At 45.0% G+C, this 71,273-nt stretch overlaps 4 protein-coding genes and 1 long non-coding RNA gene across 5 annotated transcripts; 4 read left to right on the forward strand and 1 right to left on the reverse strand.

Moving 5' to 3' along the window:
- Positions 1 to 18,770: 18,770 nt before the first annotated feature.
- Positions 18,771 to 29,449, forward strand: LOC124696859 (protein DETOXIFICATION 33-like). Its single transcript, XM_047229522.1, has 9 exons — positions 18,771 to 18,968; positions 24,091 to 24,632; positions 24,865 to 24,951; positions 25,043 to 25,099; positions 25,187 to 25,425; positions 25,543 to 25,661; positions 25,765 to 25,851; positions 25,951 to 26,025; positions 28,649 to 29,449. Exons 1-9 carry the CDS (start codon positions 18,780 to 18,782, stop codon positions 29,447 to 29,449), a joined length of 2,196 nt encoding a protein of 731 aa, XP_047085478.1. The 5' UTR covers positions 18,771 to 18,779.
- A 332-nt stretch (positions 29,450 to 29,781) lies between these two features.
- Positions 29,782 to 36,905, reverse strand: LOC124696860 (calcineurin B-like protein 3). The gene is made up of 4 exons (XM_047229523.1): positions 36,648 to 36,905; positions 32,703 to 32,785; positions 32,557 to 32,616; positions 29,782 to 29,925 (listed from the first exon to the last, which is right to left on the reverse strand). Exons 1-4 carry the CDS (start codon positions 36,769 to 36,771, stop codon positions 29,782 to 29,784), a joined length of 411 nt encoding a protein of 136 aa, XP_047085479.1. The 5' UTR covers positions 36,772 to 36,905.
- Positions 36,906 to 39,097: 2,192 nt separating this feature from the next.
- LOC124699868 lies at positions 39,098 to 39,492 on the forward strand. The gene is made up of 2 exons (XR_007001545.1): positions 39,098 to 39,189; positions 39,440 to 39,492. It is a non-coding gene; the product is annotated as an uncharacterized LOC124699868 (long non-coding RNA).
- Positions 39,493 to 43,531: 4,039 nt separating this feature from the next.
- LOC124699871 (protein DETOXIFICATION 33-like) lies at positions 43,532 to 51,683 on the forward strand. The gene is made up of 2 exons (XM_047232100.1): positions 43,532 to 43,812; positions 51,598 to 51,683. The coding sequence occupies exons 1-2, from the start codon at positions 43,600 to 43,602 to the stop codon at positions 51,625 to 51,627; spliced, it is 243 nt and encodes an 80-aa protein (XP_047088056.1). The 5' UTR covers positions 43,532 to 43,599; the 3' UTR covers positions 51,628 to 51,683.
- A 7,607-nt stretch (positions 51,684 to 59,290) lies between these two features.
- On the forward strand, positions 59,291 to 64,387 carry LOC124699869 (protein DETOXIFICATION 29-like). Its single transcript, XM_047232099.1, has 8 exons — positions 59,291 to 59,691; positions 62,168 to 62,709; positions 62,831 to 62,917; positions 63,010 to 63,066; positions 63,154 to 63,392; positions 63,507 to 63,625; positions 63,730 to 63,816; positions 64,015 to 64,387. Exons 1-8 carry the CDS (start codon positions 59,494 to 59,496, stop codon positions 64,114 to 64,116), a joined length of 1,431 nt encoding a protein of 476 aa, XP_047088055.1. The 5' UTR covers positions 59,291 to 59,493; the 3' UTR covers positions 64,117 to 64,387.
- Positions 64,388 to 71,273: the final 6,886 nt, after the last annotated feature.

The raw sequence follows: 71,273 nt of genomic DNA on the forward strand, positions 1-71,273 counted from the left end.
TTGTGGTATAACTTTGATGCATTTATCTTTTGACAATCACTACTTCTAGTCTTTCTATGAACTCAAGAGGTGCCCGGCATTTATGTTTTGCCAACCAAATACGTGCAAGCGAGATACCACTTTATCATACTCTCTTATGAACATTGCAATCCCGCTTATATACATGATTCATGATGCTTATTATTAATTGTTGGTACCTCTCCATGATTGACATAGCTGTTAGATGATCTTATTTGCATGTATCTCATTATGAACTGCTTAAGTATTAGCCATAGCATGAGAATATATACATCATATGAGCAAATGTGTTCGTGAAAGTTCTTTTATCGCTCAGCTTGTTAACCGAATTGCTTGAGGACAAGCAATAAGCTAAGCTTGGGGGAGTTGATACGTCGAAAACGTATCTACTTTCCCGAACACTTTTGCTATTGTTTTGCCTCTAATTTGTGTATTTTGGATGCAACTAACACGGACTAACGCCGTTTTCAGCAGAACCGCTCCGGTGTCTCGTTTTTGTGCGTAAATCCAACTTTCGGGAAAAACCTCGGAATTTATACGTAAGGCCCTATTTTCCCAGGAAACTAACGGAGCCGAAGGGCAATTGAAGTGGAGGCCCGAGGGCCCCACACTACATGGCGGCGCGGCCCGTGGGGGCCCGCGCGGCCATGTAGTGTGGCCCCTCGGCCGGCCTCCGACGCCCTCCTTCGGACTACTTATTCACCTCGACCTAAAAACACCAGGAGAGAAGTCGAAGTCGCCAGAAACCCTCCAGAACGCCGCCACATCGCGAAACTCCGTCGCGGGAGCCAGAAGTCTCCGTTCTGGCACTCCGCCGACGGGAATTGGAGGAGATCATCACCGCCATCACCGCCAACGCCTCTCCATCAACCAGCAATGTTTCCCCCATCCATGTGTGAGTAATTCCCCCGCTGTAGGCCGAAGGGGATGGTAGGGATTGGATGAGATTGGTCATGTAATAGCATAAGATTGTTAGGGCATAGTGCCTAGTGTCCGTAGATGGTACTTTTATGATATTGTTGCAACTTGTTATGCTTAATGCTTGTCACTAGGGCCCGAGTGCCATGATCTCAGATCTGAACATGTTATTATTTCATCATGATATTCGTTGTTTATGATCTTACCCGCAAGTTGTATACACATGTCGCTGTCCGGAACCAATGGCCGCGAAGTGACGAAATCGGGACAACCGGAGGGAATGGCAGTGATGTGAGGATCACATGTGTTCACGGAGTGTTAATGCTTTGCTCCGGTACTCTATTAAAAGGAGTACCTTAATATCCAAGTAGTTTCCCTTGAGGCCCGGCCGCCACCGGCTGGTAGGACAAAAGATGTTGTGCAAGTTTCTCATTGCGAGCACGTACGACTATAATTGGAACACATGCCTATTGATTGATTAGTACTTGGACACCGTTTTATTATTATCTGCAAATGCCCTGCTATGATTGTTACATGAGTTTCTCTCATCCATGCAACGCCCGTTAATCCGTCCCCGTGCCTACAGTATTTTAATCCCGCCGTTTACTAAAATCACTACCGCTGTCTTTGTTACTCGCCGTCGTTATTTCACTACCGCTACTACTATAAAACTGTTACTATCGATAAACTCTTGCGAGCAAGTCTCGTTTCCAGGTGCAGCTGAATTGACAACTCCGCTGTTAAGGCTTTCAAGTATTCTTTGTCTCCCCTTGTGTCGAATCAATAAATTGGGTAATACTTCCCTCGAAGACTGTTGCGATCCCCTATACTTGTGGGTCATCAATCCCCAAGCTTAGACGCTTGAGTCTTCTTGAAATATGCAGGGATGAACCACCGGGGCATCCCCAAGCTTAGACTTTTCACTCTCCTTGATCATATTGTATCATACTCCTCTCTTGATCCTTGAAAACTTCCTCCACACCAAACTCGAAACAACTCATTAGAGGGTTAGTGGACAATAAAAATTAACATGTTCGAGAGGTGACACAATCATTCTTAACACTTCTGGACATTGCATAAAGCTACTGGATATTAATGGATCAAAGAAATTCATCCAACATAGCAAAAGAGGCAATGCGAAATAAAAGGCAGAATCTGTCAAAACAGAACAGCTCCGTAAAGATGGATTTTATTGAGGCACCAGACTTGCTCAAATGAAAATTCCCAAATTGAATGAAAGTTGCGTACATATCTGAGGATCACGCACGTAAATTGGCTTAATTTTCTGAGCTACCTACAGGGACGCAGGTCGAAATTCGTGACAGCAAAGAAATCTGAAACTGCGCAGTAATCCAAGTCTAGTATTCACTTTACTATCAAAGACTTTACTTGGCACAACAATGCAATAAAACTAAGATAAGGAGAGGTTGCTACAGTAGTAACAACTTCCAAGACACAAATATAAAATAGAGGTACTGTAGCAAAATAAACACATGGGTTATCTCCCAAGAAGTTCTTTCTTTATAGCCATTAAGATGGGCTCAGCAGTTTTAATGATGCACTCGCAAGAGATAGTATTTGAAGCAAAAGAGAGCATCAAGAGGCAAATTCAAAACACATTTAAGCCTAACATGCTTCCTATGCAAAGGAATCTTGTAAATAAACAAGTTCAAGAAGCATAATGCAACAAGCATAGAGAGATAAAACAAGTGTAGCTTCAAAAATTTCAGCACATAGAGAGGTGTTTTAGTAACATGAAAATTTCTACAACCATATTTTCCTCTCTCATAATAACTTTCAGTAGCAACATGAGAAAACTCAACAATATAACTATCACATAAAGCATTATCATGAGTCTCATGCATAAAAATATTACTCTCCACATAAGCACAATCAATTTTATTAGTTGTAGTGGGAGCAAATTCAACAAAGTAGCTATCATTATTATTCTCATCATCAAATATAGGAGGCATAGTATCATCAAAGTAAATTTTCTCCTCAATGCTTGGGGGACTAAAAATATCATGCTCATCAAAGCCAGCTTCCCCAAGCTTAGAATTTTCCATATCATTAGCAACAATGGTGTTCAAAGCGTTCATACTAATATGTTCCATAGGTTTTTTAATTTTCGCATCAAACCATCCATGTCTTAAATCAGGAAATAGAATAAGAAGCTCATTGTTGTCCATTATGCCAAACTAGTGTAAACAAGAAACAAAAAGATGCAATTGCAGGATCTAAAGGAAATAGCTTCGAGTACTTACAACGGCGAAAATAGCTTAGTAGCCGAGATCCGGAGTGTGAGTACCTTTTACCTTTCCTCCCCGGCAACGGCGCCGTAAAATAGCTTGATGTCTACGGGAGCTTCTATTCTTGTAGACAGGTGTTGGGCCTCCAAGAGCAGAGGTTTGTAGAACAGTAGCAAGTTTCCCTTAAGTGGATCACCCAAGGTTTATCGAACTCGGGGAGGAAGAGGTCAAAGATATCCCTCTCATGCAACCCTGCAACCACAAAGCAAGAAGTCTCTTGTGTCCGCAACACACCTAATAGGTGCACTAGTTCGGCGAAGAGATAGTGAAATACAGGTGGTATGAATGAATATGAGCAGTAGTAACGGCGCCAAAAAATAGCTTGCTGGCGTGTAGTTGATGGTGGTAATATGGTAGCAAGTAGTAACGCAAGTAAAACAAGAAACAAGCAGACGATAGCGATATTTAGGAACAAGGCCTAGGGATTAGACTTTCACTAGTGGACACTCTCAACTTTGATCACATAACAGAATAGATAGATGCATACTCTACACTCTTTTGTTGGATGATGAACACCATTGCGTAGGATTACACGAACCCTCAATGCCGGAGTTAACAAGCTCCACAATATTCAATGTTCATATTTAAATAACCTTAGAGTGCATGACAGATCAACACAACTAAACCAAGTACTAACACAGCATGCACACTGTCACCTTCACACTATGTAGGAGGAATAGATCACATCAATACCATCATAGCAATAGTTAACTTCATAATCTACAAGAGATCATAATCATAGCCTACGCCAAGTACTAACACGGATGCACACACTGTCACCATTTCACCGTGCAGGAGGAATAAACTACTTTAATAACATCACTAGAGTAGCACATAGATAAATTGTGACACAAAACACATTGCAATCATAAAGAGATATAAATAAGCACTTCACTACGGAGGTGGCAATTTGGCTCATAGGAGCAAATGCTCTCATTATATAAAATAATTAAAAAATAATTTTAAAATGTTAAAAAATTCTGATATAAATTTGTTGGTGTACATCTTGACATTCTATGTTAGTGCATAAATTTTCGTGGAGAAACAACATTTTATATGGCGTGTACAAAAAAGACAAAAAAATATCCTGTACGTAGTCGTGTTATAGCATCAAAATTTGTCTTTTTTACAGGAGCCACAATTATTTTTATTTTTTTAAAAAAATTTGTGTACCAACATAAAATGTTTAGATGTACATGTAAAAATTTAGTTTAGAATTTTTTGACACTTAGAAATGTGGATTCACATAATGGGAGCATATGCTTCTATGAGCCAAAGTGCATTTCCCCTTCACTACGCCATTCATAACAGTTGAATAAGTACTCGTGAAATATAGCCTAAGAGACCCACACGGTGCACACACTCGTCACCTTTACACACGTGGGACAAGGAGTCTCCGGAGATCACATAAGTAAAACTCACTTGACTAGCATAATGACATCTAGATTACAAGCATCATCATATGAATCTCAATCATGTAAGGCAGCTCATGAGATTATTGTATTGAAGCACATATGAGAGAGATTAACCACATAGCTACCGGTACAGCCTCGAGCCTCGATGGAGAACTACTCCCTCCTCATGGGAGACAGCAGCGTTGATGAAGATGGCGGTGGTGTCGATGGAGGAGCCTTCCGGGGCACTTCCCCGTCCCGGCGGCGTGCCGGAACAGAGACTCCTGTCCCCCAGATCTTGGCTTCGCGATGGCGGCGGCTCTGGAAGGTTTCTCGTACCGTGGCTTTTCCGTCTCGTGGTTTTAGGTCTGGGACCTTTTTATAGGCGAAGAGGCGGCGTCAGAAGGTCAAAGGGGCGACGATACCATAAGGCGGCGCGGCCAGGGCCTGGGCCGCGCCGGCCTATCATCTGGCCCCCCTGTGGGTCCACTCTGGCGACTCTCGGGTGTTCTGGATTCTTCCGGGCAAAATAGGAACCTGGGCGTTGATTTCGTCCAATTTCGAGAATATTTCGTTACTAGGATTTCTGAAACCAAAAACAGCAGAAAACAGGAACTGGCACTTCGGCATCTTGTTAATAGGTTAGTTCCGTAAAATGCACGAATATGACATAAAGTGTGCATAAAACATGTATATATCATCAATAATGTGGCATGGAACATAAGAAATTATCGATACGTCGGAGACGTATCACTTGTGTCCGTCCATTTGTGCTTTGCCTTCATCTCCATAATATCGAGAGCCTATCTCAGACGGCTCTCCTCCGTCCCACGAGCTGCATCGTACAACGGAGTTCTCGAGTCTACCTCGAGTTGATCCAGCTTAGCCTTCCGTCTACCAGCGATTTTGGGGTTGGTCGATGTGTTGCCGAGAAGAAGTTCTTGAACATGACGGTCCTCGCACGGCCGCGGTTAGCGGGGTATTTCTACTCATGTCCTCGTCGGCCGCATGTTCTTCCCGGCCTTCTTGATCACCATCAACGTGTGCGCCATCCTCTTCAACCTCGTCTCCATTGTCGTGTGGGGCATCCTCTCCATCACCTTCGTTATCATCATCTCCACCATCATCATCTCCATCATCATCACCATCGATATCATCATCTCCATCATCACTCATCCACCGAGTATGCCCCTCCATGAAACTATACCCGAGCAGGTGTTGATTCACTATGCCTGAGAAGGGGTCAAACAACGATCCTAGCTTGCATCTTCGACAAGGACACATTATATCATTTCGCTTTTTTCGATACATGTCGGCCGTCGCGCGTTCCACGTATCTATCCAAGACGCTTTCCCTCATCGCGATGACCATCGCCGCCTACAAGACAAGATAATTGATTACACCGCCGTCTCGGTTTTCACGGAAAAAATCGGCATGACCTTTGCTAAATATTGTCATGCCGGAGTTCCAAAATTCGCCGAACGGAAGTTAATCAACATTCCGGCAAAACATTGGCAACTCAATGTTCGTGCACGCGTAAACAAATGCAAAACAATGCATTTACATATATGGACCACCTTTTGCCACCACTAGTGATATAACCGCAAATTTTCGCCAACACATGAACATTCCACTCATTTAGTTATGTACCTATTAGTTGACGCGACGTCCAAAAGCACCGGAGAGACGCCACACGTCGACTTTAATGCTTGAGAGATCTAGAGATCTAAGAAATGGAGAGATCTAGCTAGATCTAGTGCAAAAGGTGGTGGGAGGAGATAGATCTAGATCTAGATTATGCAAATCATGCTAGAGGGGCTAGGTAGTGCATGATTTGCTCAAATACATCATATTTTATTAGTTGAAATAGCTAAAATGGGTGGGGGAATGAGCTAACTAGTGCTTGGGTTAATTTGCCATCACATATGAGTGTGTGTGGGTGGTGGTAGGTGGCTGGTCGTCCTAAATGGACATGCCCAGGTTACCGCCGGCGCCTACAAACGAAATTGCCAGCGGTAGGGCCCGTTACCGCCGGCATCTGCTGGCCGAAGACGCCGGTGGTAAGTTAAGGCCGGGTGGCCCACCCTGGCTCGGCGATACCGCCGGCACCTACAGCGCACGTTCGCCGGCGGTACAGCCCAGTATCCCTGGCGCTTTGGGCCCAATTCGCCGGCGGTAAGTGATGGCGTGTATTTCACACGTTCGTTGGGCAACCCCAAGAGGAAGGTATGATGAGCACAGCAGCAAGTTTTCCTCGAAAGAAACCAAGGTTTATCGAACCAGGAGGAGCCAAGAAGCACGTTGAAGGTTGATGGCGGCGGGATGTAGTGCGGCGCAACACCGGAGATTCCGGCGCCAACGTGGAACCCGCACAACACAACCAAAGTACTTTGCCCCAACGAAACAAGTGAGGTTGTCAATCTCACCGGCTTGCTGTAACAAAGGATTAACCGTATTGTGTGGAAGATGATTGTTTGCAGAGAAAACAAGTAAAAACAAGTATTGCAGTAGATTGTATTTCAAGCAAAGAGAATTGGACCGGGGTCCACAGCTCACTAGAGGTGTCTCTCCCATAAGACGAACAAGCATGTTGGGTGAACAAATTACAGCTTGGGCAATTGACAAATAAAGAGAGCATGACAATGCACATACATATCATGATGAGTATAGTGAGATTTAATTGGGCATTACGACAAAGTACATAGACCGCCATCCAACCGCATCTATGCCTAAAAAGTCCACCTTCGAGTTATCATCCGAACCCCTCCAAGCATTAAGTTGCAAACAACGAGACAATTGCATTAAGTATGGTGCGTAATGTAATCAACAACTACATCCTTAGACATAGCATCAATGTTTTATCCCTAGTGGCAACAACACAACACAACCTTAGAACTTTCGTCACTCGTCCCGTGTGTCAATGCGGCATGAACCCACTATCGAGCATAAGTACTCCCTCTTGGAGTTAAAAGTAAAAACTTGGCCAGAGCCTCTACTAGAAACGGAGAGCATGCAAGATCATAAACAACACATAAGCATAACTTTGATAATCAACATAAGTATTCTCTATTCATCGGATCCCAACAAACGCAACATATAGAATTACGTATAGATGATCTTGATCATGATAGGCAGCTCACAAGATCCGACAATGATAGTACAATGGGGAGAAGACAACCATCTAGCTACTGCTATGGACCCATAGTCCAGGGGTAGACTACTCACTCATCACTCCGGAGGCGACCATGGCGGTGTAGAGTCCTCCGGGAGATGATTCCCCTCTCCGGCCGGGTGCCGGAGGCGATCTCCGGGATCCCCCGAGATGGGATCGGCGGCGACGGCGTCTCGTAATGTTTTCCGTATCGTGGTTCTCGGTACTGGGGGTTTCGTCACGGAGGCTTTAAGTAGGCGGAAGGCCAAGTCGAGAGGCGGCACAGGGGCCCAAACCACAGGCCGGCGCGGCCAGGGGTGGGGCCGCACCGCCCTAGGGTTTGGCCACCCTATGGCCCCTCTTCGTCTCGTCTTCGGACTTCTGGAAGCTTCGTGAGAAAATAGGCCTCTGGGCTTTTATTTCGTCCAATTCCGAGAATATTTCTTTACTAGGATTTCTGAAACCAAAAACAGCAGTAAAACAAAGAATCGGCACTTCGGCATCTTGTTAATAGGTTAGTTCCGTAAAATGCACGAATATGACATAAAGTGTGCATAAAACATGTAGATAACATCAATAATGTGGCATGGAACACAAGAAATTATCGATACGTTGGAGACGTATCAGCATCCCCAAGCTTAGTTCTCGCTCGTCCCAAGGTGTAAAACGATAACAAAGATAATTTCCGGAGTGACATGCCATCATAAACTTGATCATACTATTTGTAAAGCATATGTAGAGAATGCAGCGATCAAAACAATGTGTATGACATGAGTAAACAAGTGAATCATAAAGCAAAGACTTTTCATGAATAGCACTTCAAGACAAGCATCAATAAGTCTTGCATAAGAGTTAACTCATAAAGCAATAATTCAAAGTAAAGGTATTGAAACAACACAAAAGAAGATTAAGTTTCAGCGGTTGCTTTCAACTTGTAACATGTATATCTCATGGATATTGTCAACATAGAGTAATATAATAAGTGCAATAAGCAAGTATGTAGGAATCAATGCACAGCTTCACACAAGTGTTTGCTTCTTGAGGTGGAGAGAAATAGGTGAACTGACTCAACATTAAAAGTAAAAGAATGGTCCTCATAGAGGAAAAGCATCGATTGCTATATTTGTGCTAGAGCTTTGATTTTGAAAACATGAAACAATTTTGTCAACGGTAGTAATAAAGCATATGCATCATGTAAATTATATCTTATAAGTTGCAAGCCTCATGCATAGTGTACCAATAGTGCTCGCACCTTGTCCTAATTAGCTTGGACTACCCGGATTATCACCGCAATACATATGCTTTAACCAAGTTTCACAAAGGGGTACCTCTAAGCCGCCTCGTACAAAGGTCTAAGGAGAAAGCTCGCATTTGGATTTCTCGCTTTTGATTATTCTCAACTTAGACATCCATACCGGGACAACATAGACAACAGATAATGGACTCCTCTTTTAATGCTTTAAGCATTTGACAACAATTAATTCTTTTCTCATTAGAGATTTGAGGATATTTGTCCAAAACTGAAACTTCCACCATGAATCATGGCTTTAGTTAGCGGCCCAATGTTCTTCTCTCACAATATGCATGCTCAAACCATTCAACTCAGTGTAGATCGCCCTTACTTCAGACAAGACGAACATGCATAGCAACTCACATGAAATTCAACAATGAGTTGATGGCTTTCCCCAGTAAACATGGTTATCGCACAACAAGCAACTTAATAAGAGATAAAGTGCATAATCACATATTCAATACTACAATAGTTTTTAAGGCTATTTTGTCCCATGAGCTATATATTGCAAAGGTGAATGATGGATTTTTAAAGGTAGCACTCAAGCAATTTACTTTGGAATGGCGGGAAAATACCATGTAGTATAGGTAGGTATGGTGGACACAAATGGCATAGTGGTTGGCTCAAGTATTTTGGATGCATGAGAAGTATTCCCTCTCGATACAAGGTTTAGGCTAGCAAGGCTATTTGAAACAAACACAAGGATGAACGGTACAGCAAAACTCACATAAAAGACATATTGTAAACATTATAAGACTCTACACCGTCTTCCTTGTTGTTCAAACTCAAAACTAGAAATTATCTAGACCTCGGAGAAACCAAATATGCAAACCAAATTTTAGCATGCTCTATGTATTTCTTCATTAATGGGTGCAAAGCATATGATGCAAGAGCTTAAACATGAGCACAACAATTGCCAAGTATCACATTACCCAAGACATTTATAGCAATTACTACATGTATCATTTTCCAATTCCAACCATATAACAATTTAACGAAGGAGAAACTTCGCCATGAATACTATGAGTAGAAACCAAGGACATATTTGTCCATATGCTACAGCGGAGCGTGTATCTCTCCCATAAAGTGAATGCTAGGATCCATTTTATTCAAACAAAACAAAAACAAAAACAAACCGACGCTCCAAGAAAAAGCACATAAGATGTGGCCGAATAAAAATATAGTTTCAGGGGAGGAACCTGATAATGTTGTCGATGAAGAAGGGGATGCCTTGGGCATCCCCAAGCTTAGACGCTTGAGTTTTCTTGATATATGCAGGGGTGAACCACCGGGTGCATCCCCAAGCTTAGAGCTTTCACTCTCCTTGATCATGTTGCATCATACTCCTCTCTTGATCCTTGAAAACTTCCTCCACACCAAACTCGAAACAACTCATTAGAGGGTTAGTGCACAATATAAATTGACATATTCAGAGGTGACACAATCATTCTTAACACTTCTGGACATTGCATAATGCTACTGGACATTAGTGGATCAAAGAAATTCATCCAACATAGCGAAAGAGGCAATGCGAAATAAAAGGCAGAATCTGTCAAAACAGAACAGTTCGTATTGACGAATTTTAAAATGGCACCAGACTTGCTCAAATGAAAAAGCTCAAATTGAATGAAAATTGCGTACATATCTGAGGATCATGCACGTAAATTGGCATAATTTTCTGAGCTTCCTGCAGGGCAGTGGGCTCAGATTCGTGACAGCAAAGAAATCTGGAACTGCGCAGTAATCCAAATCTAGTACTTACTTTTCTATCAACGGCTTAACTTGGCACAACAAAACTCAAAACTAAGATAAGGAGAGGTTGCTACAGTAGTAAACAACTTCCAAGACACAAAATAAAAACAAAGTACTGTAGGTAAAAACATGGGTTGTCTCCCATAAGCGCTTTCTTTAACGCCTTTCAGCTAGGCGCGAAAGTGTGTATCAAGTAACATCGAGAGATGAAGCATCAACATCATAATTTGTTCTAATAATAGAATCATAAGGTACCTTCATTCTCTTTCTAGGGAAGTGTTCCATACCTTTCTTGAGAGGAAATTGATATTTTATATTACCTTCCCTCATATCAATAATAGCACCAACAGTTCGAAGAAAAGGTCTTCCCAATATAATTGGACAAGATGCATTGCATTCAATATCCAAGACAACAAAATCAACGGGAACAAGATTATTGTTAACGGTAATGCGAACATTATCAACTTTACCCAAAGGTTTCTTTGTAGAATGATCAGCAAGATTAACATCCAAATAACAATTTTTCAGCGGTGGCAAGTCAAGCATATTATAAATTTTCTTAGGCATAACAGAAATACTTGCACCAAGATCACATAAAGCATTACAATCAAAATCTTTAACCTTCATCTTAATGATGGGCTCCCAACCATCTTCTAGCTTTTTAGGAATAGAGGCTTCGCGCTCTAGTTTCTCTTCTCTAGCTTTTATGAGAGCATTTGTAATATGATGCGTGAAAGCCAAATTTATAGCACTAGAATTAGGACTTTTAGCAAGTTTTTGCAAGAACTTTATAACTTCAGAGATGTGGCAATCATCAAAATTCAAACCATTATAATCTAAAGCAATGGGATCATCATCCCCAATGTTGGAAAAAATTTCAGCAGCTTTATCACATGCGGTTTCAGCAGTTTTAGCAGTTTAAGTGCTTTTTCGCGCTTTGCATTAGAAGTGGAAACATTGCTAACACCAATTCTTTTATTAGTATGAGTAGGAGGTGCAGCAACATGTGTAGCATTAGCATTACTAGTGGTGGTAATAGTCCAAACTTTAGCTATATTCTTCTCTTTAGCTAGTTTTTCATTTTCTTCTCTATCCCACCTAGCACGCAGTTCAGCCATTAATCTTATATTCTCATTAATTCTAACTTGGATGGCATTTGCTGTAGTAGTAATTTTATCATCTAAATCCTCAGGTTTAGCAGCCATTTTATTGATTAAAGAAGATTGTGATGCAGACATGTATGAGATTTGGGTTTCAGACACTAGCAAGTTTAGTTTGCAACCCTGAGATTTCCCTATTCAGATTTTCAAGTTGATTTCCTATATTCTTCAACAAGATAGATTGCTCATTCATAATTTTAGTAAACAATTTATTTTGCTCATATTGTGATTGCATAAAACTCTTGGTGGATCTTTCAATTTCTAACATCTTTTCTTCATTAGGTGAAGCATACCTACCATAAGAGTTACCATTAGCAGAGTATGGCCTAGAATCATTGTGATTGTTATTTTTAATGAAATTCACATCAACATATTCTTTTTGAGCAACTAATGACGCTAACGGAACATTATTAGAATTAACATTAGGCCTACCGTTCACAAGCATGGACATAATAGCATCAATCTTATCATTCAAGGAAGAGGATTCTTTAACGTAATTTACCTTCTTACCTTGTGGAGCTCTTTCCGTGTGCCATTCAGAGTAATTAATCATCATATTATCAAGAAGCTTTGTTGCTTCACCAAGAGTGATGGACATAAAGGTACCTCCAAGCAGCCTGAATCCAATAAATTCCGCGAAGAAAAATTTAGTCCTGCATAGAAGGTTTGGATGATCATCCAAGTAGTCAGTCCATGGGTTGGGCAATTTTTAACCAGAGATTTCATTCTTTCCCAAGCTTGAGCAACATGTTCAGTATCTAATTGTTTAAAATTCATTATGCTACTCCTCAAAGATATAATTTTAGCAGGGGGATAATATCTACCAATAAAAGCATCCTTGCATTTAGTCCATGAATCAATACTATTCTTAGGCAGAGATAGCAACCAATCTTTAGCTCTTCCTCTTAATGAGAAAAGGAACAATTTTAGTTTAATAATATCACCATCACCATCTTTATATTTTTGCATTTCACATAGTTCAACAAAATTATTAAGATGGGCAGCAGCATCATCAGAACTAATTCCAGAAAATTGATTGTTCATGACAAGATTCAATAAAGCAGGTTTAATTTCAAAGAATTCTGCTGTAGTAGCAGGTGGAGCAATAGGTGTGCATAAGAAATCATTATTATTTGTGGTTGTGAAGTCACACAACTTAGTATTTTCAGGGTTGGCCATTTTAGCAATAGTAAATAAAGCAAACTAGATAAAGTAAATGCAAGTAAACTAATTTTTTTGTGTTTTCGATATAGCAAACAAGATAGCAAATAAAGTAAAGCTAGCAACTAATTTTTTTGTATTTTGATTTAGTGCAGCAAACAAAGTAGTAAATAAAACTAAGCAAGACAAAAACAAAGTAAAGAGATTGAGAAGTGGAGACTCCCTTGCAGCGTGTCTTGATCTCCCGGCAACGGCGCCGTAAAAATATGCTTGATGGCGTGTATTTCACACGTTCGTTGGGCAACCCCAAGAGGAAGGTATGATGAGCACAGCAGCAAGTTTTCCCTCAGAAAGAAACCAAGGTTTATCGAACCAGGAGGAGCCAAGAAGCACGTTGAAGGTTGATGGCGGCGGGATGTAGTGCGGCGCAACACCGAGATTCCGGCGCCAACGTGGAACCCGCACAACACAACCAAAGTACTTTGCCCCAACGAAACAGTGAGGTTGTCAATCTCACCGGCTTGCTGTAACAAAGGATTAACCGTATTGTGTGGAAGATGATTGTTTGCAGAGAAAACAAGAAAAACAAGTATTGCAGTAGATTGTATTTCAGTAAAGAGAATTGGACCGGGGTCCACAGTTCACTAGAGGTGTCTCTCCCATAAGACGAACAGCATGTTGGGTGAACAAATTACGCTTGGGCAATTGACAAATAAAGAGAGCATGACAATGCACATACATATCATGATGAGTATAGTGAGATTTAATTGGGCATTACGACAAAGTACATAGACCGCCATCCAACCGCATCTATGCCTAAAAAGTCCACCTTCGAGGTTATCATCCGAACCCCTCCAAGTATTAAGTTGCAAACAACGAGACAATTGCATTAAGTATGGTGCGTAATGTAATCAACAACTACATCCTTAGACATAGCATCAATGTTTTATCCCTAGTGGCAACAGAACAACACAACCTTAGAACTTTACGTCATCGTCCTGTGTGTCAATGCGGCATGAACCCACTATCGAGCATAAGTACTCCCTCTTGGAGTTAAAAGTAAAAACTTGGCCAGAGCCTCTACTAGAAACGGAGAGCATGCAAGATCATAAACAACACATAAGCATAACTTTGATAATCAACATAACAAGTATTCTCTATTCATCGGATCCCAACAAACGCAACATATAGAATTACGATATAGATGATCTTGATCATGATAGGCAGCTCACAAGATCCGACAATGATAGTACAATGGGGAGAAGACAACCATCTAGCTACCGCTATGGACCCATAGTCCAGGGGTAGACTACTCACTCATCACTCCGGAGGCGACCATGGCGGTGTAGAGTCCTCCGGGAGATGATTCCCTCTCCGGCCGGGTGCCGGAGGCGATCTCCGTGATCCCCCGAGATGGGATCGGCGGCGACGGCGTCTCGGCAATGTTTTCCGTATCGTGGCTCTCGGTACTGGGGGTTTCGTCACAGAGGCTTTAAGTAGGCGGAAGGGCAAGTCGAGAGGCGGCACAGGGGGCCCAAACCACAGGCCGGCGCGGCCAGGGGTGGGGCCACGCCGCCCTAGGGTTTGGCCACCCTGTGGCCCCTCTTCGTCTCGTCTTCGGACTTCTGGAAGCTTCGTGAGAAAATAGGCCTCTGGGCTTTTATTTCGTCCAATTCCGAGAATATTTCTTTACTAGGATTTCTGAAACCAAAAACAGCGAGAAAACAAGAATCGGCACTTCGGCATCTTGTTAATAGGTTAGTTCCAGAAAATGCACGAATATGACATAAAGTGTGCATAAAACATGTAGATAACATCAATAATGTGGCATGGAACACAAGAAATTATCGATACGTTGGAGACGTATCAGTAAGGCTAGGCCCAAATGGGACCCCGCGGCCCATTGCACCCCCGGCGCCTCCGTTTCCATTTCGCCGGCGGTAATGGAGCCACCCCCGGCGCCGTGCTACCTATTTCGCCGGCGGTACTGTTAGGCCCCCCTGGAAGGTATTATCGCCGGCATCTTCAGCTCGTATTTGCCGGCGGTAAGGAGTGCGGCTATAAGCCTTTCCCTAGTAGTGAGAGTAGTCAGTTGTGTTTCTTCCTCTTGTTCATCGACGGACGCGCTTACCGTACTCAGTTGAATCCCGAGGGACAACTGGAGTGGGTGGGGAACCCCCAAGTCCCCACGGTAATGTGGTCTATGATGGTTTGCAGCAGACTGGCAAAGGTATTGAGGTCGTGATACCTGATATTAGTCGAGGTCGGATGGTATCCAATGGATATGCTGACCGGCGAGGACCCAAGGTCGAAATTGCAACAAAGGGTGGGTGTTCGAGGTCGTGGAGAAGCGCAATGATTGGATAGGACCTTATACCAGGCCTCACACCACGGAAGTGTGGACGGGAAAGCTGCCTGTTTGGCACCAAGGTTAAGATCTTTTATGGGTAAAGCAACACACCTCTGCAGAGTGTAACGAATCGTGACATGTCACTCCCTGTTCCGGGTTTTGGAACTGCGGACGCGGCCGGAAAGGAACACCATGAAGTTCTAGACACCCGGTGAAGGCTAAAGGACATAGCTCTTTGGAATAAAAACAACCTTTTGAAGAAATGCTTATGAAAAGCTGCATTGGCATTTGACTTTCTGGTCTAATGTCGTAGCTAGTGCATAAAACACATCTTTCCTATAACGAACTTGTTGAGTACGCTCGTACTCATACCTCTTATAATCCGATGCTTAAATTGTCTGAATCACCCGGAGGCCAATGAAGTACCAGAAGGAACAGATGGGATCTTCTATGAAGAATCAGACCTCTCCGGAGGAGTAGAGGGGGTAGACTACCTTACCATATACGGAACCGGGGAGGTTCCAGAAGAAGACCACGTTTGAGTCACACGAGTAGTCCTAGTAGTCGAGCAACACGAACTCTATAGTATTTAGCTGCTCGAGTAGAATGGTGTTAAGCCTTCTTAGACCTATATTTATTGTATAAGTTAAGTAGGGTTCACCTAGAACTTTTGAGTTATCCTCTATGGACCCAGGAGGAGCTCCAATGTGATGTACATATATGGCTTGTAATCTTAAGTGAGTGAAATAAAGACCAGCTATGCTTCTGTTGTACTACTCTGAGGGATGTAATATTTGTGGATTGGTACTTCGCACATGTTATGTCAACTACTGACATACTACAACATGCAGTGGTATGCAGGGTCACCACATTCTCCGCCGCCTCCGTGCGGCCGCTAGGGCTCGGTGCACCGCCGCGTCCTCTAGCGGTGCACCGCCGCAGCCTCGCGTTGGCGGCGTCGTCCTTGAGCGTCTCGAAGGACTCGACTAACACCCTCTGCTCCGCCTCCTTCTCCTCCGGGGTAAGCGCATAGGGGTCATCAGAAGACCATGAGATGTCGAAGTCGGAGTCCTCTGCGGCTGCGGCGGCCGCCACCCTGCGGCGTTCCATCTCGGCGTCGAATGCCGGTGGGCCGCCCGCTCCTCCTCTGCTTCCTTCTTCGCTTCAGCCAAGGCCTTGGCGTCCCTGACCGGGTCGAGGAGGTCGTCGGTGCTGTCGTCGCTGTCGAACTCCTCGTCGGAGCTCGAGGCCGGGGGAGGTGGAGTGGGAGGTGGAGGTGGAGGTGGAGGCGCGCCAGCCTGGCCGCGGCCGGCGCTGCTCATGGTGGCTCAGGTGGAGGCTGAGCGGCAGCGGCGCTACGGTGGAGGTTGTGCGGCGGCTAGGGTTTTGTGGGGAGGAGATAAGATGCTCGCGCCCCTGTTTATATAGGTCGGAGGCAGGGTGAAGTCCGCGGCACGTGTGGCATCATCATTACTTCGTGCACAGAGGTGGGCGACGGTCGCGCGCCACGCGAGGCATCGTCATTTACGCGGCCGCAGACTGCCGACGCGACGCCTCGGCGCCAGTACGGACGCCGCTGAGAAGACGCATCGACGCTGGGTCACTGCCAGACGGGCCCGACGAAACGTCCGCCAAACGTGAGCGGACACTTTGCGTGTCCTCAGAGACGCATTTGAGGCACATATTTGGCCCAGGTTTGCGTCGCCGCGGACGGCCCAATCACTTTGCATCGCCGTGCTCGAAGATGGTACCGGACGTATTTTTGGCCCGGCGAACGCAAACGGTCACTCAACGTACCTCGTTTGCATCGCCCTCCCCTTAAGAAAGCCGGACAAAATTTGCTGAAAACACCGCAGCCTGCGCGGCCGAAACCTTCATACATGTCTGGCAGCTAGTTTTGGGCATTAAATAAGAGGACATGTGATAACATTAAATAGAAGAGAGAGAACCTATGCATGTGTGGTAGCGGGTGTGTCATGTTGCGCATGTTGTCTTGGGTCAGGAAAAAATTGTATTCGGTACCTCCAAATGAGGCCATGTGCGTAGGGGATGGGCTGGGGATGCTGAAAAATAAAGTTCTAGTCAAGTGGCTATAAGGATTAAAATAATATATTGTTGCTTAGTTGGAAGAGAGAGTGGAGGAGAGAGAAGAGGAGTAGGCTCTTATGCAAGAGCCAGCTCTAGCACGTGCTCCTAGAAACTATGTGAGAGTGAATGGTGGGCCATACATTAAGAAAGTAGTACAATTTTATAGCTCACTATTGTATATGTTAGCTCTAAAATGACTATAGATGACATGGCACTTCGCTTATAGCCCATGATTGGCTCTACTATTGAACTTGCTCTAAGGGTCGTCCAAACATCATTTCCGTATGAGCGACGTCACTGGGAGCTATCTTTTGTCTGGCGTTCTGTTTATGGGGGCACACAACTCAAGATGCTCGGATGTTTTAGTAAAACATGAAAAACATATGATGTCTACGAAATATTAGAGATAATCATATAATACAAGATACTAACAAGTTAAGATACCGATATGTACCAGTTGACAACGTAACACTGTAAATCTCAAGATACTACATTAAACATGGATATAAACAATAGGATGGTAAAATTTTGAGGGTAATTGGATAACTTTGTCCACGTCTGGAGGAGCGGCTATAGTTCTTTTACATCCATCTCAAAGTTTAAGGTTTATATTATTTTTAAAAAATCAAACTATATCAAGTTTAACTAAGTTTATACTGAAAGTTATTAACATGTAAAATAAAAATTTAATATCATTAGATAGATAATAAAATATATTTTCATATGGTATCTAGAAAATATCATATTTATTGATAGGTTCTTCTAAAACTTTGATCAAAGTTCACTTGCTTTGATTTTTAAAAAATATAACCCCTTAAGATTTCGGATGTCGGTAGTATCAAAAGGTTCCACTAAATTAATGAAGTACTACCCAGCTGTATATATAATAGTTCCACGTACTGCGCAGGAGGGTGCTATTTTCCATGGTCAAAAGATAATACAATATAGTGCACGCGTATCGTACCGTATTTTCATACTCTATTACAAACCTCTGACAGTTAAGAAGTAAACGGGCTTCATTAGCTTTAGCCTGCTAGAGCTTCAATATCTCAACAAACACATGCTCCTCTGTTGAAGAGCTTGGTTTATTAATTAGCTGATCCGAGTGCCTCACAGTACCACCTGATATGTCGTCGAAGCTAGAGAAGAGATCGCCGTCGACGATGGTGACGGTGGAGATTTCGAAGATGGTGGGCAAGAGCTGGCAGGAGGCGAAGCTTATGTGGCACATCGCGTTCCCCGTGATCCTCACCATCGTGTGCAATTCCTCCATTGGCTTTGTCACCTCTGCCTTCGCCGGCCATATCGGCGAGGTCGAGCTCGCTGCCGTGACGGTCTCCAGGAACGTCATCGAGGGCTTCGCCTACGGAGTTCTGGTACGTATGTTTGCACCTTACAATTAACTTGTTTGTATATATGCTAACTAGACGATCGCTAGCACATTTCAACATTAAGAACATCTAAAAAAAAACATTAAGGTCTAATAGCTTAGCAAAGTGTTGTCTAGCGAATTAATGTAGATGCCGTACAACGAGAGAGAAACAACAACTTACATGTAAGTTACACGAAGTGGTCAGCAATTCTAGCAAATAAAACAAGTTCACCCATGGCAAAATGTAAAATATAAATGTTTAAGAGGTTAGGAGGCAAAGGCAAAAAAAAAAAAACCATCTAAACCCCTCCCAAAAATGTTCAGAAATTTGTCAAAAGCCAAGGGTGGCCCACTAACATCTAAATGCTCTGCTCCTTCCTACACTTCATCTCCAGACGCCTAAAACTGGCGCGCTAAAACCAGGATACGACGCCTGTTTTCTAATTTTTGCGCGGGGGAGGATATCGTTTCACCGAGCGTCTAAAAGTGCACGCGGAAAGAAAGTTTGGGTTTTCACCCTATAAGTTTAGACTTTGAATTTGTTATCTGCTATCGCTCCCACTTACCAACATCGATGCTTTAAGTCACGAATCACCAAGCTAAAACCTCACCGCTACCGGAACTCGAGCCACCATTACTAGTATTCAGATCTCGGTTTCCATGGCATTTTTCACGGCAGACTTAACCGTGACATTAAGACATGTTTCACGAGAGCAACAATCCGCAGAGCTTCGCATCGCTCCCTCTGAAACCAAACAGTTAGAAAAAACACGGGTGTGTGCGACTGAAGCCCATCCGATCCGGCAAACTCGTCCATTTGTAGTTCGTTGGTGAATCCTTCCGGAACCAACAAAATCAATGAAAATAGGGGTCAAGAAGATCTTCATCATGGCGTGAGATTGATCCTAAGACCTCCTTTATTCAGGCTGGCCCCCCATGCGACCATCCCAGTCGCCCGAAGCAATGCCGAGGGCCGCACCATGGCGACTCAAGGTCCAGGTCTGGCCAGGACCCCCATGTCCAGCCACCACGCCGCAGATCAACACAAGGGCCTTCGGGCCAGACCAGCACGCTCGTACCGGCCGTCGTAGTGCCTCAATGAAGATGCCTCATCCTGCTGCTTCGGAAGACCCAAGGAATGCCCCGATCCTCCACCGCACAGCCACCACGCCCTCCCGCCGGGGGCGAGAGGTAGCCTCTTCCCCGCTGGGAGGCTAGAGTTTCTTTCGTAGGGCTCGTTCGTGCGTGTGCATGACACTTGTAGGCGCATATCTAGTAGCAGGAGGAGCCTATAAATAAACATCAAGCTAGCTCCATCCCATGAAACAAATCTGAGACATGTTTGATTGAACGGGTGAGCAAATTTTATTAAAACATAGTTTTACTCTATTTTAGCACATGTTTGTCCTATTATAATTTAAATATAACCGGCATGCTAGGAGGATGTGGCGTGATTGTAACGTTTAAAACTCCCTTCTCTTCTCTCATGCCATTCCTTGTGGTCCCCTAGATATCCACTCACCTCGATCATCACCTCATCCCTTGCTAATTGTACACACATCCAGAAAAGAGGATCCAAAAGTTCTTAAATTAGACCACTTGGAGGAATTTTCACAAGAGTAGATAATTGGTGTCATAAAATCATAAATAGTTGGTAAGAGCATCTCCAGCCGTTCGAGCCCCCCGGGCGAAAACCCGGATATAACAAACGCCGGATAGGATGTAAAAAGGGCATGGGGGGCAACATTTTCCCAGTCGCACCCCCGGCAATCGCCATCAGCGGTGATAGTTTCAAAAAATCGTCATCTCGCTACACAAAAGAATCGCCAAAGTCCGGCGATCGGATCAGCCACATTCCGGCGATCGAAACAGAAACTAGATGATTACAGGCTCATCGGCGGTCCCGTCCTGAGCCTCGTATGGTGCGGCATCGGGCGACGAAGCATCGGCGTCTGCAGTTGTCGCAGCGGCGGGAGTTGACGTCGAAGCGGAGGACGAAGCAGCTGACAGGGGCCGGAGGATTTCATGGCGATGGGCGTCGTACCAAGCCCTCGCCTCCTCGTCCATGTTGGCGTCATTGTCGCCGATCAGGAACGCTAGGTCGGTGTGCCTCTTCTTCGCCGTGGAGGTTTCCTTGAGCAAGACAACCAGACACCCTGGTTGGCGACATCGCCTTCCACCGCACGTCATGCTTGTCGTCCCTCCCGGCGGCGTGCACCCTCCCGTCGGCCCAGCACTTGCCGAAGGACGCTTGCAACCTGTCGGCTGGATGGCTGGCCTTCTTCTGCTCTTTCAGCTTCTTCTGGCCGAGCTCGGGGCGGCCCGCCGACGAGGCAGGTGCTGGATCGTCGGGGTTGTACTGCTCGCCCTTGTTATTGGCGAGATTCTTGCGCACCTCCTTCCACTTCTCGCACTTCTCGATGCGGGCGAACACGTTGAGGTACTTGAACACCTGGCCGTCGTTGTCGTCCGCGTACATGTCAAGCGCCCACCGTATCTGCAAAATCAGGCCGGTGATTCAAGAGTAAACCTCAGACGATGTACAGTCGACGGAGGAGCCACGGCGAGTGAGCATACCTTTGCTTCAAAGTCCTCGCCGCTCACAACATGTTTGTCGATCTCCTCCTGTATGCCGTGTCATTTGCTGCATGTCGCCTGAATGATCCCCTAATGGGTGCCCATTGCCTTGTGGCCGCGTACCATCACCGTCTTATTGAAGTATGGATCGACGAGTTTGCGCTCGTCGAACGCCACCTTGACCTGCTGCCAGTACGCGTCGAAGTTCTGATTGGCGTCGGTGATGCCGTTCATGGACACGGTCTTCGAAGCTTCGGCGAGGCACTCCTCTTTTTTGCCCGTCTATTTGATCCGCGGCTCAGCTGGCGGCGAGTTCTTCTTCCTTTTCTTCTTCCCCTTGGACGGCGCCTCCGTGGGTTTAGGCGCTTCCTCTTCGTCGACATCCTGGTCGGCGTAGGTCTGCTCATCTTCTTCGTCGACGTCTTGGGTACCGTCGTTCTCATCGTGGTGATCGTCCTGGTCGAGGTTGACGCCGCCCCGTGATGCGACGGCTTCTGTCGCCCTTGCCTCCTCTTGTGTGAAGAAACTGGGGCTCGACGCGGCGGCCATGGAGCTCGACGTGATCATCGCGTGCATCACAGGCTCATTCGGCGGCATCCAGGGGTTGGAGAAGGAGAGCGGCCCACGTCGTAGGGCAGGCGAGATGCCCTCTTACATCGCACCGTCGTACGCCGGCGGTGACGGCGTAAACCCCGCCATGCCGGCGGCGTAGTTGTCCTAGAACATGGCTGTGGCCGATGACGCCGGCGAGAAGGAAGGAGAGCCGATCATACCTTGGTCGGCCATGCCCTGGGGAATTGGCCGACGCGTGGCTGGCCGAAGTTAATGGAGATCAACCTCGCCTGTTCCTCCGCCGCCGCCGCCACCCTCTTCGCGTTACACTTCCTCTCCCTCTCCGCCCTGCCGCGAGTTTCGTTCCGCCGCCGCTCCACATCCGCCGCCCACTGCGCGTTTGTCCATCCCGGCGGCCTCTGTTTTGGCGCCCGCGGCTTCCTCACCTTCGGCGCGCCATCGGTGGTGAGCTTCTTCGGTGGCATGATGGTGGAAGGGAAGATGAGGAGCTGCAACTATGGGGGAGAATGGCGGTAGCTCCTCCGAAATTCAGCGGGGAAAATGGTTCTATGCGGCACATTTTAGAGGAAAAACGAAATTAATGGAGGGAACAGTTCTGTCGCTGACAACGCGGGCCCGCTCGACGTTTCGCGCGCTTTTATTTCGTCCGGAGTCCCCGACCAGGCCTCGGGAACCCGGGGATGACCTGGGCTCTCCGGATGGATGAAAGGCCTAATCCGGGGGAAAACGAGGAGCCGGAGCACGACTAGGCCGTTTTCGTCCATCCGGATGAAAAAAAGGCGTCATGGGGGTCCTCCCGGGGAGACGGCTCGAGATGCTCTAAACTATGAAATTCCATAAAAAAAAATAGGCTTATGTCAATATTTTCTTGGGACAGGTTTTTTTATCTCCCATGCAAGTGCACTCCCTATATGGCCTTCCAGTTTTCGATCAAGAACCGTGCTCTCATGCTATTTGTTTGTTTCACCCAAACGAAACAAAGCATTTGAACTTGAAACTTTTTAGGTCTAAAATTCATTAAGACTATAGTGTGCAAAATAAGTACCAAAAACAATAGACTTTAAATGTACCTTTGTCATTTTAGATATGTCTGGTGCACCAAATAATTTGAAACATTTTGTGTTGTTGACGTACAAAGTTTCAAGTTCAAATTTCTTTTGTTTGGCAAAAACAAACAAAAGAAACTTCTGCCTACTGATCTCGATGCAAATCTTGAGGGCCTACATAGAGATGTATGAGAGTATCTGCAATGTGATGAATATTTGTTGGTAAGTTTTAGTATTTACTTCAGATTTAAACTCAATAGTGAAGAAGCTCACACATAATTACTCTAATGAAGGTTTGCTAGCTTAAAAAAGCATGACCTAAGAGTGAATACTTTTCCACGCAATACTGTCTAGCCTTGTAGTAAAATACTGTCACGAATAAAGTAGCTCATGTTCCAGCACAAGTAGGGGCTAAGTGATGTAAACTCCTCTTTATCTTGGGAGAATGAGGTGTCTGAGTGTGCCGGTGATGCTATAACGGGCGATTTAGCCCAAAACGTTTCGTAATAAAGCTATATGCTTTCTAAAAAAAAATACTGTCACGAGGGTTTAGAAGTTTCCGCTTCAAAATTATTCGGGGCCTTACCATAGCATTACAAATATTTTTTTTTTTGCGAATGCATAGCATTACAAATATTGATTGTGTGATCCAAATTTCTCTTAATTCAGACAAATTTGTATTTCCAATGAATTTGGTTTGAATATATTCCTTTTTGACGTAAAAATGTATGTTGTAGCCACCAAAATTCCGGATATGTTGTAGAAATTTCGCTGAGATTGTGAGTCGTCTGACGCAAGGTCGCTTGCATGTTACTGAGTTCATAGGGAGTACTTGGATTCCACTCATTGTTTTGAAATTTCCTTTCCCGCGCACGCTTGAGTATATGCAGTAAAATGGAGAAGCTGAGGCTATGCTTGCACTCGTTGCAGATGGGCATGGGCAGCGCGCTGGAGACGCTGTGCGGGCAGGCCGTCGGCGCGGGTCAGGTAGACATGCTGGGCGTCTACATCCAGCGGTCCTGGATCATCTGCGGTGCCACTGCGCTGGCGCTGGTCCCGACCTACGTCTTCACGGCGCCGATTCTCCATGCGCTCCACCAGCCCGCCGCCATCTCCGCCGTGGCGGGGCCGTACACGTGGTGGGTCCTCCCGCAGTTGTTCGCCTATGCTGCCAACTTCCCCCTGCAGAAGTTCTTCCAGTCGCAGAGCAAGGTGTGGGCCATGACCTTCATCTCCGGCGCGGCGCTCGCCGTCCACGTCGCGCTCAACTTTGTCTTTGTCACGCGTCTCGGCTACGGCCTCTTCGGCGCCGCCATGATCGGGAACGTCACCTGGTGGATCATCATCGCGGCGCAGTTTGCGTACCTTGTCTCCGGCTGCTTCCCAGAGGCGTGGAAGGGGTTCTCGCTGCTCGCGTTCAATAACCTCGCCGCCTTCCTCAGGCTCTCCCTCGCCTCCGCCATCATGCTCTGGTTTGTACCTTTCATAGCCAACTCTGGACCGGATGGTAGATTAGTTTCAACCGTACTACTCTCTCTGTTCTAGGACACTTATCTTAGATTTTTCTAAATTTAGACACTTAATAGTGGTGATACATCCAACTTTTCACAAATCTAAGACAAAGTTCGTAAGACCGAGTGAGCTGAGTAATGTTGTTCTGAATATCTTAAGATTTATATAGTATGTTCTTTTTTATGTACCTAGCTTGGAGCTGTGGTACTACACTGCAGTTATCATCCTTGTGGGTCTACTGAAGAATGCCCAACTCCAGGTTGACGTCATGTCAGTTTGGTAAGCATTTTGTTTGGCAAACACTGTAATTGTACTTCGTGTACATGGACTGAATTAGTTCGATGACTAAAACCGTGTCTGAAATTTACAGCATCAATTACGAGCTCTGGACCCTGATGGTGGCACTAGGCTTCAACGCAGCAGTCAGGTTACGCAACAAGCCAAGTTATTAGGAGGCTAGTACTATTAGCAAAGTTTGTAGTTCCTAATATAATCATCTTGCTTGGGATCGCAGCATTAGGGTGTCAAACGAGCTTGGCGCCAACAGGCCCAAGGCGGCCAATTTCGCCGTGATCATGGCGGCGTCGACGTCCGCCACCATTGGGGTGGTGTTCCTGGCCGTGTTCCTTATCTGGAGGACGGAGCTTCCGCGGTTCTTCAGCGACAATGAAGAGGTGGTGAGAGAAGCGGCAAAGCTGGGCTACCTTCTTGCAGCAACCATCTTCCTCAACAGCATCCAGCCCGTGTTCTCAGGCACGTACCAGTACTCTACGAAATCAGTTATACCAAATTATACAAGCCCAATAAGTGGAAACATGGAACACCTGAAGATTCCGATGAACTGATTTTTGGGTGTGATTAACTGTGCAGGCGTGGCGATAGGAGCAGGGTGGCAGTCGCTTGTGGCATTCATAAACATTGGGTGCTACTACTTTGTTGGCCTTCCACTGGGAGCCCTCTTTGGCTTCAAGCTTAAGCTTGGTGCACTGGTAAGAACAAGATCAAATCAGCTTCTATTTTTGATGAACGGGCGATCTGATTCTGCCTTGCTCTGAATATACAGTAACGTTTTGATTAATTGGATTTCTGCAGGGGATTTGGGTGGGCATGTTAATTGGTACGCTTCTACAGACTGCTGTACTTCTCGTAATTTGCATTAGAACCAAGTGGGAGAAGCAGGTGCAGTACCATACCAACATCACTAGTCACTCAAAGTTTTTATAATAAATAGTAATGGCTATTTTTTTCCTACAAATGTCTGAACTTTTAATTATGCAGGCTATGTTGGCCGAAGAGAGGATCAGGGAGTGGGGAGGAAGCAGTGACACATTGCCAGCGACGACAACGATGACAGTGATGAAGGACGGCGCAGAGAGATGACCAGATGGTTTGTGTACGCAAATTGAACATTCTTATTTATATTTACATGGAGAAGCACAGAAGAGAAGATTTTATAATTAATTAACATGTACAAGTTGAGATTGATACATTGTACCTTGATTCTTTAGTTGAGAAATTCAAAACAAATCGTTTATCTCGCTGATCAATCATAATGCCAAAATGCTGCTTGTTCACCATATGCATACAAACTGGGAGTGTGTATTTCCGAGATTTAGTATCTGAGTATGGGAGGGCTGAGATGAGAAACACTATCTATGATACGACAACAAATGCAAGAACATGGAAACATAATCAACTTCTACAAAATCATGATAAGATAATGGAAAAAAATGTTCAAGTGCTACAAGATCATGAAAAATAAATTCAACTGCTATAAAACACAGAAAACCATTCAACTGTTATATAATCATTTGCACACTCATGTACTTATACCACGTTCATATGCTGCTGTATCACCTATATAGGCGTGACTGGTAGACTGAAAAACAGGCACCACAATTGGGTAAATTTTTTTTTTTAGAACCCGCAGGAGATCTGCGTGTCATTGTATATACAAACGGATAGAGACCACCACACATACCGGCCTAACTAAGAAGGCCAAAGCTAGTGAACATCTCTAATCCGCCTACCTCTACACTCACACCAAATTGGGTAAACATTGACAAAAGACCCACCAAAATGCCCCTAGAACAGGTGTCGCTGTTGTTCCAATTATGGTGGTCTTTTACAATTTACTCATTTGTAGTCAATAGAGAGAAACTGAAGTAATGTGTAAAGAGTGTTGTAGGCTAAGGCAGAGAGTAGGGATGAAAAAGGAAGGGATACGGACGGAACTGGGCGGTGCCACATTTATTTTCATATTTTTTTTCAAAAACAAAAACGATTACGGAGCCCTGGAAACAAAAAAAAAACGGAAGCAGATATTGTCGGAAACATATATAGATCGAATACGGTGTGGAAACAGAACGATGCAGATATTTGCCGGAACCAAGAACTCCTTGAATCATGCAAATAGAAAATCAAGCATTCAAGTGAATCAACAAGTTTGTTCCCTAGCTAATTCTAGTGTACTACTCGATTTACTAGGGAATAGGGGAAGGTCGTAAGATTCTGAAGAACTAAATGGCAATCGAAACATCTGAAGATTCTGAAGAACTGATTGTTGGGTGTGATTAACTGTGCAGGCGTGGTGATAGGAGCAGGGTGGCATTCACTTGTGGCATTCATAAACGTTCGTTGCTACTGCTTTGGTTGGCCTTCCACTCAGGGCCCTCTTTAGCTCCAAGCTAAAACTTGGTACATTGGTAAGAACAATATCTAATCAGCTTACATTTTTAGAAGAACGGCAATCAAATTCTGACATGTTCTGAATATACAATAACATTTTGATTAAATAGATTTATGCAGGGGATTTGTGTGGGCATTTTCATTGGCACGTTGTTGCAGAGTGTTGTACTTCTCATAATTTGCATCAGAATCATTAACCAAGTGGGAGAAACAGGTGCATTACCATACCAACATCGAGTCGCTAAGAAGACATTTTGGGCCACTATTGGGCGGCAAATGGGCCAAATATAGGTTAATTTGATTAAATATGCCAAAAAAATAGTTTAGTTCGATTGAACATCCCCAGCTACAGATAGCTCCGCCACTGGACCACCGCCAACATTGCTACTCACTGGAAATTTTTATAAGAAATAATGGCTCAATCGAAGTTGAGCTGATCTCTTTTTCTTAGAAAGGTCTAAACTTTTAATTGTGGAGGCTATGCTAACCGAGGAGAGAATCTAGGAGTGGGGAGGAATCAGTGACACCCTGCCAGCAACGACAACGACGAACAATGGCATTTATAGATGATCAGTTGGTTTCGGCACGCAAATTGGACACTGTTATTTATATGTACAGGAAAACACATAGGAGTAGACTAGTAAATTTGCCTGTGCGTTGCAACGGGGAAAGTCTATGTCGCGTGACAATACATTCATAGCTACAGTAGTTTTACGATTCCTATATTAATACAATAAAAGTAAAATCAAGTCGTCAACATTTTTTATCCATTCTGATAATTCTGAATTTTGCTGAAATTTTTACTGCGATCACCGAAAACAATTGGAATCTAGCTTTGAAACAAAGGGTACTGTTGATCCTAATCAACAAGTTATCTTCACATATTACATAATAATATCCTAATTAGCAAAATACCTCTTGTCTTTCAATGAAACCTTGTTGCTTCAAATCATATAGCTGGAAAGAAACTGCATGGATTAAAGAGTAGGTTATGTAAGATTTTTTTTCCGCTTACAGCAATAAGAAAAGGGCTGAAGGGCATAGATGCATGATAAAAAATAGAAGAACAGGGAAACCAGTGCATTATCAAACAAGCAGAATGGAAATAACAAAAAGGTAGCACAAATGGAGCTTATATAAACATGAGGGCTGACCTAGATATTCCAGTGATAAACGCATGCACTCTCTGTATATGTAATTTTCTCCTTGATGTATATTGCAATACATTTTAATGCAAGTAGCATGTTAATTGGAACCATGGTTCTAAAATGTAAAGGAAATTTGCAAGGTAAGAAATTTACAAGGTAAGAAATTTGGAACCAGGCTGTTCGCGGTCGCCGCTCATGCTTCCATTGGTGACGGGAAGGTCGCCTCCTTCTGGAAGGACAGCTGGGTCGACGGTCGAGCTCCCTTCCTCATCGCGCCAAGGCTCTTCAAAGCCTCCCGCCGCAAATGTCGGTCGGTGACGGCGGCCCTAAACGGCGGCAAGTGGATCCTTGACCTCCGAGGGCGTGTCACGGCTGACTCCCTGTCGGAATTCGTGGACCTTTGGGACCGAGTCCGCCGGGTCAACTTGGTGCAGGGCACCTCTGACTCCTTCGTTTGGCGTTTCTCTGCTGACGGCGTGTACTCCTCCAAGTCGGCATACCGACTTCAGTTTTGTGGCGCCACTTCATCTCACTTCGTCAAGCTCATTTGGGATGCGACGGCTGCGCCCAAGTGCCGCTTCTTCGGGTGGTTGTTCGCGCAAAACAGGCTGCTGACGGCTGACCGCCTCATGGCGCGCCGGTGGCCAAACTCCTACTTCTGCCCCTTGTGTCGGCGGAGCCTCGAGACGGCCATCCATCTGCTTGTGGAGTGCCCGTGGGCGCGGCGAGTCTGGGCTGCTGTGGCGGACGCTCAACGCCTCCCCGCCCTCTCTCCGCTCACTTGGGCATGCCCTCGGCCACGCTCGAGTGGATCGCATCCACTATCGCCGCAGCATTGGTGCGCGATCGCAAGCGCACAAGATCAGTCCTGTTGCTGGTGTTATGGGAGAGGAACCGACGCATTTTCGATAGCAAGGATAGGCCGGTTTCAGTTGTCGTAGCTGAGGTCGCCGATGAGCTATCCATCTGGGCGCTGGCCACAGGCCGGCTTACCGTAACGCGAGAGTGAGGGTTTAGCCCCAGCGTTTCAGCGCTGCTTTTTGTTTTTTCTTTTATTTTCCGGTTCCTTGTAGCCCGAGTCTTCTTCTAATGAATACCGCAGCTCTCCTGCGACGTTTCAAAAAAAAAAGAACTTTGAAATAGCATTTGCGACACATTAGCATGTTTAATTCTTTGAACTGTTAATTGTTCACTTTTATAAATATTACAAACTCGTACTTGTGTAATTTTCAAAGAACATCTTTAATAATCTATTGTTGTGTTTAAAGTTTAACTAACTATGCAAATTCCCTAAAAATCTGAACCTACAGTTAATTTTCTCATCAGGAGGGACACTTGGATGAAATACTGATAGCGCACGGGCAAACTCTTCAAATCCTAAAATTCCATTGTGTTTTGTGTCAAATAAATCGAAGACCTGCAAGAACAGGGAAAATATTTAGGGAACTGCATTATGATGTTAACAGAAATCATATTATCTAGTATCAATATCATCCTAATTCACTGTTTCGCCAATGAACACTACATTTATTTACTAAAAGGGTAGATGATACAGGCCTAGATAATTGTTGCAAAGCCTAACTGGAGGGTGTATACACGCGGTAGCTGGATGCCGATGGTTTGGATGTGAGTGACTATGGATGCAGTCATGCAGATAAGTTTTTGTAAAGATGTTTTTCCTGAGAAACTGTTAGCATCTGGAGTCCTATGTATTAGTATAAATGATCAGGAATTTCAACAATCAGATAATCCTGCTTTCAGTTAGAGTCAATAATATCTAAACATCCAAATGCTTGCTTTCAAGTTTCAAGTCAAGAAAACAGCACAAAAGGGAGGCTGCCAAACATGGCACCCAAATAACTAAGTCTGAATATATTCAGAGCCTTGCTTGGTACAGTCACAAACAGTTAACCTTCGCAGCAAGGCGGTAGCGGGGCGGTAGGCGGGCGAGACGGTAGCGGCGGGCGGTGGTTCCACCGCCCGGCGGTAGGGGGCGGTACCGCCCGCCTATAGCCCGCGTTGGAGGCGAGAGCGGGGCGAGAGGGAGGCGATAGCGGTGCTAGTGAGGGCGGTAGGGAGGCGGTAGGGGGAGAGAGAAGTGAGAGCTGGCACTATAGCCCGTGCACTGGCACCATGGGGTGAGAGTGAGGTGAGAGTGGGGTGATAGTGAGGATAAAAGCTGACGTGGCGGGTGAGAGTGGGGTGATGCATTGGCACCAGGTACTTCTCCAGGGAGGGTGTACCGGACCAAACTAGTAGCTTAGAGCATCTCCAGTCGCGTCCCCCAAACCGTCCCCCAAACCGCGCCGGATCGAGCGTTTGGGGGACGTGTTTCGTTCGTGCCGCGTTTGGGGGACGTCGCTCCCCAGCCGCGTCCCCCAAACGCCGCCCCCAAACATTTAAAATAATTTTAAATGTTATTTTTATTTCAATTTCCACAAACTAATACATAATTTGGAACGTGGTTTACACGAAAACACAGTTTGGAACATGGTTTTCCACAAACTAATACATAGTTTGAACCATGGTGAACACAAATATAAAATATTGCAAAGAAACTAAACCTAACTAGGCCGTGCATCGAAGGTTTCGTGTGTTCGCTGCTAAGAAAGAACACTCGAGGGCACACCTGAGTCACCTAAACCGGAAAATCCAGCGGGAGGATGGTGCCCTTGTTGGTTCTACCGATGAGGCGAACAGGCGAAACCTCCGTGCACGTATTCGCTGCGAAGAAACAACACTCATTCGGTCGTCCTCCTCGTCGGTGTTGTCGTCGTCCCCGTCGACGTGGTAGTCCCGGAGGCGGCGCCTCTCGTCGAAGACCTTGACGCTCATGTCCCCGTTGCCGAAGTAGGAGAACACGAGGATGAAGCCGGCTTGGAGGCCGTGGTGGCGCGCGAACTTCTCCCGGCCCGATGTTGAAGTACATCTTGTCGCGCGCGTCGTAGATCGCCTTGACGATCCACCGGCAGTAGCCGCACGAATGCTCCCGCGGATGCATCGTGCGCGGGCGTACGCCGCCGACGTACTCGGCGAAGGAGTCCGGCAGCCTCCGGATGCCGCGCGGGTCGCCCTTGAGGACGTGGACGAACTCGAACGAGACGTCCGGCTCCACGTCCATCTCCGACGATGATGAAGGCGGCGGCGTGGAAGGCGACAGCGAGCGTTCAGCTACGCCGCGGCCACGACCACGACCACGGCCGCGGCCGCGAGGTCCGCCTCTACCAGACATAGCGTCGAGTCTTGTTGAGAGATGGTGGCGGCTAGGGTTTGGGAGAGAGGCGCTAGGGTTTGTGTGTGAGAGGGACGATGAGAGGCGCCCCTTTTATAGGCCGGAGGGAGGCGGAGGAGCGGTGGCGCTCATTAACGCCGGCACGCGAGCTAGGCGCGACGGGACGCGTCGGCTGCGCCCTCTCGCGGGAACCGCACCGTCGGCTGCGCGCCGATAACTTCCGTCGCGAGGTAGGCGACGGTTAGGTTTAAATTAATTGTGCCGCCGACGGGTCGGCCCCGCCACTCCCCGCCTCGCTGCTCGTGTCCGGCGTCCCCGGTGCGTCCCCGTGGGACGGGGACGGGCTCGGGGCGCCGGACACCGAATGGGGGCGCGCCGGACAAAAAAGGGCTTTGGGGGACGCGGCTGGAACGCTTTTTTTGTCCGGCGCGCCCCAAATCCCTTTGGGGGACGGTTTGGGGGACGCGACTGGAGATGCTCTTACAGTTACAGGAATTAGCTGAAGTACTATACAACCTGGCTGGTTCATAAAAGCAAAAAAACAGTGATTTCTGGATATATGAATCGATAGTACTTAATACATGTTCCCAAAGCCTGTGCTGTTCTACAATTAAAGTATATGAGCTCTGACATATGACTCATGATTCCTACAGGATGTTGAACAGTGTGTTCTTCATCTTCAGGCCGAATAATATGCCCAAAATGAGGGCCAGAGAGGCTCCATAGTAATTGCCATTAGAATACCAAAAAGAAAACAGAATGGGGCATTTTCATTGGACAACACAAGCAACAAACTGGCATGTAATGTGGACTTACCCGATCAGCAAACAAACTTTCCTTCTTATTTGTCTTAAAAAGCGCCAACTGAAACTCCTCCTGCAGCATGCCACCACACAAGCATCTGTCAGGCATCACTCATCATAGAAGTAGACGCATCTACAACACTGGGTGCCACTACTAACCTTGTTAATCAGCCCGTCATCAATCACGGCGCTGCTGATCTTCTTGAACAGCTCGTACAACGCTTCGACCTCACTCACGCTAACTGCAGTTAAAGGGGGGAACACTCAATGCCGCCGTAATTACATTGCACAAGCACAGGGCAGAATAAATTGAGGCTTGGACTAGGAAGACGACTCTTTTTTGAGAGAATGGCCAAAATACCACTAGTGAAAACCGAACATGCCAAAATACCACTAGTGAAAACTAACTTGCCAAAATAACACTCCTCTGTTAGCTTTTCAGCCCAAAACAACACTCACGTTAGATGTCAAAGAAACACCGTTAGTCAACCCGTTTGTTTCTTGTCAGGTTTGTTCCTATTCCAAAACTACCCCTGCCTTATCCTTTTTCACCCCCCGCACAGGTTCATCCATCCATGGCAGGACGAGCCGGCGAGCTCGGCCTCATCCGCGGTAGCCCGGCCATCCTCCGCTCGACGCCCTCTCCCCGTGTCCGTCGAGCACCCTCCGCCCGTCGCCCGCCGTGCTACGACCGGCGCCCTCTGCCCGTCGCCCGCCACGCTCCGCCCGCCTCGCTCCGACCGGCGCCCTCCGCCCATCGCCCGCCGTCGTCCGACCTTGGCCGCGGGGCTCCACGCTCTCCGCACGTCGCCCTCCGACCGTCGCCCGGCGTGCTCCGACCGGCGCCCTCTGCCCGTCGCCCGTCGCCCGCCACGCTCCGTCCGGCACCCTCCGCCCATCGCCTGCTGCCGTCCGACCGTGGCCGCGTGGCTCCACGCCCTCCGCCCGTCGTCCGCCGCCCGCGACTGTGGCCCTGTGGCGAAGCTCCGACACACCTCCACAGGAACCCTCCCCTGGTGAGCCACCACTCTCTTGTTCCCCCTGTTTGCTCCCAGTATCATTCCAACTACAGAAAATTTAGAATTTGCTGTGTTTATGTGTTGCAGAGTTGATTTGATGGACGATTTCAAAGTAGAAATAGACGTTCAATCTTATTTGACAATTAAAGAGGGAAGAAAAGTGTACACAAGAGGAAAAACATGGGTTTTTATGGCAGGTCGAAACTTGTCGGTGGCGCAAATAAAGGCTGTCGTTGAGGAGAAGTTCCAGTGGTCTAATGATCAGAGAATGACCATTTGGTATGGATCTGCTGCAGATGAGACTGTCCAGCTAATTTCTGAATCAGAGATTATTGAGTTGTTTGATAGATGTTCTGACACAAAAATTGTACGTTTTGGTGTGACCATTGAGAGTAAACAACAACACAAAGAACCTGCTCCTATTATTTCCAAGAAGGATGATGTCCAACCTCCTATCACGTCCGAGAAGGATGATGATCAGCCGGTTCATGCACCATTCTTTGCTTGGCCGAAGCAAGCCTATGCAGGGGAGTACGAGGATGACGAGCCTGTTGGATGCAATGGAGAGAGCACTTATTTGGGGGAGGAGAATGATGATGCCAAGCCACCGAATAATGTGGAGCCAGAGGTAGTTGCTAAAAGAGTTCCATTGGGAACACTAGATGTTGACAATTCTTATGATCCGCAGCACGTGAAAGGAGATGACGAGTCTTTACTTGCAAACAATGTGTCTCCCACTTACATCCATGATAAGAAAAATCCTCGAATCGAAGTTGGAGCAACATTTCCGGACTCTCAAGCATTTAAAGTTGCATTAAGACAAGTAGCCATTAGAGAAGATTGGTCCTTTGACACGGAGTATAGTGAGCCCGAGAGATTCAGGGCTAAATGCAAGGACAAGGATTGTCCATGGAGGATACATGCCTCCAAAATAAAGAACACTAAGACTTTCATGGTACCATTTTATTGTTGTTTGCTTATTATTATTTGTTGCTTGCTGATTTCCCACTATTTGTTGTTGTTTATTTGATACTCATGTTTCTTAATTAAATTGCAGGTCAAGAAACTTCCCTTTGGGCATACTTGTGGAAGCGCTAATTGCAGCAAAGGAATGGAAAACAGAGATTGGCTTGCTGATAAAGGGCGGGCTGCACTTCAAGAGGATGCCACTGTGAGTGCAAAACAACTTAAAGAACGTTTGCAAAGGGAGTATGATATAAAGCTTCAATACAGCGATGTTTGGAAAGGAAGAGCTTGTGCGAAGGATCAATTAGAAGGTACATACAAGGAGAACTTTCAGTTGTTGTGGAGCTTCAGGGCTGAACTGTTGGCAGCAAATCCTGGAAGTATATTTGAGATAGACATAAAAACAACAAAAACAAAAAGGGTGATACTGTGCATGTTTTCAATAGGTTGTTCATTGCCTTCAAGCCTTGCATTGATGGATTTTTGGAAGGATGTAGACCATACGTGGGGGTTGACGCAACTTTTCTTAGTGGGAAATACACTGGACAATTGGCAGCCGCAATTGGTGTGGATGGACATAGTTGGATGTTTCCTTTTTTTTTTTGCGAATGAATGTTTCCAGTAGCATTTGGTATTTTTTAGAAGGAAACTAAAGAGAACTGGATCTGGTTCATGGAACAATTGAAATTGGAGAGCTGTTGGTGAAACGCTGCTAGGTCACATACTACCAAGTGTGATAAAAGAGTTGAATCTGAAAAGCAAGGGGCTACATTACTTGGAAGCAAGAGCATCGCCAAATCTAGCTAAGATTTCAGGAAATGGTTGGAGGCACACTGTTGACTTGGAGAAAAAAGAGTGCTCTTGTAGGAGATGGCAGATTTGTGGTAAGCCATGCACACATGCTCTTCGGTTCATTTTCTCTAAACAAGCAAAGCTAGAGGAATATGTTGACGAGTACTTCTCGGTGGCAAGATTTCAAGCGGCATACAAGGGAGTTCTAGTGCCAATTAGGGGCAGGTCGCAATGGCCCAAGGTAAATCCTGGGTTTGATATGATTCCTCCCAAACTTACCAAGAGTGCTGGCCGTCCAAGAACAAGAAGGATAAAAAATTACACCGAGGGTGGAACCGGTAGAAAATATAAATGCAAAAGGTGTGGAGCAATAGGCCATCTTCTGAAGACATGCACAGAGCGAGAGACTGAAAGTGATGCCGACCGAGATGCTACACCTTCTCCACGGTAATTATTTCACGTGTCCAAATTTCTTTCACTTGCCTTGCATATTTCCTTTCTAACAATGTGTATTGACTTGTAGGAAAAAATCAAAGGGTGAAGCAAGCATTGCAACAACTTCTTCTCCTAAGACACCAACTAAGCAAGGTACTCAAGTTGCTACTCCTACAAGTCCAATGACAAGGCAAAGGGCAGCAGCTATTGCAATTGCTTCTTCACCTCCAAGTGCATCTACAAGGAGTAAAAGTTTCGGTCCTAGCCCTCTTCGACAAATTTAGTGTATTTGGCAATGAGAATCATTCTCTTATGGCTGTGATATCATTAGAACCATGCTCTTATGGCTGTGATAATCACGAGAACCATAATGTTTTGTGGGTAGTGGTCTAAACCATAACGTGTTGCTGCTAGCTTTTGTTGATGCTATCGTATTCCCAACCATGTGTATAGTTGAATTGTTGAAATGTTGTCAAAATGACTTGAAATGATGTCAAAATGTTGCTGCAATGCTGTCAAGTTATGATGAATGTTGTCAGGTTGTGTTGAAATGCTGTCAAAGTAAGCTGAGATAGTGGTGTATCAGATTGTCATTGTTTTGTGTTGATTTGTTGTTGAAACGTTCTCAGATTGTCATTGTTTTGTGTTGATTTGTTGTTGAAACGTTCTGAAGAGTAAGGGTATATGTGTCTTTCTTGGATGATGTTAGTCCCAGTTAGCCACTAGTGGTATTTTGGCTACAAAAAAACTGAAGTGAGTGTTATTTTGGCAAGTTGGTTTTCACTAGTGGTATTTTGGCATGTTCGGTTTTCACTAGTGGTATTTTGGCTATTCTCTCTTTTTTTTTAGATGTTTGATGGCAACAGAGTTAGTAGGGGTGGAGTGGACATACATACGGTCTCCCTGGCGAGGAGCTCGGGGTCTTCTAGTCCCCTGGGCTGCTTGAGGTCGATGTCGCAGCAGAAGCTGAGGAGCACGCCGCAGAGGTGCTTCACCCCCTCCAGGCACTGCAACATGGCGCAGCAACCACTAAACAGCGCGGCGTCTCTCCAGCGAGGGCCCCGCAGTCGGCCGGGCTAGCAGCAAACCAGGCCCCGCTGACGGAGAGCTGGAGCGGATTGCGGCGACTGAGTCGAACGGATGGCGGCGCGCCGCGCGATGCGACTGCTAGGGTTCCCGACGCGGCGGAGAGCGGAGGCGGGAGGGGATGGTTGCGGTGGCCGCCGGGTGTGCTCTGGTGGTGCCGCCGCCGCCGTCTTAGACGATGTTTGCCGGCGGCACGATTGGGATGGTTTTGGTGAACGGATTGGATTGATGAGGTGTACGCTTCTTTTTTACCTTTTTTTTTTTCTTTGCGTTGCCGTTGTTGCGTTGGGGACTTTGAATTTCTCTTTCGCGATCGAGTCGTGGAGGAATCCGGCCGTGGCAAACCACGAACGGGCACTGCTAGCTGCTACAGCTTGTCTTGCTGCTGGATCCAACGGAGAGCCACTCTCCGTGAACGTGTTGCCACGTTGCGTTTACGAGTTCAAGAAATACCCTTGACGAAACAGCCTACTTTAAGAGCAGGTCTAACAGACCCCTTAAAAGGGCCAAACCCGTATAATAACCGCCGATATACGGTGGTAGAGCCTACCCGGTCGCCTCAGCGAGACCAGTAAATCGGCCCCGCTTCGATTTTTGCTGTTTTCGAGTACGGGGCGGATCGTCGCCCCTTACTTGTGCGGGCGGGAGGGGGAATACGAGGCCAACCCCTCGCCTTTGGCGGGCTGAAATTTCAGCTAGCAACCGCTTCCGTCCATTGGAGCCGGCGCGGCCATGGCGGGCATCCGGAGCGGGAGCGGCGCGCCGGCCGGCGTGCGGGCAGCGGAGCGGGCGCGGCCGGCGCGGGGGCACGCGGCCGGGGCCGGCGGCGGCGGCGGCGAGAGCGGGCGCAGCCGGTGCGGGCGTGGCCGGCGCGTGCTCGCGCGCGCGCCGTGGCGGGCGGCGCGCGGCGCGAGCGCAGGCGGGCGCGGGCGCGGCGCGCGCGCGCGGCGCAGGCGAGCGCGCGGGCACGAGCGCGGCCTTGGCGGCGGCGGCGGCGGGGCGGGCGGCCGTGGGCCGGTGGGGCGCGGGGCGAGCTCCGGCGGCGGGCGGCGCGCGCGCGCGGGCGAGCGCGCGGGCGGGGCCTTGGCGGGCGGCGGCGGGCGGCCGTGGTCCGGCGGCGGCGCGGCGGCGGGGGCCGGCCGGGACGGGCGAGCGTAGGGTCGGGCGAGGCCGTGGTCGTGGCCGGAGGAGGAAGAAGGAGAGGATGAAGAAGATGATTTTTTTTTTTGGCATATTTGGGAATATTCCCTTTTACAGTTTAGTTATACGGGGTCTGCTAGCTTGGACGAATTTTCGGCCGGCGAAAAGTGAATACAGGGCCCTCTACTCGCGTTTTAAGGGGCGAAAATATACGGGGCCTGTTAGACATGCTCTAAGCAAGTTTTTGCGTTTTCGCGAAAAACCAAGGTGCTTCCCCTCGACGACAAGCGTAGCTCTACACACTTCTCCTTCGTAGAAGCGGGATGCTTTCCCTCGAGGGACGTTTGCGTGCGGTGTTTCTTTCTTCTCGATGGTGTGTTTGGCGTATCTGTTGTGAGGCAATCGGTGGCGGAGTGGCAAGCTCTGGCTTCCGCCACACCTCACTTTGTATATTTTCCATAGTCGTGTAATTGTGCGTAGATTAGTTAATTTTCCTTAGTACAGGTTCATTTCGCCACATCAAAATTTTGATTCTACCTATGCTACTGGAGACAATCGACTGGAATGACTTTGCGTGGACATTGTATTGGTTTTGGCCATATTTGTGTTAACTACATCGAGAATGGCTTTTCTACCTTTTAATGAGACGAGGCAAAAAGGCATGTTTCTCCCAAAGAATGTTTGAGTGAATTTAAAACATTCAGCTGTTTTTTAGATTTTTTTCATGGAACCAAAACTATAAGGCCATGTTTGGATGTATGTATTGAGGCTTGGCATTGGATATTGGGGCATTCCCAGCCCGAATACCTCAATTGAAGCTGTTTGGCTGTGCTAGACATTGGGGCTAGGTATTCGGCCCGAATATTGACCGGCCCGATTGCTATGGAGAGAGCCCGTTCCCGAAAGTCGAGCACCAGACCTCGACATTGCCTGGCATCGTAGTCGAGCCCAGACCCCGACTCCCCCGACCTGGCGACCTAGCGCCGTGCTCCAGGCAAATCGACGGTGCCTGCAGGTACCTCCGCCGCGCCGCGCCGCCGCACGCCCTTCTCCCGGCGACCGCCGGCGTTCGCGCCCTCTCCCTCGACATCGCCCTTCCCTTTCCCCTGCTGAATCGACCCGCCCCTCACAGATGTTGTCTGCAGGTCGCGAGCAGCAGTGAGGAGGACGGGGCGAGCTTGATCTCCCCGACCCGGCGTCGCGCGCAGGTAATCCTCTCCCCGCCGCTCTGGCTGCCATGGCCGGCTCCCCCAAATCTCTGTGAAGTTCGCCCCCCTCTCCCCCAAATCTCTGTGAAGTTTAATTTTCAATCAAGTTATCTGTGAATTATTTGTATGTGTGATTGTGTGTTAAAATGGTGATGTGAATTGTTTGCAAAGTTCTCATAATTTGGTGTTGCTATTTACTGTCTAGGTTACAAATTATATGGCATGCTAATAAAATTGATGTATATTGTAGTTGGAAAATGAGCGAAGAATTAGAATTGGTTTCTTATATAACGGAAGAAAACAGAAGAAGAAAGAGAAGAAGGATTGTATTGACTGAACAATACTTCCACTCCATTCTTCTTGCTATGGCGTACCTTAGCTCACAAAGGGCACCGAGGGAATTAGGAAGCTTTAATGATGATGAGCATAAACTGAGTTTAAGAAAGTACCTGCTAAAAGATATGTATGATGGCAGCGAAGTAGCATGCTATGATCAACTTCGTTTAACTAAGATATCCTTGCCGCACTTGATAAGATACCAGATTTTTCTCAGAGTGACAAGCTGCGAGCATATGGTAAGTTGATCCTTAGTGAACGCTTATTCCAAGCACTTATGGAGCTCCCCATGGCCTTCAGGAAGGAATGGTTGTTGATGCTGAATTAGAGGAGTGCAGTTTAATTCATATGACATGTGCGACCTATCCTAAGAACTTGTAATATTGCGTACCAGACTGTAACGTGTGGTGAACCTTTTGAATTATGCAAGGAACTTGTTATTGTGTTGCTATTGTCATATTTTGAAGAATAGTATTGCTCCTATGAATTTATGTTCACTCCATTTTCCATGTTTGTTTAAAGTTAAAAGATGATGTCATAAATTTATATATTTTTTGCATTTTATTAATTGTTATGTCATACAATCATTCTATATTCAAAACTGTCAAAGAAAATCGTTTGCAAACATGTATTATGATCAAACTCTCATACAAATGCAATACATCACTTTTACCATCCAAACAGGTTTTGGCATTCAACTAGGATATCAATTCCACAATCCAAATATCTAAACATCCAAACAAAGATATTGGTATTGATCTCAATGTGAATATCTCATGACATTGATATTACACCCAATGCAATGCCAAGCCTGCCAATACAAACATCCAAACGGAGCCTAAGTTAATTAGCCCACACCATCTAAATTGAACAATTAAGTGCAAAACTGATAAGACACCATCCACCATGCACATGTAAATGCTCAATGAACATGATACTTACATGGATAGCGGGCCCTATGTGCCACTCTTCTCTCTCTATCTCTTGCATTTTCATTACAATCCGTCTGCCGTTGTATGCATCCCTAACCTCCCGGAGCCCTAACTCCTCCTTATCGCTCTTTTACCTCTTAATGCCAAGAAGTCCATCGAGTAGCATATACAACTATTTTTTTCGTAGCACAAAGAAATCCAAATGATGCACTTCATGCTTGTGGGGTTCATGGGCAACTGCGCTAGTTAATTACCTAGTCTGTTCTCAAATACATGACGCATAAACTTAGTAAAAATGTTAATGCTCTCTAAGTTTCATTTGGTAAATAGAAGGGAATAAAATAAAACATATCTTATTGTGAATGTATTAATATTAATTTAGTATTATAGATCTTCATACTTTTAAATTTTTCTACTATATAGAAAACATTTACTTTATGACTTGGGTTGGAGCAACAATCATCTCTGGATTTTGCTATGCCAACTGCGCATACATAAGTCTATGTACAATGCAAAGTGTTTGGTGGGGTGTTTACAAAAATAAACCAGCATTTTATTCATCACAGTGCTTATTTGTACACAAGAGGTGCCTAGTTAGGCATCTTTCTAGTGTAAACAAGCACTACTGTTTAATAAAAAACCGTTTATTTTGGTAAGCGCCAATCTAAGCATTTTACATTGTAATGCCTTAATAACTCCCTTTGCCTCATAGGTCGAGAGCCCCTAAGGTAGAACAAGGGGATCAGCGATCAACCATTATCCCGTCCCACCAGTTCACTAAGTAGACTCACTCTCGCGAAGGAAAAAAACTGAGGTTGGTTCCAGCCTACCTAAAAAACCAATGTTGGTTCCCGCTTGCTCATTAGCCTTGGAATCACCACCTATGAGATATGACTCTCTTTCTCTGTCCTTTTAATAGAGAGACTCTCTCTCTCTCTCTCTCTCTGCGAGTTCAAATTTTATTTTTGAGGGTGCCGGGTTTCAATTTTTCTGAGAATTGTGCCGAGTTTCAAATACTAAGCGACGTGATCCAGCAAAGTGGAAGGGGTGGGGGTGTGCCAAACACAAAAAGTTCGGCCCATTAGGCAGTGAAGTGGAAGGGTGGGGCGTGTCCCATTAGCCTGTACTGTTCACTATCTGGGAGAAAAATCATTAAAACATGGCCCGATCAGGAGGCCTGCCTTCTCTGCTCCTCATCCAGCCGAACTCCCCAGTCACGATCGCCACACTCGAAAAAAGGTAGTGCCGATCGTCCTACCCAGACGCCAAGCAAGTGGAGATCGCATCGCAATCGCATCAGGAAAAAGACGCCGGCACCGCAGGGAGGGCGACGCGGCGACGGCGGCTGAAGGGCAGGGGCGTGGCCCTATAGTCCGTATAGTCTAGTACGCAATCTTGGGCGCCTGCTCGGCCCGCCGTTTTCTCGCCGCTTCCTCTCTTCAGTTCAGGAGGCTAGGCTCATTTTCTGTTGAATAGATATTTTCATCGAAGAATCATTCATTAGTCGTCAGAAATTCTACAGATCAATGCAATATAACTGCAGAGTTAATGGATTGGTCCTTAACTTTTCGACCTAGAACTGTTGAACCATGGAGAGGAACGGAGATTACACTTCTGTTTTACGGAATGCAGCACAGAAGATTGACATGAACAAGTACTAGAAGTGCTCTATTAGATTCTTCAAATTATTGCAGGTATGTAACACAACTTCTATTTGCAAATTTAAGACTTACAATCGTTGAATTTATGCTGCGCTTGAGATCTTACAAATATATGTTTATTCTGCTCTTAATAATATTTTTTATACTCATACTCCTGTTAAAAAAAAACATTATATTATACCTTACATCTTGTGTTTAGCACATGGAGAAATAAAATTATGTTCTAGCTGTCCCACTCAGTGTAAAATCCAACTGCTACTTGCTCTACTAGCTGCTGTGTCATTCATCACTATATAAGTGCGCTATTCCTGACACTATCATAGAATATGTGGTCTGCCCTGTACAGTTTACCTCTCGGTGATTATTAAAGATGATTCGTGTACCTGATTAGGGGTGTGGCCAGCTAATTAAGTACGCATGCGCCTTATCTTGATTTTAAAATGCATAGCATCCGGCCCAAGGTTTTTAGTATCGGATATCAGGTAGGGTTATTTTTTGTTCAGATATGATATATTCATTGATTGAAAACTATCGCAGAGGTGTTCAAATTTAACTTAAATTTGGGCCCCATTTATTTGATAGAGAGACCGACCGTGCATACTAAATATAGGCTGGCGTATCCAGTGGGTGACATTAGCATAACTAACCGTGAGCCCATAACGCGCGTGCGCGCACACACACAAATGGCTGATTTTTTCTTCACTTAGAAACACCATTTCTCAGTCTCATCTCACCAAAATAATACTCAATCCACTCTATGCCTGCAAGCCAACATTGCTCTTGCGAAACATGCTCTTTGTGTATGTGGCTTAATGCTTTGGCAAAACCATGGGATCATATATCGGAATATTGGAGATAACATGATATGCATCACGATACAAGATACTAACAACTTAAGATACCGTGGGAGCGTATATCCGAATATTAGAGATAACATGATATGCATCACGATTCACGATACAAGATACTAACAAATTCAGACACCGATACGTATCAATTGACAATGTAAAATTCTAGATTTTAAGATACTACAATATATTATATGGATAGCAACGATAGGATGGTAAAATTTTGAGGGTATTGGGTTACAGAAAACTCTGTCCGGGTCTGGAGCAGCGGCTATAGTTCTTCCAAAGATTACCACTAAATTAATGCAGTACTACCCAGTTGTACATGTAACAGCTCCACTGGGCTGGAGTGTGCTCTTTGCCATGATCTAAAAATAATAGAATATAGTGCACTTGCGTGCGTATCGTATCATACTCCATTACAAACCTCCGATGATAAGAAGCAAACGAGCTTCATTAGCTTTAGCATGATAGAGCTTCAATATCACTCACATATGCTCCTCTGTTCAAGAGCGAACAGATCGAGCTTGACAAGCAGATCATTGCACCGTGCTTTGGTTTATTAGCAGATCCGAGTGCCTCAGTATACCACCTACTGTATCGTCGAAGCTAGAGCAGAGATCACCATCGACGATGGTCATGATTGGGATTTCGAAGATGGCGGGCAAGAGCTGGCAGGAGGCGAAGCTGATGTGGCACATCGCGTTCCCCGTGATCCTCACCATCGTGTGCAATTTCTCCATCGGCTTCGTCACCTCCGCCTTCGCTGGGCACGTCGGTGATGTCGAGCTCGCCGCCGTGACGGTCTCCAAGAACGTCATCGAGGGCTTCGCCTACGGAGTTCTGGTACGCATGCGTTACAATTAATTTGTTTGCTTTATATCTTAACTCAGCGATAGCTAGCACATTTACATTCTATAAGATGCGTCATCTCTACCCAAGATTAGCAAAACATTATCGAGTCGATATTGTTAAAGAAGATGCCACGCAGCAAGGCCAAAAGAAATAGCTTTCTAAAAAAACTTAGTTTGGAACAGAGGTAGCATCCTGCATTTAACTTGTTGTATATAGCTAACTCAACAATCACTCGTGTCAAAAAGAAAAGTTCGATAGCGAATGTATACACAGTAAGATGCATCCCCTCTAACCAAGCTTTGTAAAATGTTTTTTCCCAGTACGAAAAATGTTCATTCTTGTCAAGCCGGGGGTTGGGTTGGGTTTTGCGTGAATAATTGGTGAAGTGACTTGTGGTTGTCTTACTTCAAACATTGGGAGTAAGTTTGTTTCGGAGGGCCTTTATGCCGTTGGTTAGTGCGGGACTGCGCCACACACCCCTTGGCGTATGTCGGCTTGGCTTATTTTCCTTATCTGCGTTTCAGTTTGGTTCCGGCCGCATTCAGATTGATTCGGTCGTTCTACATATCTATTTTTTTCAAAAACTAAATACTTTTAGAATTTAATTTTTTTTAAATATGAACATAATTCAAATTTAAAGATTTTAAAATTTTGGGAAAATATTTTTTAAAATTTAATCAATTTTTAAATATAAATATTTTTATTTTTTATTTTCTATTTGAACATTTTTGGATTTAATTTTTTATAATGTGAACATTTTAAATTCGAATAATTTTGGAATGTGAACATTTTTTATTTTGGTAAAAAAATAAACAGAAAATGAAACCCGAACTGGGCCAAGCTCATAGTGAGCTGGGGTGTGCAGCGCTAGGTAACCATCGACCTGGACGGCATATAGGGTTCCCCCGTTTGTTTTGGCCCAACGGAGAAATCCAAATATGCATTCATCTGTGTTGGAAGTTGCCCATGCCAGCTTTTTCGGCTCTCCTAACACTTTGTGCGTGTCAAATTTTTTTCCCAATTTAGCTGATATCTCTCACGAACGCTCAAGTTAAGCAGATCCAATTTGCCTTGACGGAACAAAATGACTCTTGGCATATCATGTGTCACAAAAAATGGTACTCTCTCCGTGTCAAAATGTAAGGCGTTCAGGATTGTTCCATTTAAGTGAAAAAGTGTTCAAAAGACATCGTTACACCTATCTAATTTTGAATTGCGTTGTTCTCGATCCTAGCATCATATTCCTCGAGCGATCCATGGGCGCGCCTGAAGCCTGCATAACTGAATCCATCCGCTCCCGTTAAGAGCAAGTACAATAAGTCCTAATCAGCTGGCTATAACGATTAAAATAATATATTGTTGCCTAGTTGGAGGAGAGAGAGGAGGAGAGAAGAAGAAGAGTGGGCTCTTATGCAAGAGCCAGCTCTAGCACGTGCTCCTAGTCACTATGTGAGAGTGAATGGTGGGTCATGCACTAGTAAAGTAGTACAATTTTATAGCTCACTATTATACATATTGGCTCTAAGATGACTATAGACAACGGCGGCTCCAGGAAAATGGTGGTGGGTATTCCCAGCAGCCAAAAAAATGTTCTCAAAGCAAAGAAAAACACGAGCAAACGCCTATATAGGCTATATTTTCAGTAGGACAATAATTTCAGTAGGACTACAACAATTATTTCAGTACAATACATAATATGAAAGTGCATAAATCCATACAAATCGAAGTACAACAACAAATTTCAATGGAAAAAGGCAGTACCTCTTACAATATAACTTTTGCGGGCACCCTTTTGGAAGAGATTGATGACATCCTCATCCTCCACTTGGTTGAATAATTCTTTCTCAACAAATGTAACCATGCAATTGTTCAAGTAATCATAGCTACTGGCAAAATCAGTACCAACTTGAGAAGCTTGTAAACAATAAAATACTGTGCATATATGCTGCTTCCAGCAAGCCCAGCACCATTCTTTTCCTTCATCTACATAACAACCAAAAGGTCCAAAACAATGGGAAAATTGAGATATGAACAAATGGCCTACTCTGATTTTCTATCTACTAATTGTAGTGCTAGTTTAGTAATCTACTTCTCTCATAAATATCTAAAATACTAATTTGGTGCAGGTAATTTCGAATTTAATAGACAACTATGAACATCTAAATCCTAAATTAGAATGGGGAAGAGCAGAAGAGGCAAGAGACGAGAGGATTCGTACGTGCGAAGCTGCGAGTCGCCGAGTCCTCCTGGCCGCCGGTGAGTCGGCCGCAGGTCGCCGGTGAGCCGGTCGCCCGTCGCGGGCGCGGTGGTGCCCTGCCCAACCGCCACGCCAATCGTCTAGGGTTGGCTCTGTGCCTCTATCCGTCGCCGCGTTGCGTTGGAACGATACGAAGCAGCGTTGGAACGATACAGACGCAGCCAGCGAGAAGACTTGCCTGTTCCATGGGCTTGGCCGCTTGGGCCTCATACAAAAAAAAAATTGGGCCAAAATATATTGGTATGCCTGGACATACAGGGGCATACCCCTGGCGCCGCCCATGACTATAGATGACATGGCACTTGGCTTATAGCCAACAGTTGGCTCTACTATTGAACTTGCTCTAAGCCAGCTAAATCCAATCCATCCGGCGAAATCCATCGGCATGCGTGGCTCAACACTCAACAGCGCGCCATACCGCTGGCAATGCCCAGAACCATAGCCGGCAACTCCACTCTCGGGGAACCTCCAGGCTTCCGCTCCTGCTCAGTAACAATGTACAGTAAGGCCTTGTTCGTTTAAACCCTGGGAGGCATGGATTAACCTGGATTGAGGCCCAACTCTGGTTTTTCAGCCCGGAGTGATTTTTTTCCCAACCCAACAAAAATGAGTGTTCGTTTACACCACGACGGGAATTTTAGCCCAGCCCATCCCGGACAACGCTTCAGAACTTGTCTGGATTTTTTTTTCTCGCCACAAGACTCGTGGAAAATTATCCACAATGAGAAAGAGAGAGAGAGAGAGTGAAGGGAGGAACTGGGATTAACAGAAGAGCTAAAATGTACACAGGATTACAAGATTGGGTCCAGCTAGGGTCGGTAGGGATCGGGTGATTGGACGGGATCAACCCAATCCCTACGTGGAATAGTTCCAAGTCTGGATTCAGTCCCTAGGAAACGAACGAGGCCTAAGAGGGATGGGACCATGCGCCAATCCCGCCTCCCGTGATCCCGTCCCGACCCCAAATTCTGCTTATCCCATTTGTTAGATCGGTGGTATTAGGCCATGTTCGTTTACTCCCTGTGTGCCTTGGATTGATCTGGATTAGAGCTCGTTCCTGGATTTCCAGCCAGACGCGATTTTTTTTTCCAGCCCACCAAAATTAAGGCTTCGTTTACTCCCTGCAGGTAAAATTAGCCCAACCAATCCCGTCCACTTTCTGCTAACATAGTCTGGAAAAAATCCATCCCCATCCAACGTCTGGACAGATTTCCCGGACTGCCACCGTGCGAGAGAGCGAGCTAAGGAGTGGAATAATAGAGAATAACCGAACGTTGGAAACATGCAAGGGATTAGGAGAAAGGGATTAACAGGGGTAGTTGAGGTTTGGGTGTAAGGTTTGGATTCACCCAATCCATACCTGGATAGAATCCATGTCTGGATTCAATCCAATCAAACCGAACGAGGCCTTAGCGGGAGCACTCAATTAATCATGTATTTTACGACATCTAGTATAGCTAGCTAAGACGGAGCGACCAGGCAGGTGCATGCATGTCTCATCGGACTGGACTGCCTCTCCCGCTTTATGATATCCCAGTTCTCCTGTTTGGTCCCAGTGGGCAAGAGCAGCGGGAGCTAGTCAACCCATGCCCGCGCCCCATACATCATTACTGCTCAGCTCGTCAGTAACGTCGCCAGCTCGCCGGCAGCACCGTTTCATCTCCTCGGCAACGTCTCCTTCTCACCGGCGGATTCTTCTCAGCTAGCTGACAGCTTCACCCATTTCGAAGGTCGTCGAAGCGCCCGAATCTGTCGCGCCTCAAGAAGAATGGTGCTTCTATATCTTAATTTTGGTTCACCTAAAAAGCAAGAGGAGGAAGTCAATAACCCACCTGCAAGTCAAAACCTCCTTTCAGATCTTAATATTCCTTATGTTTGTTTAGTTGTTATTGTTAAAAACAGTGCAATGAATATTTGCACCGTTCATGTTTGTAAGTAAATTATGCAGGAATCAACCTAACCCCGCCGCCTCCCGCTCCCGCCCCTCCCCCCCCTCCCGGGCCGCGGCGGAGGTTCCTCCTTCCCCCGCATCCACAGCCGCCCGCCGCTAGCTGCCCTCCAGCCGCTTCCACTGCCGGCCGCGGTCCTGGCCACGGGGCTGGCCTCGGCCCCGACTCCCGTGCCCCGGCCCCGGCCATGGTCCCGGCCTCGGCCCGGCTATGGCGGTGGTGGCGGCACCCCCTCCGTCGAAATGACAAGGGGGAGAAGAGGGTTTCCGCGGCGACATTCCATGGAAGTTGATGAAGCGTCGGTGGAGGAAGCCGGGCGGCACGGCTACTTGGCCGGGGCCTGAGGTTCTCCGTCGGTAGCCATGTAGGATTCGGTGGAGCGGTGGCGGCCTCCGCCCCCGGTAACGGTTCGGCGGGTGGTACGCATGATCCGCGACGATGTCCTCTTCCCTGGTGATCCGGCAGGAGGGATTGGCGACGTAGGGGCTGCTGATCTTGCTTTGTTTTTGGTGGCTGTCCTCGGGTTTCTCGCATGCGAGGATGAAGATCTTTCGGAGGTCAGTTTGCTTTGATCTGGCTGGAGAGATGAGTTCCGGAAAGCTCCGTTGGTGAATGGAATAGTGCATCTTTTGTCTGGAGTTTGCTGGATCGGGTGGTATTCGGTCGCACGCACCATGTTTTTATTTCGACCGTTTGGTTCCGGAGGGAGCGGCGCGAAGCTCTATTATGTGTTGACATCAGGTGACTTTTTGGTCCATGGTGAAATCAGAAGAAGGAATATCATGAAGGCCGGATTGGTGGTCTGACTAAAGGAGGTTTGAGTCTCCGTGATGTTGAGGGATCTGCTTGGTGTTCCGGACTCTGCAGTAGCAGTGATATACATGTGGGAGCGGCAACACAGGGGAAGTTTAGAGTCTTACCTCTCAGGGTGAAAACCCAAGGTCTGGCCTTAACCGGTTATGCCTGGCAATGATCTTGTTAGAGGAATTATTTTAAGAGTGGGGACTATCTTCAGGGTGAAAACCTAAGACCTTTGGTTGGACGACGACGGCGCTGGTGCACGGTTCCCTTCTTGGAGGCGTCGCTTTTGGAGAGTCTGTACTTCAGGTGTTGTCATGGTGGTGATTGTATTGTTGTTTCTAGGTTTAGAAGGTTGTAGCAGGACTTTTATTTCTTAGTTTTCTTTGCTCTTCTTTGGTTGTGTATCCGTACTGCCACTAGGGTGGGGCGTTGTTGCAGAGGCTGGGTGTAATTGTATCTTTTGATATTAATATATTCCCTTTATCTAAAAAAAGTAAATTATGCACTAAATATTGATAACATTTCAATAGTACCAGGGAGGAACAGGGTTGTTAGCAAACCATAAATCATAAAAAACCCTGTGTGTAACAGATACTCCAAGTTAGTAATTGACAGTAGCAATTCACAGTACCTCTCATCCATAACAAAGGCCAATTTTCCACATTGTTTTTTTATTGTTAACATTACTAAGCCATAATAGCAAAGGAAGAAAAATCTTTTTTACGAAATACAAACTGCGGGTGACAGACACAGACACAGTGATGCTAGAAGTAAAGGGTAGCCAATAAGTCGGCTAATTCCAACCCAATAATACTTCTAGCAGTAGTGGAACACAAAATGTTGTAATCGGTACACTGCAACGAGAACTGAGTTCTAGCTCAGTGGCAAGGCATGCGAGTGCGCTGCCAGTCCACCCGGGTTCAAATCCCCATCTCGCGGTAATTTCGCATGGAGGGGCGAACTTTAAACCGGGTTATCATCCTAGCGTCTATCTGCGGGAAGAGCCTCATCCTACCTAACAACGTATAGTCAAGGAAGGGATCATTTCCCCGTTGGTCAAGTTTTTTAATCGGGTACACTGCAACCACACTTTGCTATCATCCAACAGTTTATGCTACAAAGAAGAGAAGAGAGGACGTAACGCGCCTTCATCTTCTTGTTCATCCTGCACCACCTCTCTGCACAACAACTCTAATAATAGCACCTCTTTGCAGCTGCAAATACACACAAATGCATCATTTTATTGTGTAAGAAACCACTGTAAGAACACCTAAATTGGTTCACCATATCTATCATGTAGGAAGAGAAAAAATGCTAGTCCAAAGGAACTGCAGGCAACAGAAAAATCAATTACTGAAGCTATAATACTCCTGTGATGGGGATGTTTGACAAGTTCAGTTCATGTGATCTAACTAGACGGCAATCATAAACTCAATTCTAGAGCATGATCGGTTAGGGGCATAACCTGAAAAAGTTTCTATGTTCCCAGCAGGGTCAATAGATTAGCAATTTTGCCTAAAGGGCATCCTTACTGTTTCATCAGTAAGTTTATATGTTCATTTATGTTCCCAGCATTTCGCAAAAAAAAAAAGTTCCCAGCAAGGTCATATTATTAGCTACTCCTGCTAAAAATAAAACACCAAGTTTATGGGATATGGAGTACAAAATTATTTAGATACAGAGTAGACAAGTTTCAGAGTTCAGTCGCTATAACAATCTACATAGTTTTAGAGTTCAAACAATAAAAGGGTTAACCAAAAAATAATTTGACTAAGTATACAAACAAACGACAGATACACACAAGGTTCAGTAAGGGATGATTAGAAAAGTAGAAAGGTGAAGTCAAGACATGGACAATAGCAAATGAAATAAATGGATACTCCCAGTACACAAAGCAATTGCAGTACTTGGTAATCTAGTTAACGTAAAACAATTTTCCTACACAAAGCGTCAAGTAGTCTACCCAAATCAATGTCAATATATTTGAACATAAAATCAGTACAACCTATCTTGATATGTTTATCATCCTATTATATACGTTCAGTATTCAATAAGACAAAGGAAAGAACTAAGAAAATGGTTGAAAGGACTAAACACCGGGAGGACTGATCCCGTAACTCTGTCCTTCCTAGTACGACACATTTCCACCATGATCAATGACAACATGAACGTCTCCTTTGCTCTCGCACGCCAACGCAGCGCCACTCCATGATTTCTTGGTGAAGCTAAGATTGTTGATACCCTGAAGCATAAACAAAAGATGAAGATTTAACTAATAAAAAACAACACTTTAGCATACAGTTAGTAAATTTGAGCGCCATGTGTGAGATCCAATGCCAGCTAAGAATTCAGTCAATTCACAACCTGCCCGCAACCAGAGCTCTAAATTCAGAATTACTAAGTCTAAGTAACATTGTCTACACACAAAAGAATCAAAGACAATGCACGGATACAAAACATGCAGCTAAACTGGTTCACCATTCGCCATGTTCTCTAGTGAGTTGAGTTTATTACGTCCATGATCATTGCTGCAGTGCAGGATCCCCTGAATTTTCTGTAAAAAAAATGGGTGTTTGCAATTTCACAAATTTGCCTGAACGTTATCTAGATGTTGACATTGCAGGCGTAGTGATCATCATGTTACAACTCTAATGGGTGTCGTAGCTGAACCAGCAGCAGCACACCATCATGCTTGATTTGATACCAAAAAGAAAAAAAATATCATATACTAAATGGCAAATATACTGACGCTGAGCCTTTTGCTAACAGTCGGCCTGGAAGCAGAGGAATCATTCCTGATGACGGTGAAGGGGTGAAGGTACTCCATCGCTTCCGATCATAATAACCTAATTTCTCCTAGCTATCGAGCAAGTTTACTGTCATGGATAAATTTCGATAAGTCAATTATAATAATAAGATCACTTTGTTGGGGATCAATCGTGTAATCTTAGGAGTATCATGATAGTGGCAATTTTTGCTGATCAAAGGGGGCGGATTCCTCACTTGGCTGTCTATTGTTAGGTAGAAGATCAGACTTCTACGGCAGCGGATTTATACGTTCTGGATAGCACCCCATTTTAAATCGTAACCCTTGGAACTGCACTCGCATGCCTTGCCACTGAGCTAGCACTCAGTTCTCTAATAATGGAAATTTTACAATAGGAAGCACTCCTCTCAACCACGGACTAACTATCAGGAAAATCCACCGATTGTATACTCAATCTACCAGAAATAGCTATCACGAATTTTCCCACGACATCACCGAAAATCACATAAGGTGTTAATCAAGCATCAGTGTAGGTCCTTAATACATAAGTTATGTCGATTAGGCATACCTTAAAGCTCTCGATCACCACTGGGATGACCTTGTGCTCGATGCCCGAGTACTATCCCTCGATGCTCTACCTGATGACGATGATGTCGACATTCTTGTGACTGCAATTGACGAGCGAGGCGTAGAGGAATAGAGGTTGAGCTCCTTTCGGAGCTGCATGTTGAGGGAGGAGACTCCCCCGCCGATGGGAGTGCCGAGCCCTCTCTTGAGGTAGACCTTGGTGCGGCGGATGGGGTCGATGGCCTGATCCTTGATGAGGGGCCTGATGCCGTCGCCCTAGATGAGCCTAATGGGGTGCGTGGTGCCATCATCCTTGGGGGGCACGCAGATCCAGCGCCTCCGTCACCCAACAGCTCGCCGTGGGTGCATAAAAATGCCACCTTTGAGCCCCATATTTCTGGCGCACGCGGGGTGTGAGCAATGCGAGAGGAAACCGGGTGGTTGGGAGAAAGGCGGCAATGGGGATTGGTGAGGAAGAGGGCGGCAATAGGATGTTAGAGCGAGATGGGGGCAATGAAGAGGCACATGAAGATGGCAGTGACGGGGAGCCAGAGAGAGAGAAGGAGAGAGAGTGGAGGGGAACAACAAGGAGTGGTGCGGCGGTGTGCGAGCGAGTGAGGGGTAATTTTGGAAAGTCAAAAAAAGTATTAACGTTACAAAGGTTGTAATACCAAAACTTAAACATCTTATATACGTAGCAAGTAGTATCTTTGAAAATATAAGTTATTCCGTATTTTGGTTTTTTTCTTGCGAGAGAAACAACTTAAATTAATCGGGACCTACCATCTCATAAAAGATGACGTCTATAATGAATCACTCGTCCGTACAAGTTCACTGTCAGACTAAACAAGCAAACGAATTTGGTGATTGAGTAAATATAATGGTAATGAACTTGTATTTTTGTGACGTGTTCAGAGGACCATTCACATCATTTGTTGGAATCTTGTTGACTTTAGTTTGTATATAGGTAGGCTTTATCCAGCATTTTCTTCCACACAGTGTACCTAAGCAAGCTAGTTGAAGACGACCAAACGGAAAAGCTAATCCATGATGTCATGTTGTGGTTAGGTAAATCTTGGTACACAGTAGGTACTAGTCATCTGTAGAAGCTAGTGAGGAAGGCCCGACTTATAACGACTAAAATGTGCTACTACTACATAGAACACACCAGTTGTGAGACTAGACATAGACATGTTTGAAAAAAAAGTGACTACTTGCATGGAGAAGTGTGGCCGATTATTTAACCAGGTTGACGGGAAATTACCACCCGGTAATTATAAGGATTAATTTGCGGTCATCTCAATAAAGCTTAGACCTCAACAATTTGTCCATTATCGTATCCAAGTGCCACTATGCCAGGGAATCTCCAGTGCCACTCAAGTGGGCACAAATCTCGACGTTCTCTTTGGGGTGATTCCCTATCTGAATGGGAAAAGGAGAAGATACATAATGCTCAACTTTTCCTCTTCAAAAAGAAGGTTAGAAAGAAGATACTCTATTTGTTTGACCACGCATTTCCATGAGATGCGTTTATGTTTGGCACGGCGCGCCGCGCAGCAGATGCAACAGCATATCAACAGTATCAACTTTCAAACATGCATGTGATAGAGCCAGATTTTTGGGAAAATGCAGATGGATAGAACCGGCTTTTTTAGAAATCGAAACGACATTTTGGTGTTTCAAAAAAAATCTAGTTGTGGTCAAAGAACGGCAACCAAATGTTAATTTCTTAATGAATAATTATATTAATCTGTGGACTAGTACAAAAAGACAAATATGTGGACGACCTATAGTGAAAGTACTACAATAATTGCTACTAATAGAGATTTACACATTTGTTCTTTCACCATATAAATGACAATATTTTTTTATAGCCATGAAATGGGTATCTAGATGTACAGTACATATGATCTTTAAAAAACAAGAACCTTCGAAATGTTAATTTTCATTTTTTTGAGGTCCAAAGTTTTTGGGATCTATAACACTTCACTGGACACATTCAATTCTACTTAGAACTAGAAGATTGGTAGTTTGGTACGACAGCTGAAGTAGGAGATTGCTAGTTTGGTACCATAGTTGCCACAATCGTTGATGCCTTTGTATCGCCATTCTAGACTAAATATGCTACAGTTGAATTTGTAATTAATTAGCGGTAGATTATGCGTTGGAGTCAAACTCTGTAATCTGATCTAATATATAAAAGCATCAGGGGTAGCTAAATTAAACTAGGCGTATGCTGTAGGTTATACATAAGATCGTTCACTGGACCGGTGTGGCGTTTCAAGATCTGATGTGTCTGTATCATCTCGACAGGCAACGGTACCATCAGTGGCGTGCCAGGTCAAGCTTAACAGATGTGACAAAAAAATTGAGATCGCAAGTATAGACAAATTAAACAGGAGCACACAGATCGCACACTTTATTGCCAACATATTTATGGTAGTAGTCCTTTGTGATCATGCATAGCTTGATAGGTATGCATAACTGCATCAATACTAACTGACTGAAATACATCAGTTTCAACATACGTAATTAGACAGTGATACAAAAATCAATTCCTTTTCTATTGCGTAAATCAGTCTTGATAAGTTTCATTGCTGAAAACACTCTCTCAACTGTTGTCAAAATCAATGCTAGCTTCACCAAAAGTAATACCAAAGGAAAACTAGTATGCTTCTTTGTCTCAACTAGTTTTCTGCAAAGATCACTAGCCCTTTCAAATTGGAGAGTCTTGAATGATCATGAAGAATTTCAAGAAAGTTGTCAAGTTGGAGGCAAAGTTCTACCATCTTGCTTTTACTTTCAAAATCATCAGAATATAATTGAGCCATTGCCAGTACTTTATCTTTCTGAAAATTCGCGAATGAACCGGAAGGATCCAACCAAACCATCCCAAGAAGCAAGGTTGTGCTGCTCTCACTAAAGCGGCCATCCAACTATACACGTAGTAGGTATATGCACAACATCCATATCAGGAAGTTGAATATCATGTTTAAGGCTGAAATCATTAACATTTGTAAACATATCTTCCCATCCTTGGTTTCTCATCTTTTGTAGCCTTCTTTTAGTCGTACCTAGATATGACACGGCATTTAAAATGTCTTGATCCTTCCGTTGCAAAGCAAGGTTAAGTTAATTATTAATACCAAGTATAACCTTCATCAAGTGGATCATAAAAACAAAGTCAAATGTCTGAATACCATCTAGAACTCCTTTGGCTTTAATCCTATCAAGAGCTTTATCGGAATTTTGTGCATTATCATCAATAACTCAATTACTCGGGGGACATCAAAATCATATTCTTAAGAGAGCTAAAATGTTACCCCATCGAGTATCGCCAGGCCTTTTAAGTCCAAGTTCTTGATTTAAACCTCTGCCAGTCTCAAGTTCACCCATCTGAAGTGCCTTGTCAACTTGTTTGACTAGTTTTTCTCTAAGCATATCCCTGTTTTTAAAAGAGTTTACTACTATGGACAGAACAACGCTCATCCACTCAAAAAGCCATACCACATCTTCATGATTTTTTGCAACAGGAACTAGTGTCAACCGAAGTTTATGAGCAAAATAGTGTATGCTATGAGCAGACTTGGAATCTTCCATTACTAAAGTTTTCAGTCTATTCAAATGGCCTTGCATATTACTAGCTCCATCATGTCCTTGACTACGGATTCGAGATGGGCTTAGATTATGGTCTTCAAGAATATTATAAATAGCTTCTTGGAGGGCAAGAGAAGTTGTTTAAGTAACATGAGAAAGCCCAATAACACGCTCCACTACAAACCCCCTTTTATCAACATATATTATTGCAAGAGCCATCTGTTCCTTGTGAGATATATCACGGGATTCAGTCAGCCAATATGGCAAAGTACTCGTCTCCTAGATCTTCTATGATTGTTTTGTTTAGGAGTGTCCATAAAACATACCCGCAGAAGTAGGCGTCGATCACTGAACTGCATTCCCAAACCTCAATGTTGTGCTATAATTGTTTGTTCTCGTACGATCGATCTAGCATGTCCAATGTTAACAAGTGGTAAATGAGCAAGATTTATAGGCTGGTGGTTGTTGATCAAGAGGTCATCAAGTTGGCGAGGAGACGACAAGAGGGAAAATAAGGATCGAAGTTTCTAATTGGTTCTGGAAAAATCTTTCTGCTGAGGCTATCGGTGCTCGATGAGATTGGGAAAAGGAAATCGAAGCGTTTGGAAACAGCCCAAGTGAGGTGCATGTGCGTGAGGGCATCGTCAAGGGCGTGCTGGTGCTGTGCTGCGGAGATCTAACAAACCAGGGCCTGCCATGCTGGTGCATTCAAGCGGCAAGAGTCAAATCAATCAGCGAAGGGAATAACAACCGCGGGCTGAGGTTAATTAGGCATCTAGTATCTAGCAACAACGTTAGCAAGAGAAGCAACTCAAGAGTGGTAGTTTGTGTTAAAGGCTGGAGGGTGCGGTAAAGGATTATGACGGGTGGTGTTGTATAGTTGAGGTTGATCTAATTTGGGTTCGCGACCCAAAAGATTTGATGGGACTGTAGATGAACATGGCTTCAGGCCATGACGGTGGTGGCCAGACATGTGGTCAAACTAAACGTGGAGGTACGCAGTGTTAGCGAGTATCATATTCATGATGGTAAGAGTACTAGGTTGACTACATAGAATCTGCGAAAGAGATGAGCAAAATGCGAATTTGGCTGGAGAAGACTAAAGGCAACCACGAAAATCTTTCAAATTTTCAGACAGGCAATCAACAGCGGAGAGAATGATGAGTTCAGTAATCCCATTTTGTGACACCTACTATGTGAGTTGTTCATTTTCACATCGATCAAGGATGAGGCTACCAGGGTGATGATACCCTGGCATTGTTGGGCTTTGTGACTTTATGATTGATATGTGGTAGCATTGAGCGGATACTCCGAGAAGTTAGAAAGAGTGTGGTAGAACTTAGTCTTCGTGATAGCGTCGACTAGGATGGAGCAAGGAAGGACTATAGCTACTGGTGAAGTCATGTGAAGTCAATCGAGTAGCAGCGGAGCTCATGATTAATGATTCAAATCCATATAGACAAATGTTCGTGCATGACACTTCTTCACATTTTAACTCCAAGAATCCATTGAACTTATTATCGACTACCGGTGTATTCCGACAAAGAAGTTGCTTGCGCTTGTCGGAATCTCACCAGTCACCATAAAGCGATGCTCATCTGCTGTTTTTATAATTGAGCATGGTAAAGATCGAAGTTCTTTTTGCGTCGCTGTGTGCTATGGTTCGTTTTGTTCGTGTGATGGTTTTGGTCAAACTTACCTTTTTCATATGTAATGTATGCAGTACGATACGTCTACCATACAAAATGTTTTGTTCAAATTTGGAAACAGTTGTATTGCTAACTTGGCATCAGGGTCAACTAGAAACATCTCCCGCAGGAAGTCTTTGCTGCTACTTCAACCCACAAAATTGAGAGATTAGCGCTTGAGTGATCAAGATTTGACTCATTGTGCTAGACGCTATGGAGTTATGGCTGGACTACATTGCCCAGGTTTCATTACAAATAAATAATGCCTAGAATGAAATGGGAATTCCAGACTTTTGGTCAGATTTGGTCTAGTACTACGCATATTACTAATCCATTTGGTGCATTGTTATCCCCTACGAGCTTTCTAGGAGGCTGGCCTAGTAGGAATAATGTGTAGTGTTTATGCTTCATTAATGTAATTTAAGAGCAGCACATGGTTTGTTTATTCGTGCTGGCTTTGATCAAATGAGCATATTATCCAAACGGGTTAGCTTGGGTTGTCAGCAAGTCCAAAGCTAGCGATGCTGTTGTAGACAACACATGTTTTCCATCCTGTGCAAGTTAACCAATGTACTTCTGAGTACTGACCAAACACAGCGAGCTACTCCAACACAGCAAGACACGCTTAAGGCTGCCATTGCTCCACACCGTTTCTTGCAATCGGGCACGCCAGTCCGCGTGCATGATCCGATCCGATGATTGATGGGAACCCCTGAACTCAGGGGAATTAATCGGGAACAGGGTTTTGAGGCCAAACCAGACATCAGTCCTACTATACGTGCTATCCTACCTACCCGTACCCACCCAGTCGACCTGCCTCGCACTGAAAGCCCGGAACAGATTCTCTGTCATTTAGGGATGGAAATGGAGCAAAAGTTTCTGGCTTATTCGATGATAGCGAAAATGGAATTTTACACGATTCATTTGTCGGAAATGGAAATGGTATCCCTTTTTCGAAAACGGAAACAAAAACAAAACAAGATTTTCCTGCGGAATAGATGTAGAAACGAAAAGGAAACAAGATTTTCCTGCGAAAGAGATGTAGATACGAAAATTCCATTTTCGGTAATATACAATTTCCGATTTAATGACCCAATCCAGAAACCTCAATATGTGACCTTACCAAGCCGAACGTTCAAATCAGCCCATTCCAAAACAGACGACCACATAGTCCCTTTGTTAGTTCGAGGAAGTTTTCACGGTTTGGCCTTTCCTTATTCCCTAGTATATTGAAGAGTCGTGCTACGGTTAGAGATTAGATTTGTCAGTTCTTGTGTTGGTTGATTTTTTCTTCATGGTTCATGCAGCCTCTTTGTTCCGGGAAACATTAGTTTTCCGCTTCGTGTGCTCACCGAATTTGTTCCGCGTCTGGTTCCAATAATATCTGATTTCGTGCCTGACATTTCCGTTTTCGCAAAATAATCATGAAAGCTAGCAAAGGTTGCATCACTCAGTTTCGTTCGTTTTCGCTCCGTTTTAATCCTACCGTCGCTGCCGGTGGGCCCTAGCCCGCCCACTCGTCACCTGTACGCTGTATGTGCCCCTCCCTCAGCAGATGACACATGACCCGCCCGAGCAGAGGTGTGCACGAGGTCCAATTTCCCCAAGCAAAACTGAAGAGCGATGCGTTAACAACCTGTTGCTGTCAGGCGATGTGAAAAGAGAGGAACAAATTAGTTGGTGCATGTGTGCATGACACATGTGTGCGTTGTGCGTGTGCGTGTAGGCGCCGCTCAGGCTCTAATTAATCTCACCATATCTATCAGCAGGAGGAGGGATGAGCCTATAAATGAACATCGAGCCATAGCTCCATCAGCTGTAGCTAGCTAACCGGCCAGAGCTTCTCTAACATCATCCTCCTCCTGATCTGACCGGGGCCTTCTCACGAGCGTAAGCCACAACCACACATTTCGTGTATCTACAGAGTGAGCAGCTGGAGGGCTGGACATTTGTAAGCAGCAGGAGGCCTCGCCGCGACCCCCGGCCGATATCACATCGCGTCATTGTTGTCGGCGCCGGCCTGCTGTCGGATTATCATCGATCCAAATGGGGAAGCTGGTGGGCAAGAGCGTGCAGGAGTCGAAGCTGCTGTGGCACATCGCGTTCCCGGCCATCCTCACCGCCGTCTTCCAGTTCTCCGTCGGCTTCGTCACCGTCGGCTTCGCTGGCCACATCGGGGAGGTTGAGCTCGCCGCCGTCGCAGTCGTCGAGAACGTCATCGAGGGCTTCGCCTACGGGATACTGGTATGTAGTTGCATAAATAGTAAAGCAAGTACGTAGTTGCATAAATAGTAAAGCAAGTACGTAGTTGCATAAATAGTAAAGCAAGTACGTAGTTGCATAGTATATTGATCAGTACGGAGTAGTAATAAATATTATTAAGGAGGAGCTATAACTAAGGAACAAGTTTAGCTAGCTGCCCATTGCTAACGCAATGTAGGGCAGTTTACACGTCCCCGTCTTAGATCAGCTCCAGCAGCTCCGTGTAGCGCAAAATTAACATCCATGTTTGTTCCTTCTCCTGACGGCCGGTGTTTCGATCTAAATCATATCATACTTACACGACACCGGCAGAAACAGACCGGCCGGGGCAGGTAGATGTGCGTGTACGTAATTAACACACACATGTGCCCTTGTCTTGTCTGTATTTGTTGGCTTACTCTTGAAATGTACTTACAAAAAGGCTAAAGCTTTGACGGATATTAGTTACTAGCTCCGCACGTAACGTGAACTGTGGAGGTGGTAGTTGTATTTTCTTTTACAGATAGTGATTGATTGATCGAGCGAGGCAGTTTCAGGCTGGCTGTGGCTGCCCTCAGATAGCTGGCCATAAGGACCATCGAACAAGATAGGGAATCTGTTGTGCAGACATGTGTGCTTGCGTACGCATGACTGCGCTGTGTTCTCTAGCCCGGATTTGAGAAAAACTTCAGTGACTATAGGGAGGAGATCACATGCGAAAGACCTAGAAGAACGAATGTGTGATGGCCGACATATGTAGAACACTAGAAGCTGCCATGAAAATGTAGGAGTACTATCTAGAAAGTTGACGTTTTTGGACGAATCCAATAGCAGCCAACCTGCGAAAGTGCAAAGTTCGAACAAATGTCCTCTCCCTCTCCGGCCGCATCCTATGCTCGGGCGCACTGGCAAAGCTTCAACATAATCAGAGGGCAGGCCATTAGTTGCAGTGAATATCTTTATGCGCTATTGTTATTGGACATATACTTAAGCCTCTATTTGGACTAAATTAAAAAAAAAATTGGCGGGCCAGGGCATGGTTTTGTTTCAAGGACGAAACTCCACCATTGCTCAGGCGCACAAGCACGTGTTGATTTGTGTGGCTGCATATACACCAATCGTCGTGTCGCATACCAACTTATTCCAGTGGCAGAATTCTGGTTGACCAAAGCACGAAACGAAAACGAAACGACGAGACACCCTGACACGTTGAAGCAACCATTTTTCTTCTTGGTGGTCGTTTTCGTTAGGTGCACCGGGAAAGCAGATAGATAGAAGATAGATACGGGCCTGATCGACGAGAAAGTACTCCCATCCATCCAGACTCGAGCCACGAAAACACACCGCCGCCGTCTGCCGCCGCCGCCGGAGTAGTGCTGGTACACATGTACACGGAATACGGCGCCAGAGTATATCCCGTTCTCGTTTGACCATTTCACTACCTAGGTGAATGATGTCCTAAAAAAACACTTCAGATTTAAAGTGGCTGGTTGCTATCAACCGGTGGCTGCCGGTTCCATTCACATTTGTTATCAGACAGATGTGGGAATGTTTAGAGTTAATTTTACTTGTTTACATTGTAGTTGTGCATTTAATCGTGACACATATACCCTGTTTCTGTCCAAATGCTACCTCGTATTGCACTTTACCCGTTTTGTTAGATATAACCTGCAAGTTAGGTCGATGTGGCGCAACTGTAACGCGTAAAGCTTGGTAAGCATCGTCGATGATCATGTCCAACCTTATCTTTTCCATTCGTGTTATTCTCTATATGGTCCTCCTAATATCCTCTAACCTCGATCATAACCTCACACCTTGCCTAATGTACACACAGGTTAAGAGGGTCCAAAATTTCTAAAATGGGACAATTTGGATGAATTTTCACTAGATGACATAATTGGTGTCACAGATGCACTAATAGTAGGTAAAAGTGGAATTCACTAGTAAATTTAGGTTTCAGTCAATATTTTCCTGAGAGATGATTTTTTTTTTTGAGCTCCTATCCATGTGCACTCCCTATCTACACCCTCCAGCTTTGCATCGAGGACCGTGTGGTTCCGCACTATAATTTTTTTTTTTTGCGTCTCCCAAACAAATAAAAGCATTTGAGCTTGAGACTTTTTAGGTTTATATAAAATTCATTAGTACTATATTGTGCAAAATATTTTTTGATTTTGCGTGCAACATAAATACCTCAAATAATAGACTTTGAATTTACCATTATGATTTTAGATATCTCTGGTGCGCCAAATAAGCCGAAACATTGTAACATTGTGTATTGTTGACATACAAAGTTTCAAATTCAAATGTATTGTTTAATTTGTGGCAAACAAATTAGAGAAATTTCTGCATGTTACAAACTGAGTTCATACCTGGATTCCATTCTTTGTTTTGAAATTTCCTTTCCCGCGCACGCTTGAATGTAAGGTGGAGTATGCTGTAAAACAGAGGAGCTGACGCCATGGTTTTGCATTTGCAGCTGGGCATGGGCAGTGCGCTGGAGACGCTATGTGGGCAGGCCGTCGGCGCGGGTCAGGTAGACATGCTGGGCGTCTACATCCAGCGGTCCTGGATCATCTGCGGCGCCAGCGCGCTGGCGCTAGTCCCGACGTACATCTTCACGGCGCCGATCCTCCGCGCTCTCCACCAGCCCGCCGCCATCTCCGCCGTGGCGGGGCGGTACACACGGTGGGTCATCCCGCAGCTCTTCGCCTACGCTGCCAACTTCCCGCTGCAGAAGTTCTTCCAGTCGCAGAGCAAGGTGTGGGCCATGACCTTCATCTCCGGCGCGGCGCTCGCCCTCCACGTCGCGCTCAACTTCGTCTTCGTCACACGCCTCGGCTACGGCCTCTTCGGCGCCGCCATGATCGGGAACGTCACCTGGTGGATCATCATCGCCGCGCAGTTCGCCTACCTCGTCTCTGGCTGCTTCCCGGAGGCGTGGAAGGGGTTCTCCCTGCTTGCGTTCAAGAACCTCGCCGCCTTCGTCAGGCTCTCCCTCGCCTCCGCCGTCATGCTATGGTACAATACCTTTCATAGCTCAATCTGGAGCCTGGACCCTGATGGTAGATAGATCAGTTTCACCTGAATTGCTATTGCTTTGAATAATTCATAAACTTGTAAATGTGTCTTTGTTATCTAGCTTGGAGCTGTGGTACTACACTGCAGTGCTCATCCTTGTCGGCCTACTGAAGAATGCCCAACTCCAGGTTGACGTCATGTCAGTTTGGTAAGCATTTTTTTGTCTTACAAGCCTGTAACTGAATTTCTTATATATGTACTGAATTAGTTCAATGACTAAACACTGTCTGAAATTGGCAGCATTAACTATCAGCTCTGGACCCTGATGGTAGCACTAGGTTTCAACGCAGCAGTGAGGTAATGCAGGCAATACAACAAGACAAGTGCTAGTCCTATAAGCACACCTCCTCGTTCTTAATATAATTATCGTGCTTTGGATCGCAGCGTTAGAGTGTCGAACGAGCTTGGCGCCAACAGGCCCAAGGCGGCCAATTTCGCCGTGATCATGGCAGTGTCGACGTCCGCCGCCATTGGAGTGGTGTTTATGGCAGTGTTCCTTATCTGGAGGATGGAGCTTCCGCGGTTCTTTAGCGACAACGAGGAGGTGGTGAGTGAAGCTGCAAAGCTGGGCTACCTTCTTGCAGCAACCATCTTTCTCAACAGCATCCAGCCCGTGCTCTCAGGCATGTACCAGTACTCCACCAGACCAGTCACCAAATTATACAAGCCCATTAAATGGAAACTTGAACACCTGAAGATTCTGAAGAACTGATTGTTGAGTTTGATTAACTGTGCAGGCGTGGCGATAGGAGCAGGGTGGCAGTCTCTTGTGGCATTCATTAATGTTGGGTGCTACTACTTGGTTGGCCTTCCACTCGGAGCCCTCTTTGGCTTCAAGCTAAAACTTGGCGCATTGGTAAGAACAAGATCAGATAAGCTTTCATTTTAGATGAACGGGCAATCTGATTCTGACCTGTTCTGAATATACAAATAAATTTTTGATTAAATGGATTTCTGCAGGGGATTTGGGTGGGCATGTCAATTGGCACGCTGCTGCAGACAGCTGTACTTCTCATAATTTGCATCAGAACCAAGTGGGAGAAACAGGTGCAGTACCATACCAACATCCAGTGGATAGGGAGACATTTTTAGGGAGATATATGATACTTTAGTTAAAAAAATACCAAATATAAAGGGTTTTAGGCCACCCAGCTACACATAGCTCCACCACTGCCAACATTACTAGTCAATCGAAGTTGAACAGATCTCTTTTTCTTAGAAATGTCTGAACTTCTAATTGTGCAGGCTATGTTGGCCGAGGAGAGGATCAGGGAGTGGGGAGGAACCAGTGACACCCTGCCGGCTACGGCAACGATGACAGTGACGAACAACGGCTTAGATAGATGATCAGTTGATTTGGGCAAGCAAATTGGACATTGTCATTTATATGTACAAGGAAAACACAAGGAGTAGAATATAGAATTAATTAACATGTACATAGGTTGAGATCGATACACTATGCCCTCATTCTGTAGCTGAGAAAATTAAGTTTTTCATTTATCTTTCCCGAATCTTGATGCCTATTGCTGTCCGAGGCTTCTTGTTCACCCTGGGCACACAAACTGGGAGGGCTGAAACGAGAAGGTTGTTTATGATACGAAAATAAATCTTGACGTTGTTCATGCGCACGCAAATACTTATTTGAATCGCCATCCTGTCGTTTAAACCGTCATGTTTTTTAGAACTAACATCCATTTATTCATATAGTGTTATACTACATACATATACCCTCGGGTGGAGTTTGAAACCACACATGCGGTCCCATATCTAAGTAGATTGAGCTCCTCCCCAGGCTATGCGGGTCACCGTTCGACGACTTCCCTTCATGGACGAGGCCCACTAGCTCGAAGCATGGTGCTCTTGCCTTGAGCTCCTGTATGATGTGGCCGTACGAGCCATTTCCTTTGTCTTGGATGCTACGGATGACATTGAAACAATCCAATGCAACCCTAACCCGCTGTAAGAGGTGTTCATCCACCAACGCCAAGCCTTCGCTACACGCCATCACCTCTAAATCTCAGGGCAGTCACACCCTCCAAGATAGAAGTTGTACACGAGATGCCTCATGCACCATCAATGGTGGACACGACATACCCTGGAATTTCATTGTCAACTCTGTTGAGTATCCCTTGATGTGATATGCTCATATGTTATAATGTTTTATAATGTTTTTTTGGGATTTTTCAATGATCCCCCTTATTTTGGTTATAACTCTACAGAATGTTTTGTGTATTTTTTTTTACTTTCAGAGATCTATACGAAGTCATATGGATCTGGGCTTTTTCAAGGATTAATATTTCAAGAAGATGAACATTCTGGAGTCTTGGAACTTTGCAAACTAAAAATAGTAGTGACGCACCACATGGTGCATCACTAGTATATGCCTTACCAGTGGCGCATTAGATGATGTGCCACTACTAGCAACGCTAGTAGTGGCGCGTTAGTAATGGCACACCACCAGTGCGCCACTAATGGCAAAATATGGTGCACCACTAGTAGGCATTTTCTGAGTAGTGTTCCATATTGTTATATGCCATTTCCTTTGTTACACGATATGTTGATAACCCGAGGCGAGACTTTGGTATTCCCGTAATCAACTCTTGATTACTATGAGAATGTTTCGGTATCAATGCTCCTTTCCTCATTTGGTCTATATTAATGATGTCCTATGATCACTGTCACAATGTGTCTGCGCAGATTGTATTTCTCCTTTGTTAGGAGGAGAAAATCCCAGTCTTGAATCATTAGGTCTTTCGCACCTTCAGATATACTTGAGTCTCAACGTTTCCAACACTTTGGGTTAACCGGTGAGCATGGATAAGATCAAAGCATATCCTCCGATATGAGTCATCATAATATTCTCATGGTCAAAGGACTTTTACATAATTAAACACTTAAATATATTTGCTATTGATCATCATAATGTTTCATAGCATATCAGTGACTTGGGTTTGTTCAGTGCGATTGTTTAACCAAACAATTCGCCCTCATTGTTGTTAACATAGCCATGATTATCTCACGACAAAGAGCTATTTTCATTAGAGGCATAGCTAGGAACTATTTGTTTCTTGTTTATCTCTCTACACCTCCTAGAGAGCTTTTCTTTGAATCTCATATTCGAGGAACACTGGAGTTATAACATAAAGGATAAGCTTAATAACAAACATGGAGTTATAGATAATAAATAACTCTTATTAATACTGCCTCTAGGGAATAACTCCTTTAATCATGGCGATGAAGGAGATGTTATTGGAGAGGTTGGAGATGCAAGCTAGCGGCATTCCATCGATGTTTTTCCCTCCAATCTTCGCAGGATCTCCTTTGTTTCATGTTTTTGTCTCTATGGTGAGGCGCACTTCAAGATCCTGATATGGGCATATATATAGGCATTTTTAAGTCAAGACGAAGCCAAAGACGCATGATGAAATCGGTGCTCTAAGGGGGAGATGGGCCTCACTCATACGGACTTGGTATCATGCGGCATGGTGGGCCCCATCTTGGGTCTCCCTTTTCTCTAGGTGGGGTCTAGGTGCTCCAACCCTTCTTCTTCCATAAAAACTTGGATGGAAAATCTCTCAAGTCAATTTGAGTTCGTGAAGGTCCATGAAAGTTAAAAATACACAAAAATCTATTTCTTGTCTACAGAGATAAAATAAATAGAAGGGATCTTTTAGAAAAAAATCCCCTAAATCATTCAAAAACATGATTATAACCACTTATATGAAGCAATTATGATGGAAAATGCACAATAAACTACAAAGATCCATAGAGATAGATCGAGACGTTTATTAGCACTAAGTCAGAGCACGTACCTAAAAGATATTGAAGGTTTAATATGGATCAAGCTAAGAAAGGGTTCTTACCTATGATAAAAGGTACAAAGTTGAGTGTGACACAGAGTCCGGCAACAGAACAAGGTAGAGCGAGAATGTATACCATTACCTATGCTTCGGCTATAGGTTCTATCATGTATGACATGCTTTGCACTCGCCTTGACGTGGCTTTGGCGGTTAGTATGACTAATCATTTCTAGAGTAATCCTAAAATGGAACACTGGATAGGTGTGAAGAATATTCTTAAGTACTAGAAAAGTACTAAGGATATGTCTCTTGTCTTTCGAGGCAATGATGAAACACTCGGCATAAAGGGTTACACCGATGCTAGTTTTGACTCTAACCCGGATGATTCAAAGTCTCAATCTGGATACGTGTTTATGGTAAATGGAGGAGCGATGAGGTGGAGGAGCAAGAAACAAGCAACAACTGATCAATCTATGATGGAGTCGGAGTACATAGCTGCTTCAGATGCGGGAAATGAAGATGTTTGGCTGAGGAAGTTCATCATTGAGCTTGGCGTGTTTCCGAGTATGCATGACCCTATGATTCTCTTTTGTGACAACACGGGAGTCATTGCCAATAAGGACCCAAGGGCACACTCAGTAGCCAAACACATTCCCCAAAGGTATGACCCCAGAAGGGATTATGTTCGTGACTACATACGGATATGAATGTCGCCGATCCACTAAGAAGCCTCTACCACAAGCAAAGCATGCATGATGAGCACCAAAGATCTATGCATGGGCATTGTAGATTTGTCAAATGTAAACTAGTTTATTTTTAATCTATTGCAAGTGGGAGACCGTTGGATATGTGCCCTTGTGGCAAATAAATAAACATGTTTTTCATTATCATATATATGTTTATTCATAGTAAGTTTTATGCCATGATATAACTGTATTAAGCGGAAACATTAATACACGCGTGGTCTATAAACAAAACATCGTCCCTATTGAAATAGTCCATTGATTAATAAGATGATCATGGTTTCCCGATCATGGACAATGTCGTAGTTAATAATGGAGTCATGTTGGAGAACATGGTGGACACACACCCATAAGGTATTGTAATGTGATAAAGTCACAAAGTTCAGCATTGCGATATCGGCATGAGATGTTGTAACCTAATCCTTAGACCGTGATACCATATTTAATCACTGTCACCAGCGGCTGCCTTGACATCATCAACCGCTACACCATAACAGGGTAGTCATAAAGGTGATACTCAGGTATTTCGATGGGATAGGTTGAGGCGTATGAGTCAACATCGGGATTTGTACATCCTATGATGGATAGATACCAAAGGGCCCACTCGGTGATATTATATCAACACCGCTTGCAAGAAAATGACTAGGTCCCAAGGATATGATATCACGGTGAAGAGTTAAATGTGTTTGTCGGTAACGAGATAGAACAAAAGGTATGGCGGATACTGAAGATCAAGTCTCAGACAAACTAGGTATCGTGTAACAAAGGAAATGGGGCTCAACTTTGAGGTTCAAACGATCAACATAATTCGTGCTTGTGTAGGGGCCATTATGGTTTTCCAAAACCCCCTAGTACTCATTGATCGGAGAGTCATCTCGATCATGTCTACGCATTTCCGAACCCGTAGGGTCACTACAAGAAAAGTTGCCATGGCCGACGAAGTTGAAGTCGCGCCGTGGTTGCTGGTGTACCATGGCCGACGATTTTTGGTCCCTCCGTGGTGCATGTCAAAACTTTTTTTTCTCGTTTTTGAGGCCACCTAGCCCGACGAAAGCGGCCAAAACGTCGCGTATGGTGGCCCGGGACGTGGTGCATCTCGAAATCTCGGGTTCGCCGGCCGAGTCAACGCAAATCCGCACCGCCGAGGGATGTAGGGCCCGGATGGCAGCCTCTCTCGGCATTGTTTTTTTTCTCGATCGCGCCATCTCGTTCAACGTTCTCCGATCGAGCCGTTTACGATGCAGGATCATGGGTCCCGCATGTCATCCTCTATGAACCAAAATTCTTTCTATTCTTGGATTTTTTTTGACCCCCGATTTCCGGCTACTTCCTTTTTCTTTTGATCCCTTGCCGCCTTGGAAACGTTGAGACCGCCGTCGCTAAATGGGACCCGCATGTCATCCTCTATGTGCAATCAACTTTCTTTTCTTGGAGTTTTTTTTGGCACCTCATATTTGGTCACTTGCCTTTTTCTTTCGATCCCCCGCCGCCTCTCAAACGGTGATACCGCTGTCGCTAAATGGGACCCACATGTCATCCTCTATGTACTATAAAACTTTCTTTTCTTGGAGTTTTTTTTGGCACCTCAAATTTGGTCACTTGCCTTTTTCTTTCGATCCCCCGCCGCCTCTCAAACGGTGATACCGCTGCCGCTAACCGGGACCCGCATGTCATCCTCTATGTACTATAAAACTTTCTTTTCTTGAATTATTTTTGGCACCTCATATTTGGTCACTTACCTTTTTCTTTCGATCTCATGCCACGTTTGAAACGTTGAGGAACCCGCGTGCTCATGGGACCCGCATGTCATCCTCTATGTACTATAAAAGTTTATTTTCTTGGTTTTTTTTCACCCTCCGATTTTTGGCAATTTCTTTTTTCTTTTGATCCCCCGCCGCCTCTCAAACGGTGATACCGCTGTCGCTAAATGGGACCCGCATGTCATCCTCTATGTACTATAAAACTTTCTTTTCTTGGATTATTTTTGGCTCCCGATATTTGGTCACTTGCGTTTTTTTCTTTCGATCTCATGCCACGTTTGAAACGTTGAGGAACCCGCCGGCTCATGGGACCTCGCATGTCATCCTCTATGTGCTATAAAAGTTTATTTTCTAGGGATTTTTTTCACTCTCTCGATTTTTGTCTATTTCCTTTTTCTTTTGATGCCCCGCCTCCTTGGAAACGTTGAGTAAGCCGCTTACTCATGGGACCCGCATGTCATCCTCTATGTACTATAAAACTTTCTTTTCTTGGATTTTTTTGGCACCTCATATTTGGTCACTTGCCTTTTTTCTTTCGATCCCCCGCCGCCTCTCAAACGGTGATAACGCCGTCGCTAAATGGGACCCGCATGTCATCCTCTATGTACTATAAAACTTTCTTTTCTTGGATTTTTTTTGACACCTCATATTTGGTCACTTGCCTTTTTCTTTCGATCCCCCGTCGCCTCTCAAACGGTGATACCGCTGTCGCTAAATGGGACCCGCATGTCATCCTCTATGTAAATCATGTTTCTTTTCTTGAATTATTTTTGGCTCCCGATATTTGGTCACTTGCCTTTTTCTTTCGATCTCATGCCACGTTTGAAACGTTGAGGAACCTCGCCGGCTCATGGGACCCGCATGTCATCCTCTATGTGCTATAAAAGTTTCCTTTGTTGGATTTTTTTTCACCCGCTGATTTTTGGCTTGCCTTTTTCTTTTGATCCCCCGCCCCTTTTAAACGTTGAGTAAGCTGCTGGCTCATGGGACCCGCATGTCATCCTCTATGTCCATCAACTTTCTTTTCTTGGATTTTTTTGACCCCCTAATTACTAGCTACTTTCTTTTTCTTTTGATCTCAAGCCGCATTTCAAACATTGAGACCGCCGCTGCAAAATGGGACCCACATGTCATCCTCTATGTACAATAAATCTTGGATTATTTTTGGCTCCCGATATTTGGTCACTTGCCTTTTTCTTTCGATCTCATGCCGCCTTTGAAACGTTGAGTAAGCTCGCCGGCTCATGGGTCCCGCATGTCATCCTCTACGAACAATAAAAGTTTCCTTTCTTGGAGTTATTTTTGACCCCTAATTTCCGGCTATTTGCCTTTTTATTTCGATCCCCTGCCCCTTTGAAACGATGAGGACGCTCGTTGGCAGTGTCGGTCCCACATGTCATCCTCTATGAACAATAAAAGTTTCCTTTGGTGGATTTATTTTTTACCCCTAATTAATTTCTCGGCTATTTCCTTTTTTTTTTCTTTTGATCCCCGCCGCCTTGGAAACGTTGAGGATGCCGCTGCCTCATCGGTCCCGCATGTCATCCTCTCGTAACGATAAATGTTTTCTTTTCTTGGATTTTTTTACCAACCGATTTTTTATTTTTTTTATTTTCGACCCCCGCCTTTGAAACGTTGACGACGCTCGCCGGCTCATGGGTCCCCGATGTCAGCCTCCCCGTACAAGAAACATGTGATATCTTGATTATTTTGCGTACAATAAACAGGTGTATTTCGCTCTGAGCTATTGCAAACGGATAAATTAAATCTTTATTTTTACAACTTATATCTTGAATCTCCTTGTTTTTTGTTTTGGCGAAGCATAGGACTTTCCTGTTTTTTTTTTTGAGAAAAATCCGAACTTTCATGTTCTGAGTGGGCTGAAATTGTACGAGTCAAAAGGCCCATAAGGATAGTTCGAAGGCCCAGATGTCCAGATCCAGCCCAATTGAAATCTTTATTTTCTTGGATTTTTTTCACCCCCTGATTTCTGGCTACATCATTTTTCTTTTGGTCCTGTGCCGCCTTGGAAACGTTGAGACCGCTGCTGCAAAATGGGACCCGCATGTCATCCTCTATGTACAATAAAGTTTCTTTTCTTGGATTATTTTTGGCTCCCGATATTTGGTCACTTGCCTTTTTCTTTCGATCTCATGCCACGTTTGAAACGTTGAGGAATCCGTCGGCTCATGGGACCCGCA

Source organism: Lolium rigidum, chromosome 3 (assembly GCF_022539505.1).
Source record: "Lolium rigidum isolate FL_2022 chromosome 3, APGP_CSIRO_Lrig_0.1, whole genome shotgun sequence".
NCBI classification, from domain to species: domain Eukaryota; kingdom Viridiplantae; phylum Streptophyta; class Magnoliopsida; order Poales; family Poaceae; genus Lolium; species Lolium rigidum.

Coding starts and splice junctions, on each gene's coding strand:
- LOC124696859 (XM_047229522.1), top strand. CDS start 18,780: ATGGTGGGCAAGAGCTGGCAGGAGGCGAAGCTTATGTGGCACATCGCG. Junction 18,969..24,090: donor GCTTCGCCTACGGAGTTCTG/GTACGTATGTTT, acceptor CACTCGTTGCAG/ATGGGCATGGGCAGCGCGCT. Junction 25,662..25,764: donor AGCTTAAGCTTGGTGCACTG/GTAAGAACAAGA, acceptor GGATTTCTGCAG/GGGATTTGGGTGGGCATGTT.
- LOC124696860 (XM_047229523.1), bottom strand. CDS start 36,771: ATGTTGCAGTGCCTGGAGGGGGTGAAGCACCTCTGCGGCGTGCTCCTC. Junction 32,786..36,647: donor CCTCGCCAGGGAGACCGTAT/GTATGTCCACTC, acceptor CTTTAACTGCAG/TTAGCGTGAGTGAGGTCGAA. Junction 32,617..32,702: donor ATGACGGGCTGATTAACAAG/GTTAGTAGTGGC, acceptor GGCATGCTGCAG/GAGGAGTTTCAGTTGGCGCT.
- LOC124699869 (XM_047232099.1), top strand. CDS start 59,494: ATGGGGAAGCTGGTGGGCAAGAGCGTGCAGGAGTCGAAGCTGCTGTGG. Junction 62,710..62,830: donor GCCTCCGCCGTCATGCTATG/GTACAATACCTT, acceptor TTTGTTATCTAG/CTTGGAGCTGTGGTACTACA. Junction 63,817..64,014: donor GAACCAAGTGGGAGAAACAG/GTGCAGTACCAT, acceptor CTAATTGTGCAG/GCTATGTTGGCCGAGGAGAG.
- LOC124699871 (XM_047232100.1), top strand. CDS start 43,600: ATGGTCATGATTGGGATTTCGAAGATGGCGGGCAAGAGCTGGCAGGAG. Junction 43,813..51,597: donor GCTTCGCCTACGGAGTTCTG/GTACGCATGCGT, acceptor TTTTGCTAACAG/TCGGCCTGGAAGCAGAGGAA.